This window comes from Arachis hypogaea, chromosome 12 (genome assembly GCF_003086295.3).
Source record: "Arachis hypogaea cultivar Tifrunner chromosome 12, arahy.Tifrunner.gnm2.J5K5, whole genome shotgun sequence".
NCBI classification, from domain to species: Eukaryota; Viridiplantae; Streptophyta; class Magnoliopsida; order Fabales; family Fabaceae; genus Arachis; species Arachis hypogaea.
In genome coordinates, this window is record NC_092047.1 from 106,095,903 (window position 1) to 106,167,991 (window position 72,089).

Consider the following 72,089-nt stretch of genomic DNA (forward strand, 5'->3'; position numbering starts at 1 on the left):
GGTAGAAAGCAAACAAATAATTATATATCTAACATTAATTTTTAATCTATATAAATTGGAGCTAAATTTTAATTAATTAACCTAAAAGTCAATGTTGAATATAGTACATTATTATCTGATTCTTATTGTAAAACACTATGAATTAAGAAATATCAAGTACAGTAAACTTCTAAATGCATCATTGTTCTCCACCTACCACTTTCAGTGGGACATGTTTGGCTATGGATGACAATAATCTTCTACCTCACTATCCATCATCAAGAAAGCTTCAAAATTAAAATTGAGGGAGAATTAGAAGTAGAACAATTGAATCATTATATTGCACCTTGCATTGCATTGCATCTTGAAAAAAAACAAAGAAAGGTGCAAGAAATTATTGTAATAAATGGCAAATAAGGCATCACAAGAAATAGTGTTAGGAAACACTACTACAAATGGAGGAATAAGAAGCACATTTCAATCACTTGTTTTAGTATTAACAACAATTGTAGTTGTCACTGCCGTTTATCTAACACAAGAAGGAGGAGAATGGTTTGAAGAGAGTAGTAGTAATACTATCTCATCAATTATTGAAGTATCAAAATGCAACATGTTTAATGGTAAGTGGGTTTTTGACAACATAACTCATCCATTATACAAAGAGAAGCAATGCACTTACATGTCAGATCAATTGGCTTGTGAGAAGTTTGGAAGGAAGGACCTTAGCTACCAGAATTGGAGGTGGCAGCCACACCAATGTCACATACCAAGGTCTTTAATTAATTTCCATCCCCTTAAGTATTACCTTATTATCACATTTTTTCTTTTAATTTTGGAAAATTATAATTTTATGTAACTACATGATATCTATTCTTTCAATTTTCAGGTTAGTTTGACTAATTTAGTACATTGAAAAATCATCAATACATGTCTAGATACACAATTGATTTGTGTTAAGAGACAAATTTTTGTTCAGATATTAGTACTATAGACCTATATTTTGACAAGACTATTGCTCAGAGACAACTAATTTTAATTCAGTGGTAATGTATTTTGGCTTTGGCGGCTATAATTGCCGTAAATAGATTTATCCTAATTAGATATTATTAATCGTTTTTTATTTTGTCGTTAAAAGCTAAAGCTTTAGTGACAATTATTAATTATCGGTAAAAACCTTTCTTAAGGTTAAAAAAATTCTATAACTTATCATTATAACATAGAATAATAATAATAAATATATAATTGTTACAAAAAATTAACTTAAAAAAATGGTCATAATATAATACTATTGTCACTAAAATTAGTTTTTCTTACCCTGTTTAAAGCATTCAAACTTCTCTAGACAATTATTGATACATTAATGGGTAAAACATAATTTTTTATCTTTAAAATTTGTTAAAAATATATCTAAGTTATATTTTATTTAATTTTTTAATTTTTTTTTATTTGCATCAAATATAATATTTTTGACGACTAATTTTTTAAAAAATTTAGGACCAATTCAGTAACAATATTCACAAAATATCCTTCAACACAAGCAAACCAAACATATTTGTCATGTATTATTACTAGATTAGTCCAAAATTTTTTAAAAATTTAGCTGTCAGGAATATATTTGATACGAATAAAAAATTTTTAGGATAAAACTAAAACAAAATAAAACTTATGAATATTTTTAAAATTTTTAACAAATTTCAAAAACAAACAATATATTTTACCATACATTAGTTTTTTTTTTTTAAATGTATTAATTTAGTCAATTTATATTATATTTTTTAGCTTAGTTGAATGTGGCCCATCTTTTTGTGTTATATAATTATTATAGGTTCAATGCCACAACAATGCTTGAAAGGCTAAGGAACAAGAGGCTTGTGTTTGTGGGGGATTCACTCAATAGAGGCCAATGGATTTCAATGGTTTGCCTTGTTGAGTCTTCAGTGCTCCCATCTCTTAAATCCATGCGCACCATTGCCAATGGCTCACTAAGTATTTTTAAGGCCATAGTAAGTAATCTTAGGCATTATAAGTATGTAGTAGAAGAATAGAGCTATATATAGTTGCTTCTATCATCGCATGAACATGGAACAATAAACAATAATAAAAAGGTTTAATTATTCTGTCGATTCTTATAATTACTAAATTTTTAATTAGATTCTTATATTTTTTTCGATTGAGTCTTTATATTATATTAAATTTTGTAATTAAGTTCTTGTGGTGACAAAAACGTTGAAATTATTGGAATATTTCATTAAACAAAATAAATATGTCTAATATTTGACTAAATATTCTATATAGTTTAATAGAATATTCCGTTAATTCTAACGTTTTTGTCACGATAGGGACTTAGTTATCAAATCTGATACGGTATAGAGACTCAATTAAAAAAAAAGTATAGAAACCTAATTAAAAATTTAATGAAACTATAGGGACCGATAAGATAATTAAAACTAATAAAAAATACTATGCAAAAGATATTTTTATAGCTAATATGATTATATGATTAAAAGAATTTTAATTTATGATATCTATTTTATGGCAAGTATAATGACTATATGGACTTGATATTCTTGAAATCCAAATTAATTTTTCTTCATTTCTAAAATTATACATTGATCAAATTTAAAATTTAGATATATAGTTTTATGTTTTGTGAAATATAATATTAAACACTTATAAATATAATATTGTCCTCTCCTAAAATTAAAGGAAATTAATATCAACCGATGAATAAATAAAAAAAAGTTTAATTTTTATGTACTGATAATATAAAATGTTTTACACATTCGTTAAATTACATTTGTTTTTTTAAATGACCACGTAATTAATATAAAAAATAGTTATTTTTATTAATAGAACGTTACATAATTGAATGTACGTATAAAATTATTTTACATTGTACTGACAATGCACTAAAATCAAATTCATAAAGAAAAATCACAATAAATTTTACTAAATATAAAAGAGCAAAGTCATTGTAATTTATCTTTAAAAAAACCCGTTACACTATTAAAGTAATTCTTTAATTTTCTCATGTTTCAAAACATGAGCAGAGAAACAAGTTCTGATTAGACACATGGATTTGATTATTAATTAGCCAACATTTGACAATTGCAAAAGAAAACAACTTATTATTATGTGACTAATAACAGTTTATGGATGTTAACTTTGACAAAATTGAAATAAAAGGAATACAATGCAAGCATAGAGTTCTATTGGGCCCCACTACTAGTAGAATCAAACTCAGATGATCCAATAAACCATAAAGTAGCAAATAGAATTGTGAGGGTCAAGAGCATTGAGAAGCATGCTAGGCATTGGACTGATGCAGACATTCTGGTCTTCAACACTTTCCTTTGGTGGAGAAGGCGTGCAATGAATGTTCTGTGAGTATACACACATCTTTTACCTAACCATCACTTTCTTAATTTCATCAACTAATTTAATTAACTGCTTTATTGCCTGTGTTATGTGATCATCAACAACTACTCCAATGTTAATTTCCAACCACCATTTGTATAATAATGATTGTGTTTTTGAAATGTTTTCTAAACATAGTAAGTACTAAGTAGTTGTATAGATATTATTATTCTTATTATTACTATTAATTGTCAAATGACCTATGTATTTAAATGTGTATGTATAAACATTGGGGGTATAAATATAATGTAGGGTGTAATTGTAGTTTATTCCTGGATTTGTGACATCTTTAAATTTTTTTTTGTTTCTCACAATATTTCTCAATCTGGTATACTAAGATTTAATCAGTTGTAAATCTAAGATGATTCAAATCTCCAACACTTGCTTAAGTAGACTAGTGAACTCATTACTAAACAAACTCAAGTTGATTATCTATTTTAAAATTTTAACAATAAACAAAGTATAGATCCATGAACTTTTTGAAAATGGGTAGACTGTTGTCTAAAATAAGTTCATTATACTTGAATTTTAGGTTATGTTCGATTAGCCCATAATTTTTTCGACTATTTTTTTTTCAATATGGAGGAAATTGGTGTGTAATATATAATTATTGAAAGGGTTGGTGTTTTTCTTTAGTATGAAGTTATTTTTTTTTAAAATTGTTATAGAATAAATCGGACGGTCATATTTGTTAAGAAGAGAGAAGAAAAATGAAATCCGATGCTCTAATTTGAGTGAAGTACACAAATTTGAGGGTCAGAATTGTATTTTAAATAACAAATCTGATGGTCCGATTTATGTCCTTCACATCTTAGTTAAACACACCATACTCCAATAATGTTGTAGAACACCACCTTCTCCCCAATATCAAAAATAAAAAGTGAATTTTTTCTTCATATGCAACTTCATCCCCAAAAAATGTATGGTATAAAGTAAATGCTTTTTTCATGCTCCATATAAATATCAGCCACACAATATTAGAAGGTAAGAAAGAAAAAGTAAAGAAAAATATTGAATTTTGTAGTTATAGATCTTTGTGAAGTATGATACTATTACTCCATTGATAGAACTACTTTTCCAAAAAGTTATATTGTTAGCATAATGGTCAATCAGAATATTTTAAACTTGGAAAGGAACCAAAGTACAAATACTAATTTAATTTCTAGTCACCCTTACAATGTCTGATTATAGAAGTGTTTATTTTTTGGTGGAAACTAATAAATTTCTCTTCATGTAAAAAGTTAATAGCTAAAAATTATTAGATAACAATTTAGTCAAAACATATCAAATTATCTAATAATTTTCAACAATCAACTTTACAAGAAAACAACTGCATATAAATTTCTACCTTATTTTATATGTGAAAATCCTGAAATACAAATAACATAGCTCTTTCCTCTTCTTTTTTCTTCATATGATTACAATATGTGAAATGAGTAGGTGGGGATCATTTGAAGATCCAGATGCAGTGTTCAAAAGGGTTGAAATGGTGAGAGTCTATGAAATGGCATTGAGGACTTGGTCAGATTGGTTGGAGGTCCATGTTAATCGTAGCAAGACACAGTTGTTTTTTGTTAGCATGTCACCCACTCACCAAAGGTGTAATTACAATCTGACTTCTCACCAACCTTAAAAGAATAATATAATTATGATATTTGCATATTTATCTATGGGTATTTATTTTCATATTAACTCCTCCCTTTTTATGCACTATGCCTTTTTGGGAGACAGAACCCATCTAAAACTATGATAACAAATTAAAGTTATTTGTTATGATGTTAAGTTTAATGATGAGTTTCCATATGAGATGTTTATGGTTTTAGAGATTCTTAGGGTGTGTTTGGTTTGCATTTTCATTTTCTGTTTTTAATGTTCTCTGTTTTCTGGATTTTGTGAAGGAAAAAGTGACAACAGAAAATAAGATTTTATTGTTTTGACTGTTTTCACTTTTTCCTTCACAAAATTCAAAAAACAAAAACCACTAAAAATGAAAACAGAAAATAAAAGTACAAACCAAATGCTCCCTTAGTTGCTCCAAAAATGCTGCCTATATTTGTACTCACAATCAATTAAGAAACTTTGTGTAGATACAAGTTTAATATACTATCTTAGCACATGCTTTAATACCGAATGTGCTCTAGATAAAATTTCATATTAAGCTTGTGTCAATGCCAAAACCTCTGTTTCCTATATTTGTAATACAAGTTAAGCAAATTGCAGGGCTCATGAATGGGGAGGAGTGAAGGGTGAAAACTGCTACAAAGAAACGGATTTGATTACACAAGAGAATTACTGGGGGAATGGTACTTTTCCATCAATGATGAGGGTGGTGGAAAATGTACTTCAAGATTTGAAATCAAGAGGCTTGAATGTTCAGATGCTTAACATCACACAGCTCTCAGAGTACAGAAAAGAAGGTCACCCATCTATCTATAGGAAGCAATGGGAGCCTCTAACAGAAGAACAGATTTCTAACCCAAAAACTTATGCAGATTGCATACATTGGTGCCTTCCAGGAGTTTCCGACACTTGGAATGAGCTTCTCTATGCCTATATTTTCCATCAATGACCAAAAACTGATTATAGAAATTTGGAATATGCAATGGCAATATGGTCATTAGAGTTTTACTTTTAAATTTTTTTTATTTTTTTTCCCCTCTCTAATTGGTTTTGACTTTTGAGGGGAGTATAAGTGTAAAGCATATTGCCTCTCCTAATCCTCAAAATATCACACATGTGCTGGTGACTTTTTATATTTTGTCTTTGTTTCTGTTTTTGTGTTGTATACTAAGTTTTTTTCCTTGGAATAATGCATGACAATATGACATTACCTTGTTTGCTTCATGGAAAAAGCAAAGCATGTTTTAACCATTAGTGACATAAAAAATATGCAAGTGGCCGAGGAAAAATAGTAATTGAATTGCTAAGCTTTTGATTATTTGTTCTATTTAACTGAAACAATCCATAAGGACACTGACAAGTGACAACTTAATTCAGTGACCACTAGCTGACTTTTGGTATCTTAGACAGATACATAACCTTAGAGTGAATGCCAAATAGCAAACCTAAGGTTATGAAATTCCCAAATTGACTGCTAAGAAATTGAAAAATGCAAACAATATGATAAGACTAATTATTCACTGACCTTTCAGTTTATTGTGGTTCATCTGCATGGTACTACTGGTGTCCGTGGTGCGCTTTAGTTTGGTTTTGGTAGGAAAAACAATCTGATCCAATCGTACAGAATTCAATTGGATTGGTTTGGTTCGGTTTTTTTGTCCAAAGCCAACCAAACCAGACCAAACCGTATTGAAATGGATTGGTTTGGTTGGTTTTTTGGTTTTTAAACTAGTTAAAAAACCAACCTATCCTAGTCATAGTCCGTGTACTAAAAAAGGTTCTATCTTATTTTCAACCAGTAATATGCACTAAAATACCAAAACAAATTTAATTTCACAAATTGACACACTAAAGTCATACAACACAATAACTAACATAATTGAAAGTTCAACAAATCATCATAGGTCAACAACAAGAAAGCAAATATCATCAATCTGTGTTGAAAATCAACTATAGGTGTAGCAAATACAATGTCACTTGCATTACAAAAATAAAAGCATTGTCATTAATTAAACCTGCATCAGAAATGGAAGAGCAGAGCAAACTAGGCAGTGTCTGTTGCTGGTTGAGTCACCCCAAACTTCACCAATAGTTTATTCAATGCCTCTGGGGAGCAAACTTCATACTTGACCTTTCCAGAAGGTGAGAGGAAAACCTCTGCTAATTCAATCTTCTCTGAGGTCAAGCTTGTGCTGTCCATAGTCTTGCTTAATACCTTCAATGCAAGTTGCACGGCTTCTTCTCTCGTAATGTCATCCTTGTAGTCCTGTTTCAGTATTGACTGAGCCGCCTGGTTGTTTGCACCAATAGCTCCTGCTTTCCAACCGCCATAGTTTCCACTAGGATCACTCATGTAGAGTTGAAAGCCAAAGTTTTTGTCCCAACCTGCAAACAGGAATGAGACCCCAAATGGTCGAAGACCACCGAATTGGGTGTATCCTTGCTTAGTATCACAAAGAGACTGAACCAACTGTTCAACAGGCATGGGCTCTTGGTAGGCATATGTGTAGCGTTGTGCTTGGACCCTAGCTGTATTGATGAGGATGTTCGCATCCGACATTATCCCGGCAACAGCACATGCAACATGATCATCAATCTTGTACATTTTCTCAGTGGATGAAGAGGTTTGCAGCAGTTTGGATGTTACCTTCTTTTCGCCAACCAACACGACACCATCTTTTGATAAGATCCCTATGGCAGAACCAGCATTTCCAATAGCCTCCATTGCATACTCCACTTGATAAAGACGTCCTTCAGGGGAGAAGATTGTTGTACGGCTATCATATCTTCGCGACATATTGATTCCCTGACTTCTAGTTTAAAGGAAACACTAAAGAAGAGAGGAATCAATAATGTATTTCTTAGTAACAGAAAAATAAAAAATCAAAAGATCTAAGCTTTTGATACTTTTCTCTATGCAAACCTACAAGATCTGCTAAAAGCAAAGACTACACAAAGATAGCAAACCATATGCAAAACATGAGTGCAGTGACAATGAACTGAATACCAATTTTTATTATCATGAAGCATTAATAAAATATCAAGGTTTTTGAAAGAGCAAAAAATTACAAGGGGTATTTTTATCCAATCAACATTACTACAGACAAGTGTTCCATTGACATTAAGAGAGAACCCTGAAATCTTGAAATTTTAGAGTATTGGTATGTATTTTAGTGAAGAACTCTACCCAAGAGCAGTGTGATCTATGTTAGAACAGTCGTTCAAGCTTCCCTCAACCAGAAACTAACTTCCTGCCATTTCCATTCTCCCTAACTATCTTTATATAAATATATAGCTAACTAACTCAGCTGATTTATCTTGACAGCCTTACCCCTGCCCTTCCTTGTATAGATCTTTCCTTGTGAGTCTGCTCCTATCACCATATTTGTAAACATGTCCTCTCCGTAGAAGGAATCACCAAATAAATGAGACGCTTTCAAACAGTTTAAGAGCAAGTTATGCAACGTAGAAATCTGGTGATAGTGCAATTTCTCATCCAAACAATCTCCCAAAACCAAATGGAAGAACCATCATGAAAAGCTATAGAAATTGATTGTCTAAACAAAGTACAAGCCTAGGATTAAAACTTCCAAGGACAAGCATGAATGGCATGTTGAGTTGATATCTCATCCATAATAATTGAATTCAACGACCTCAACAAATTTAACTAAAATACAGTTGTGAACTAATATATGAGTCCTATCAGCCATATCATTGGAAAGATTTTATGGCACATGATAGCAAAATCAAAGCTGCAGATCACAATCTAACTTCAATCAGAATTACCAAATCCCCACTTAAGCCAGCACCAAGCATTCTCAATTGCGAACTATGGGTGCTGATCAAAATACAAGAAACATCAAAGCACCATTTCCGCGTGAACCAGTACAAAAGCAGGGTCCAACTCATCACATAGAGAAAACTAACTGGAACTTGTCACAATCAGAGATACAAACCAATGTAACTGACCTTAACACTTCTTGGGCTTAGCTTAGGTATTCAGTGTGAGTAAAGAATAAGGATTCAGTAGAGTTCATTTGTTGCTGACTAAATAAGTTCCTACCAAATAAGGAAACAAACTTCTCATGCTAAGATTCTAGAATAAACAGCAAACTCCACAAGTTTGGAAGAACTCAGCTAGTTTTATTCTATTCTAATATATGCTATTCTAAAATCAAATTTCTTCGCATATTTCCCATCTGACAGATTTTGAACTTAGGGGCTCTAAGCTACAACTTCCAATATCTCGCATGACAATTGAGGAAAAAAAATACCCTGCTTGAAAGCAACACTGACTGTACGAGCCATGCCATTGCTTTGAAGATAGTGAGGGGGGAAAACACTCCCTAAACCTAAACCCAAAACCAATCTTGACTACTGAAAATAGCAATCTATGTAAAATAGGGAAAGCTACGTTAACCTAGAGGATCAACATGGATAATTAAATCTTAGTTCTTAAACAACTAGGATCAAGATTTTAATTCGTCGATAAAAAAAATGCGATCATTTGCTCAGATTCAACTAACAAATGGCTGAAAGTACCGAAGAATGTGGAATGCAACGAAGGTGAGAAGTAAATAATGAATGGAAAGAGGAATTGTATAGGGAAAACAAAAACGCACCGTTTAAGGAGAAATCGAGCTTCGGAGTGGAAGGGGAAGCAAGCGAGAGCAGTGAAGAAGGCACTTGCTTTGTCTCCAAGTCTATTTTGTTTGGGCTTTTTTATGGATTGGGCAACACGAAAAGTACTCTACGGGAATGAGAGTTGACTTCATACCAACGTTGCGAGAACCCTGACAAAAAAAAAAAAAAAATTGCCAGAACTGAACCGGCCAAATGACTGATTGAATAGTTTAGGTAGTGTTTGGTAAAGAGACAGAGACGGAAAGATTGAGACTGAGAGACAGAGATTGAAATAAATTTTAGTATTCTGTTTGGTACAAAGTGGGAGACAGAAATTGAAATAAGAATGAAATTCGAATTTAATTTGTACAAAGAGTAAAATTGGAATTAATTAATTGAAATGAAAGTATTTTAGGTATAAAATGTTATTAAAGTTTCAGTCTCCATCTCTAAAAATTTTAATCCCATGTGTCCCCACTTTTTGGAGATACTGAAATTTTAGGGATAAAGACAAAAATTTTAGTACCAGTCTCTAAACCAACAAACAAGATATTGAGTCTCAATCTTCCAGTTTCTGTCTCAGTACCTCAAAACAAACGTTACCTTAATGATTTGGCTAGGATCAAATTGTATTTGAATCATTTTAATTAAATATAAAATAAAATTATTAAAAATTAAATATATAATTTTAAATACTTTAAATTTGAGATAAATTTAAGACAAAAAATACTTCAAATTTAGATAATAACTATAATGAAGTTTGAGTAGACTGATCCCACATACTAACCAAAATTCTAAAAATTTAATGAATTAGGGGATAATAACTATAACCGAAAGAAGAATTGTTTACTTAAATGGCTCGGATTATAAACATTAATGTTCTTCAGGAATAAGTTTTGAATATTTTTTTTTGAAGTAAAAAAAGCTCAACACAGCGAGGTGGAGCAAAGAAAAAGAAACAACAACTTACCACTCCAAAAGTAATGAGAAAATAATCCCTAATCATCTCCGGCAATGCTATCAACAATCAAAGGGCTCACCACTAACCACTCATCAAAGCTTGTAAAGGATCTGTTAATAATTTCCACCACATTTGAACTGTGACTGTTGGGGCGGAATTTATAACCTACAAACTAACTAGCAAGTGCACCGGGTCGTACCAAGTAGTACCTCAAGTGAATGAGGGTCGATCTCACGAGGATTGATGGACTAAACAATAATGAATGAATGATTTACTTAGTTAGACAAGTAGAAAATGGTGCTTTGGGAGTTCAATTATATCAAACAGTAAATCCAAAGAATTAATAAAGCAAGCAGTAAACGGGTTATGAAATATATGGAGAAAATAGTTAAGGTTTCAGAGATATTTATTTTCCGTATTAACTTTTCTTACCAACTATTTTAATCATGCAAGATTCAATTCATGGCAAACTATATGTGACTAAACCCTAATTCCTTAGACCTTTTTAGTCTCTTCTAACCTTTATCAACCGCCAATTCCTTGGTCACTTGATTCCAATTAGAGGGTTAAGTTCAATTCTAGTTTATGTGCCACAGAAATCCTAATTACCCAAACATAAGAGGATTATATGTCACGTATCCCGTTAAGTCCAGATAATTAGTGATTTAGGAGAATATGTTTTCAAGCTGTTGTTCAGGTAAAGAGCTTTTCCAAGTTTTACAAGAACTCAAATAGAATAAGGTCATACTTCCATTCCACCCAAATTTATAAGATAAAGAACGAAAACAATTCTTGAAATTGAAATCAATACATGAATTAAAATAGAAAATTAATAGTATTAATCCATAGAATAAACAGAGCTCCTAACCTTAACAGTGGAGGTTTAGTTGCTCATGGTTCAGAGAGAAAAAAAGGATTCTGAAAAATTGTAAAGTGCGGAATGAGGTAAGAGAGCCGAGAAGAGCCCGAATGGCTGATTCTTTTCCCTTTTATATCTAATCCTAATTAATGTAAAATATATTTTCTAAAACTAAATAATATCTTTTCCTATTTGTAATTAAAATAAAGTTTTAATCAAAATTAAATAAAATCTTCATTGATGCCTTGATTTGGCGTGGGGACCATGCCTTCAAGTTTAACTGGCGCCTAACTTCACAAAAGTGAAGCTAGGCACTGCCCTGGAAGATTGAAACTTGAGGCTTCTCCCTTCATATGGCGCCTAACTTGGGAAATTCCAAGTTAGGCACCACCTTGGCTGAACGCAATTGCGGAGTTTCTATTTCTGATGCCTAACTTGAGAAACTCCAAGTTAGGCGCCACCTTGACCATACCAAATAGGAGAGAAGTGTATACTATTTTATATCGTTGGAAAGCTCTAGAAGTTAGCTTTTCAATATCGCTGAAATCACGTCAATTGGACCTCTATAACTCAAGTTATTTTTGTTGGAGTGCAATGAGGTCAGAATTGACAACATCATTCACTTTCTTCTCTTTTTCTACAGAAACTCCATCAAATCCATCTGAATGCTACCTGAAATAAAAAGAATTACACACAACTCAAAGTAGCATACATGGTGGCTAAAAGATATTTAAATCTTGATTAAACTCAACAATTCGAATGCAAATTCACTAGGAAAAGATAGAGAAAATGCTCACGCATCACAATACCAAACTTGAATTGTTACTTGTCCTCAAGCAACCAAAACTAATATAGGCTTAGGATGTGAATTTGCATAAGAAGTGAGTGTTCATTTAAGCTCCTGTCTCTTCTTAAAGTGGGGTTTATACACTACACTCCTGAACTGTAAAACTCGGTTAAACCGTAATTAATTAAATAATAAATTAAATAGGAGCGAATATGGTTAGAAAATTTAGCAATCGGAATTTGATAATTTAAATATGATATTTAGACTCAGTGAATTTTTCTGAGTCGAAAAACATAGTTTTCTGGATAAAAAAATGCGCACTAGAAATTTGACCGGCAGTACCGGCTGCGATCTGTCAAGTACTGTGGCTGAGAAAATTAATTAGAAGTGAATAATTTTAAGAAATAATAATTTATAATTTGGGAAGATAGAAATATTTAAAATACAATTTAAAACTCTAATCTTAAAGATTTTGGCCCAAAATTGGGCTAACGGACCAAACCAAGTGAACCGGGCCTAAGTGAGCCCAAGACCCAACATATATAAACATTAGTTATGAGTATTTCAGCTCATTTACCCTAGAAAATGAGAGAGGGGCGCTGAAATGTAGAAGAGGAGAAGAAGAGAGAAAATCCTAACTCCATCAAACTTCAAATCACCATAACTTTCTCTCCGGAACTCCGATTGACGAGCCATGCGTCGCTCTTCTCATCCTCTATAATTCTATCTAAGTTTTGTGGTGAGTATTCCACTGTCCTCTGCCCAATTTTCATTTTTCTCTTTAAATTCGAATTTGGTTTGGGTTTTGAGGAAATCTTGTGATTGTGATTGTTTAGGAGTGCTCTAGTATGAGCCATTGGTGAGTTTCATTAACCAATTTCGTGGGTTAAGGTAAGGAACCCTCGAACCTTTGTGATTTATCAACTTCATGAACCCTAGGTTAATTATAATTGTGAAAATTGATTATGTTAGAGTATTGGGTGATTTTGGTGCACAATTTTTAAGATTGATATTGCTTGTGGGACCCTGGTGAGGCTTGGAGCTAAGGGTTGGTGGAGACTCTCAAGAAGAAGCTCAATTATTTTTTGCTACAAGAGGTACGGTTTAAGTTTCAATTAAGTACCGTGTGGTGTGATGAGAATTCGTAGGCTAGACGCCCCTAGGATTAAGTTTGGATTGTGTAAATGGTTGGTACTAATATACATAGTTGATATGTAATGTGAATTAATGATTGGGTTGAGAATTATGTAAATTTTTATGTTTGGTGTGTTGAGAATTTGATGAATTGGATAATGAATATTGGTTTGTGGGATATGCATTCAAATTGTGAATTTGGGCCGGAGGCCGTGAATTTTGGACCGGAGGCCGGAAAGAGGTAAGGAAGGTAAGTTGATGTGTGTATTGTGTGATGATATAAGAGATTGGATGGATTTTATATATTTAGCATGTGAATAATTGGTTTGATTATTGAATAATAAGGTTTGAGGAATTGAGGATGGAATTTGATAGTTTTGAGTGAAATTGTGTAGATGAGGTAGGTTTGGTTTTGGTTGAGTGTAATTATGTGAATGTGGTTGGGTTGTGGTCATTTGAATGAGTGGAAACGAATTTAGCTTGTGAACATTGGAAAAATTGGTAATTTCTGTTTTTGGGTAAAAATTGATTTTTGACCAACTTCGACGGTCCGTAACTCGGTCCTCAGAGTTAGGAATTCTTCAAAATAGAATTTTTATGAAAGTTCATTCAACGATCTTTCCAACGGTCTAGAAAAGGTTGAAAAAAGAATTTTGTAAAAGAAGTTATGTGTGTCGGAATTTTGGGGTTTGAAAATGTAATCCTGCAGCTTTTTAACTTAGAAAAATTTTTGGTAAAATGTACTCCGACGCGCACGCATGGCCGACACGCATGCGTCACTCACGATTTTTACTCTCTCACGCGTGCGCCTGGCGACACGTACGCGTAGCTGTATTGATGCAAGTGCCCAGTAGAAAATCCAGAGAGTTGCGCTGGTATTGTGCTGGTTTTGTGCGAGGGGTACAAAACGCACCCACGCATACGCGTGACTGACACGCACGCGTCACTTGATCTCTCTGCTTTCCATGCGTGCGCATGAGTGACGCTCACGCGTCACTCTACGTTTTTAGCCTTCCATGCATGTGCATGGGCGACGCGCACGCGTGACCCTGTTTTCAGCAAAAGTTGATTGAGTTTTTAAAGCCGAATTTTAGACTTCTAAGCCTCCATTTTCATCCTCTAAGTCCTAAATCTTAATAGTATGCCTAGTAATGAAAAGAAGCTAGGACATGTGGTAACTTGTGGATGAAGTAAAGTGAGAATCAATGATGAATGATGAGTAATGATGATTGTATGAGTTACTGAGGGTGATGATGGAAGTGCGGTGTATGCCGTGAGCCGAAGGGCTGTATTTAATAATGATTATTGGCTGGTTATGGGTTATGTTATGAGCCGGATGGCTATGATAAATATTGATTTATGGCTGGAAATGAAAATCGATTTTGAATGATTGTTTTATCTTGAGCTCTCTTTCTCGAAAGTGCGACCCCAGAGAAATGAAGGAAGGTGAGGATCCCCTTCCTTGTTCTTCCTGGTATTGTAAAATCGTTCCCAACGAGATGGTGGGAGGTTAGGATCCACTCCTTGGTTCCTCCTGGGCATATGAGAATGTACCTCCTGGGTAGATGCAAGGGTTGTGGTTGCGCTCCACTTGCTCCAGGTTGGTTAGTATAGAGGCTCTCCGGGTAGACGCAAAGGTTGCGGTTTCGCCCAACTTACTCCGGGATGTGGTGAGATATACCTGTTTGGGTAGATGCAGTGGCATTGATCCACTTGCTCCGGGATGTGGTGAGATATACCTGCCTGGGTAGATGCAGTGGAGTGATTCCACTTGCTCTGGGTTTGGTTTTGAGACTCCTGGGGTAGATGCAGTGGTTAGCCCCCACTTGCTCCCAGTCCAGTATGATTTGAGATTGAAACTATCGGAGTCTCGACTTTCCTTGGGTAGATGCAGTGGGTCTGCTCCACTTGCTCCAAGTTCAGATTCGAGATTCTGCTGACTCTATGTCATAAGTATGGCCAGACACTGTGAAAGTTTCAGATGAGCTCACCCCCGTGAATAAACACCAGTGTGGGTGTTGTGTGATTATGATTATGATTGTGAATAACTCGAGTTGGGGATGCACGATAGAGGGACAGTCCAATGGTTAGCTAGCAGAACTTGTCAGGTTGGCTTTATAACCGACAGATGAGACTCATCAGCCATAGGGCAGGCATACATCATTTGCATATGTTTGAATTGTTTGGGTTTGTCTGGGTAGATGCAGTGGCATTGCTCCACTTGCTCCGGGATGTGGTGAGATATACCTACCTGGGTAGATGCAGTGGCATTGATCTACTTGCTCCGGAATGTGGTGAGATATACCTGCCTGGGTAGATGCAATAGAGTGATTCCACTTGCTCTGGGTTTGGTTTTGAGACTCCTGGGGTAGATGCAGTGGTTAGCCCCCACTTGCTCCCAGTCCAGTATGATTTGAGATTGAAACTATCTGAGTCTCGACTTTCCTTGGGTAGATGCAGTGGGTCTGCTCCACTTACTCCAGGTTGAGATTCAAGATTCTACTGACTCTATATCGTAAGTATGGCCAGACACTATGAAAGTTTCGGATGAGCTCGCCCCCATGAATAAACACCAGTGTGTGTGTTGTGTGATTATGATTATGATTGTGAATAAATTGAGTTGGGGATGCACGACAGAGGGACAGTCCAATGGTTAGCTACCAGAACTTGTCGGGTTGGCTTTTTAACTGACAGATGAGACTCATCAGCCATAGGGCAGCAGGCACATATCATTTGCATATGTTTGAATTGTTTGGGTTTGCCTATTTGTTTTGAATTGCTATATCATATATGCTATGTTACCTGACTATAGCATATATGATATAGCAATTCATATGTTTTGAATTGTCTGTATTGATTGTATTTGTACAACTGAGAGGTCCCTCATGTTGGTGTCGGTTGACACTGAGGGCTGTTCTTGTTGAGATGGAATAATGATATGATTAATTTAAAATGATGATTATTGATGAATGGGATAATTTGAGTTCCCTGGATAGACGCAGTGAAGTGATTTCACTTGCTCTAGGTTGATAATGAGATCATATGCGCTCCCTGGGTAGACGCAGTGAAGTGATTTCACTTGCTCTAGGTGAGGATATGAGGTAACGATATAGAATTGTTGAGACAAAATGGCTGGGAATGGTTTCGTTTATAATTCTGATTGTGAATTGTCGGAGAATTAGAAAGTTGGGAAGCTTGAGGAATATGAACCAGATTTTGCATTCCCTTATGACAGTTGCCTATTTATGGATTAGCGAGAACATATGATGAATATTTGGTAAAAGGAAGTTTAGGATGCTTAGTGAGTTTTTATTACAATGCATTGTATTTATTTGGCACTTTTACCGTACTGGGAACCCATGGATCGGGGGTTCTCATTCCGTATATATCTCTTATTTTTCAGATACAGGTCCAGGTGCTCAGAAGTGAGCTGTGGTTCATCTGAGAGATGGCGAAGATCTTTATATTCTCTACTTTATATTTTGCTTAGAATATCTTCACCTTTATTTGGAAAGGCTTATATTATGTATTGAACTCTTTTGAACTTGCCTATAGAGGCTCTTATGTTTCTTTTGGGAGAGATTAGGAGATACTGTTGTCAACTACTTTCATACTGTACCCTACCCGGCCTAAAATTTGCGGGTCATGACTAGTGGCTATTTACTTATATTATGTATCTATATACTGTCATTCTCTTACTCTCCTTTATGCCTTTATCTGTATATCGTTTTCGACTTCACGCTTTATCTTTTAGTTGTCGATACTTGAGCACTACGATATTCGTAATTTTATTTTTACTCCTTTTCAGGTTTCTCGTTTAATACTCCTTTCAATTTTACTTATAAACTATGTATTAAAAATCCACTTGAGAGTCGTACCACCTTATTATCATTGACTTATGACTCGAGCATAAGGATTTGAATATTAGGGTGTTACATGAACAGTTTTGGCATCTCACTATCCTTTGAATCAGAGGAATGTCACTGTCATTTGGAATTGGAATTCGGATAATATTATGAATTTTCTGGCCTTTATACTTTGGTTTAATCCTTGAACACAGTAAATTTTATTTCATTCTCTTTTCTTTGGTGCTTTGCACCTTGAGCCTAGCCGTGACTTTAAATGCTTTATTTCAAGCTTTACTTGACACAAAAACACCACAAACACTTAACTGAAAAACTCTCTTTAGGTTCTGATTTTTGTTTCAGTTACTCCCAGACAGTGGTGCTCAAAGCCTTTGGCATACTCTGTTAAATTCACTTGATCTTGAATCTTAGTGCTCTGTCTCAAGGATTACTTGACACAATTACACCACAAGCATATGACTAGGGAAACAACTCTTTGAGCTTTTAATCATGTTTGACCTCCCTAGTCATTGATGCTCAGAGCCTTGGACCTTGCTTTTATTTTTCTTTTGTTGTTTCTTTTACTTCAAGGATTAAGCTTTTTTTTACTTCAGAGAGTTCATAATAGTTCTCTAAATTCTTGTTCCTCATGCATCAACATCCTTTGATTCAAATTAAAATATGCATTGTTCATATCATGCGTTCAGAATCATAGATAATACCACCACAATTAAGTAAATAAGACTACTCTTTAATATAAACTCAATTTCTCATGCAATACATCACTTCTTTTTCTTTTTCTTTTTAGATTCAAGATCAGTGAGCGGTACATGAGACATCTCTTCAATTAAAAGATAAATAACTAAAATTTCAAAATAACAGAATTAAACTAGAACATAGGACTCAAAATTACTAAAGATCATGCAAACATTCAAGTAAAATAGCAGAAAACAGGAATATAACATAATAAGAATGGAAGAAAATATAGAATGAAAGGAACTCAACCACCTCAGTTATCCTAGTGGTCGTCTCATTCTTCAGGCTGTGCTCCTCCGTGAAGATGATTCGTCTCTCTTTGGTGCCATTAAAATAAACAAAAAAGCCACAAGCGAAGCGACAACATCAAACTTAAAAGTTTGCTTGTCCTCAAGCAAAGAAAAACTGAAAAAAAAAGAGAGACATAAAAGGTGCACGGATGATGAAAAACAAAAAATACTACAAAAGAAAAAGACAATGATAAAAGGACAAGAGAGGTTAAAATTAATTAAATATATATATATATATATATTACAAAAGAAAAAGACAATGATAAAAGGACAAGAGAGGTTAAAATTAATTAATATATATTTATTTATTGATTTTATTGATTTTATTTTTTTAAGGGGTATATATATATTAGGTGATGAAGGGGGGTTATAGGGGAAATAGGGTGAAAAGGATTGGGGATGATCACGGGTGGGAGTGGGTTCTTTAGTCAAAGGGGTTTTGATAAAAGAATATATGGGGAGGGAAATAAAGGAAAGTGGAATTAGGAAAGGGTGTGGGGAATAAATCATGAGATTTGGTGTAGGAATGTATGATTTTGTTTTAAGATGGGCAAAGCAAGCAACTTGGCGTCTAACTTGGTGGAGGTGGAGTTAGCGCCAAGCCTCATGAATGGAACTATCCTTCTAGCGCCTAACTTGGTGCAACCCAAGTTAGGTGTGAACCCCCCTTTTTTAGTGGCGCCTAAGAAAGTGAAGTTAGGTGCCAACACCCAGTGGAGAACATCTACTTGCACGCACAAATGGCGCCTAACTTCAGAAAGTGAAGTTAGGCGCCACCCTGTCCGCAACAACTCCCTCCAGGGTGTCCGGCACTTTGTCTTAATGCACCTGTTTCTGTTCTAATCACTCTGCATGATCCAAATACACATAAAACACAGGAAAAACAGTAGAAACTCAAACAAAACTTAAATAAATAACTAAAGTAAAAAAAATCAAAGTAACAATCAAACTTAAGGATACAAAAATACCGGGTTGCCTCCCGACAAGCGCTTCTTTACCGTCACTAACTTGACGGTGAGCTCCTCTAAGGAGGAGGATCATAGGGGCTCAGCTCTTCACCCCTCACTGTAAACTTCTTCCCTGTGCTCTCATGGATCAACTCTATATGCTTAAGAGACAGGATCATGTTCACTGTATGAGGCAAGATTGGGCATGCAGTGAATACCACCTTCATTCCTGGGGAGAAGTCTTCAATGGAAATCTTTTTATTTCTCCATCCCCTGGGTACTTTCTTCTTTTTGGGGACCTCCTCCTTGGTGGATGATGTATTCCTGACACCAAACTTAGGTTTGATGTCAGAAAAAATTTTGTTGATTGTCACCAAAGGAGGTTTGAGCTGCAGATTCTGTTGTGCATCATCAGAGGGTTTTTAAAGGTTTGGATCAATAAGCTCAGTCTGCATGCACCTCTCTTCTTTACCTGATGAATGTACATCTTCGAAGACATGAAAGATCAGTTGTTCATTATGCACTCTAAGCACTAATTCACCTTCTTCCACATCAATCAGAGCTCTCCCAGTGGCTAGGAATGGCCTTCCTAGAATTATAGAGGCATTCTCATCCTCTTCCGTGTCAAGAATCACAAAATCTACCGGGAGGAAGAACTTATCCACTTTGACCAAGATATTCTCCACTAATCCACATGCAGGCTTTAAGGATTTGTCTACCATTTGTAATGCTATCCTTGTGAGTTGTGCCTCTTGGATTTGCAATTTCTTCATCACAAACAAAGGCATTAGATTTATGCTTGCACCCAGATCACATAGGGCTTTCTCAAAGGTGGTGTTCCCAATGGTACATGGAATTTGAAAGCTCCCTGGATCTGGCATCTTCCTTGGAAAGTTATTCTGAATTATGGCACTACATTCTTTAGTCAAGACCACTGTCTCATCTCCCTTTAAAGGCTTCTTCTTTGATAACAACTTCTTCATGAATTTAACATAGAGAGACATTTGCTCCAAAATCTCAACAAAAGGAATATTGATTTGCAACTTTCTGAAGACTTCCAAGAACTTTGAAAACTGCTTGTCCTTGGTCTCCTTTTGAAGTCTCTGAGGATATGGCAATTTAGGCTTGTATTCAGGAGCTTTAGGTAATGTTGGATGTGTGTCAAGAGTGACTAAAAAAGGGTTGTCTGCATGCCTAGGAGGGGCGTGTACTACTGTATCTTCAGTCTGCTCTGGAGCTTCTTTTTCAACTGGCTCTTCAGTAACTTGTACTTTCGTACTTGCCACTTGTCCACTTATCAAGGTGATAGCCTTGCATTCCTCTCTTGGGTTTAGAATTGTGTTACCAGGAAGGCTATTAGTAGTCTTCTAATCAATTTTATTAACTTTTGTGGCTAATTGACCCATCTGAATCTCCAAGTTCTTGATTGATGCTCTGGTTTCCTGTATAAAACTCGCCATTAGTGCTTCCAAATCAGTAGTCTTTTGAGACTGAGGAGTTACTTGCTGAGATGACTGAAACTGGTGGTTATTAAAATTATTTTGTTAAAAACCTCCCTGAGAATTATTATTAAAATTCTGTGGCCTCTGAGGTTGCTCTCTCCACCCTAGATTTGGGTGATTTCTCCTCCCTAATTATAGGTCTTGGCATATGGATCATTATTGGGGTTTCTAAGGGCATTCTCCATATAGTTGACCTGTTCAGAAGGAAATTGAGCATAGTCATAATTCTCACCTTAAATGAAGCCACCATTCATGTCATATGGAGTCTCTTGAGGGGCATTTTGAGCATTGACAGCTGAAACTTGCATCCCACTCAAGTGTTGAGTAAGCATATTAATCTGTTGAGACATGGCTTTGTTCTGAGCAAGAATAGCATCTAAGGTCTCTACTTCCAAAATTTCTTTCTTCTGAGGAGTTCCAGAGTTCACAAGAATCTTGTTAGAGGAGTAAAGATATTGGTTGTTAGCAACCAATTTAATAAGCTCAGTAGTCTCTTCAGGCATTTTCTTCATGTGCAATGAACCACCTGCAGAATTATCTAAACACATTTTGGATATTTCACAGAGGTCCTCATAAAAGATCTCCAGCTGGGTCCATTTAGAAAACATGTCAGGTGGGGCATTTCCTGGTCTGCAGCTTGTACCTCTTCCAAGCTTCATAAAGGGTCACACTATCTTTTTGTCTGAAGGTCTGAACCTCTACCCTTAGCTTAGTCAGTGGTATGCAAAATCGTGATCATTCATTCCTTGGTAACGGTGCTGAAAACTTAATACGCACGTTCATAATCTTAGTTCTTCTTCACAACTTCGCACAACTAACCAGCAAGTGCACTGGGTCGTCCAAGTAATAAACCTTACGTGAGTAAGGGTCGATCCCACGGAGATTGTCGGCTTGAAGCAATCTATGGTCACCTTGTAAATCTCATTCAGGCGGATTTCAAATAGTTATGGTGAATTGATAATTAAAATATAATTAAAATATAAAATAGGATAGAAATACTTATGTAATTCATTGGTGAGAATTTCAGATAAGCGTATAGAGATGATTTTGTTCCTCTTAAACCTCTGCTTCCTGCTGTCTTCATCCAATCATTAATGAATATTAGTCGGATTTCGAATCCAAAGAGGGCCCCTTCTATCAAAACAAAATCTCTTTTTCCGAAGAAAGCATTCATTTTTTCAGTTTCATTTCTTTTTTTCAAAGTAATTCAATTGGTACACGCAAGATGCGCTGTCAGTGAATGGCTAATCATCTATCGGTTCTTGATCATACTGGAATAGGATTCAGTAATCCTTTTACGTCTGTCACTACGCCCAGCACTCGCGAGTTTGAAGTTCGTCACAGCCATCCCTTCCCAGATCCTACTCGGAATACCACAGACAAGGTTTAGACTTTCCGGATCTCAAGAATGGCTGCCAATAATTCTAGCCTATACCATGAAGACTCTGATCGTAGATCATGAGGCTAAGAGATATGCATTCAAGCTTGTTTGCATGTAGAACGGAAGTGTTTGTCAGGCACGGGTTCATAAGTGAGAATGATGATGAGCGTCACATAATCATCACATTCATCATGTTCTTGTGTGTGAATGAATATCTTAGAGAAGAAATAGGCTCGAATTGAATAGAAAAACAATAGTACTTTGCATTAATTCATGAGGAACAACAGAGCTCCACACCTTAATCTATGGTGTGTAGAAACTCTACCGTTGAAAATACATAAGTGATAATGGTCCAGACATGGCCGAATGGCCAGCCTCCCAAAGAGGTTTCAATAATCAAAACATGATCAAAAGATCCCTAATACAATAGTAAAAAGTTCTATTTATACTAAACTAGTCACTAGGGTTACAGAAATAAGTAATTGATGCAGAAATCCACTTCCGGGCCCACTTGGTGTGTGCTTGGGCTGAGCGTTGAAGCTTTCATGTGTAGAGGTCTTCCTTGGAGTTAAACGCCAGTTTGTAACTTGTTTCTGGCGTTTAACTCTGCTTTGCAACCTGTTTCTGGCGTTTAACTCCAGAATAGGGCAGAAAGCTGGCGTTGAACACCAGTTTTCGTCATCTAAACTCGGGCAAAGTATGGACTATTATATATTTCTGAAAAGCCCTGGATGTCTACTTTCCAACGCAATTGAGAGCGTGCCATTTGAACTTTTGTAGCTCCAGAAAATCCACTTTGAGTGTAGGGAGGTCAGAATCCAACAGCATCTGCAGTCCTTCTTCAACCTTTGAATCTGATTTTTGCTCAAGTCCCTCAATTTCAGCCAGAAATTACATGAAATCACAGAAAAATACACAAACTCTTATTAAAGTTCAGAAATGTGAATTTTATTTAAAACTAATAAAAATATACTAAAAACTAACTAAATCATACTAAAAACCATGTAAAAATATTGCCAAAAAGCGTATAAATTATCCGCTCATCACAACACCAAACTTAAATTGTTGCTTGTCCCCAAGCAACTGAAAATAAAATAGGATAAAAAGAAGAGAATATACTATAAATTCCAAAATATCAATGAAACTTAGTTCCAATCAGATGAGCGGGACTAGTAGCTTTTTGCCTCTTGAATAGTTTTGGCATCTCACTTTATCCATTGAAGTTCAGAATGATTGGCATCTATAGGAACTTAGATTTTAGATAGTGTTATTGATTCTCCTAGTTCAGTATGTTGATTCTTGAACACAGCTACTTTATGAGTCTTGGCCGTGGCCCTAAGCACTCTGTTTTCCAGTATTACCACCGGATACATACATGCCACAGATACATAACTGGGTGAACCTTTTCAGATTGTGACTCAGCTTTGCTAAAGTCCCCAATTAGAGGTGTCCAGGGTTCTTAAGCACACTCTTTTTTTGCTTTGGACCTTGACTTTAACCGCTCAGTCTTAAATTTTCACTTGACACCTTCACGCCACAAGCACATGGTTAGGGACAGCTTGGTTTAGCCGCTAAGGCCAGGATTTTATTCCTTTAGGCCCTCCTATCTATTGATGCTCAAAGCCTTGGATCCTTTTTATTACCCTTGCCTTTTGGTTTTAAGGGATATTGGCTTTTTGCTCTTACCTTTTGGTTTAAAGAGCTTTTGGCTTTTTCTGCTTGCTTCTTTTTTTTTTTTGGCATTTTTCTTTTCTCTTCTCTTTTTTTTTTCGCAAGATTTTGTATTCGCTACTTTTTCTTGCTTCAAGAATCAATTTTATGATTTTTCAGATTATCAATAACATTTCTCCTTTTTCATCATTCTTTCAAGAGCCAACATATTTAACATTCATAAACCACAATATCAAAAGACATATGCACTGTTCAAGCATTCATTCAGAAAACAAAAAGTATTGTCACCACATCAAAATAATTAAACTAGTTTCAAGGATGAATTCGAAACTATGTACTTCTTGTTCTTTTTTTTTTAGAACAGTTTTCAATTAAGAGAGGTGATGGATTCATAGGACATTCATAGCTTTAAGACATAGACACTTAAACACTAATGATCATGTAATAAAGACACAAACATAAATAAACATGAAGCATAGTAAACGAAAAATAGGAAAATAAGAACAAGAAGATTAAGGAATGGGTCCACCTTAGTGAGGGTGTCGTCTTCCTCTTCTTGAAGAACCAATGGTGCTCTTGAGCTCCTCTATGTCTCTTCCTTATCTTTGTTGCTCCTCCCTCATAGCTCTTTGATCTTCTCTAAACTCATGGAGGATGATGGAGTGCTCTTGGTGCTCCATCCTTAGTTGTCCTATGTTGGAACTTAATTCTCCTAGAGAAGTGTTGATTTGCTCCCAATAGTTTTGTGGAGGGAAGTGCATCCCTTGAGGTATCTCAGGGATTTCATGGTGAGGAATTTCCTCATGCTCTTGTTGAGGTCCATGATCTCTTATTTGTTCCATCCTTTTCTTAGTGATGGGCTTGTCCTCATCAATGAGGATGTCTCCCTCTATGTCAATTCCAGTCGAATTGTAGAGGTGGAAGCAATTGCCTTCCCTTTCCTCTTTCTTGAGGTTTCTCTGGCCTTAGGTGCCATTAATGGTTATGGAAAAATAAAAAGCAATGCTTTTACCACACCAAACTTAAAATGTTTGCTCGTCCCTGAGCAAAAGAAGAAAGAAAGAAGGAGAAGAGGAAGAATAATGGAGGAGAGGGAGAGAGGTGTGTATTCGGCCAAGGGGAAGAAGAAAGGGTTGTGTTGGGTGAAAAAGAAGAAGGAATGAGAGGTTTATATAGGAGTGGAGGGAGGTTTAGGGTTCGGCCATTAGGGTTGGGTTTGGGAGGGAAAAAAGTTTGAATTTTGGAGGTAGGTGGGGTTTATGGGGAAGAGTGGAGGGATGTGAGTGGTTAAGAGGTGATGGGGAAGAGTGATTGAGGTGATTGGTAAAGGGTATTTGGGGAAGAGGGTTATGAAAAGGTGTGAAGAGAAAGAGTTAGAGTAGGTGGGAATCCTGTGGGGTCCACAGATCCTGTGGGGGATCCTGTGGGGTCAAGGATTTAGCATCCCTGCTCCAATTAGGCGTGCAAAACGCCCTTTGTATGCAATACTGGCGTTTTTGGCGTTAAATGCCCAAATGTAGCCTGTTTCTGGCGTTTAACGCCACTTCCATGCTCTGTTCTGGCGTTAAACGCCAGTCTGGTGCTTGTTTCTGGCGTTTAACGCCAGCTTGATGCTTCTTTCTGGCGTTAAACGGCAGTTTGATACTTCTTACTGGCATTTAAATGCCAGTAAGCTCTTCCTCCAGGGTGAGCTATTTTTAATGGTATTTTTTATTCTATTTTTGATTTTTCAGTAGTTTTTGTGACTCCACATGATCATCAACCTAAAAAAAAAACATAAAATAACAATAGAAAATAAATAGATATAATTAAATAACATTGGGTTGCCTCCCAACAAGCGCTTCTTTTTAAAGTCAATAGCTTGACAATGAGCTCTCATGGAGCCTCACAGATGTTCAGAGCATTGTTGGGACCTCCCAACACCAAACTTAGAATTTGAATGTGGGGGTTCAACACCAAACTTAGAGTTTGATTGTGGCCTCCCAACACCAAACTTAGAGTTTGACTGTGGGGGCTTTGGTTGACTCTGCAGTGAGAGAAGCTTTTCATGCTTACTCTCCATGGTTACAGAAGGAGATCCTTGAGTTTTAAACACAAGGTTGTCCTCATTCAGTTGCAGGACCAATTCTCCTCTGTCCACATCAATCACAGCTCTTGCTGTGGCTAGGAAGGGTCTTCCAAGGATGATGGATTCATTCTCATCCTTCTCAGTGTCTAGGATTATGAAATCAGCAGGGATGTAAAGGCCTTCAACCTTTACTAGCACGTCCTCTACTAGTCCATAAGCCTGTTTTCTTGAGTTGTCTACCATCTCTAATGAGATTCTGGCAGCTTGTACCTCAAGGATCCCAAGTTTCTCCATTACAGAGAGTGGCATTAAGTTTATTCCTGACCCCAGGTCACACAGAGCCTTCTCAAAGGTCATGGTGTCTATGTTACATGGAATTAGGAATTTACCAGGATCCTGTTTCTTTTGAAGTAATTTTTGCCTATCCAATGCATTCAGTTCATTAGTGAGCAAGGGAGGTTCATCTTCCCAAGTCTCATTACCAAATAATTTGGCATTCAGCTTCATAATTGTACCAAGGTATTTAGCAACTTGCTCTTCAGTAATGTCTTCATCCTCTTCAGAGGAAGAATACTCATCAGAGCTCATGAAGGGCAAAAGCAAGTTGAATGGAATCTCTATGGTCTCTGTATGAGCCTCAGATTCCTTCAGATCCTCATTGAGGAGCCCCTTATTGGTCAGTGAACGTCCCAGGAGGTCTTCCTCACTAGGATTCACATCCTCCTCCTCCTTTCTGGGTTCGGCCACACCAAGTAAGGTAATGGCCTTGCACTCTCTTTTTGGATTCTCTTCTGTATTGCTTGGGAGAGTACTAGGAGGAGTTTCAGTGACCCTTTTACTCAGCTAGCCCACTTGTGCCTCCAAATTTCTAATGGAGGACCTTTTTTCATTCATGAAACTTAAAGTGGCCTTAGATAGATCAGAGACTATATTTGCTAAGCTAGATGGATTCTGCTCAGAATTCTCTGTCTGTTGCTGAGTGGATGATGGAAAATGCTTGCTATTGTTAAACCTGTTTCTTCCACCATTATTAAAGCCTTGTTGAGGCTTTTGTTGATCCTTCCATGAGAAATTTGGATGATTTCTCCATGAGGGATTATAGGTATTTCCATAGGGTTCCCCCATGTAATTCACCTCTGCTATTGCAGGGTTCTCAGGATCATAAGCTTCTTCTTCAGAAGATGCCTCTTGAGTACTGTTGGATGCAGCTTGCAATCCATTCAGACTCTGAGAAATCATATTGACTTGCTGAGTCAATATTTTATTCTGAGCCAATATGGCATTCAGAGTATCAATTTCAAGAACTCCCTTCCTCTGAGGCGTCCCATTACTCACAGGATTCCTTTCAGAAGTGTACATAAACTGGTTATTTGCAACCATGTCAATGAGTTCCTGAGCTTCTGCATGCGTTTTCTTTAGGTGAATGGATCCACCTGCAGAATGGTCCAATGACATCTTTGATAATTCAGACAGACCATCATAGAATATATCCAGGATGGTCAATTCTGAAAGCATGTCAGAAGGACACTTTTTGGTCAGTTGCTTATATCTCTCCCAAGCTTCATAGAGGGATTCACATTCTTTCTGTTTGAAGGTTTGAACATCCACTCTAAGCTTGCTAAGCTTTTGAGGAGGAAAAAACTTGGCTAAGAAAGCCGTGACCAGCTTATCCCAAGAGTTCAGGCTATCTTTAGGTTGAGAGTCCAACCATATTCTAGCTCTGTCTCTTACAGCAAACGGGAAAAGCATAAGCTTGTAGACCTTGGGATCAACCCCATTGGTCTTAACAGTATCACAGATTTGCAAGAATTCAGTTAAAAACTGAAAAGGATCTTCTTATGGAAGTCCATGAAACTTGCAGTTCTGTTGCACCAGAGAAACTAATTGAGGCTTTAGCTCAAAATTGTTTACTCCAATGGCAGGGATTGAGATGCTTCTTCCATGTAAATTGGAATTTGGTGCAGTAAAGTCACCAAGCATCTTCCTTGCATTGTTATTATTTTCGGCCATGCCTCCTTCTTTTTCGAAAATTTCTATCAGATTTTCTCCAGAGAGTTGTGCTTTAGCTTCCCTTAGCTTCCTCTTCAGAGTCCTTTCAGATTCAGGATCAGTTTCAACAAGAATGTTCTTATCCTTGTTCTTGCTCATATAAAAAAGAAGAAAACACAAAAGAAAATATGAAATCCTCTATGTCACAGTATAGAGATTCCTTATGTAAGTATAAGAAGAGAAGAAAAGAAGAAGGAAAAGATAAAAATTTGAACACAGAAGAGAAGAGTGGGTTCGAATTTGAGTAGAAGAGAAGTGTTAGTAGATAAATAAATAAATAGAAGGGGGTGAGAGAGAGAAGAATTCGAAAATTAAATAAATAAAATAAGAATATTTTTGTTTTTGTTTTTAATTTAAAATTAAAGTTAAAATTCGAAAATATGAAAAGGAATAAAATTAAGATTAAAATTTAAAATGATTAGTTAATGAAAAGAAATTTTGAAAAAGAGGTTAGTGATTTTCGAAAATTAGAGAGAGAAAATTAGTTAGGTAGTTTTGAAAAAGATAAGAATCAAACAAAAAGATAAGATTAATTGAAAAAGATTTGAAAATCAATTTTGAAAAGATAAGAAGTTAGAAAAGATTTTGAAATTGATTTTGAAGAAGATGTCATTGAAATTTATTTTGAAAAAGATTTGAAAAAGAAATTTAAAAAGATTTGATTTTGAAAATTAAAGTTGATTACTTTCTTACTAGGCAAGTAACAAACTTAAAATTTTTGAATCAATCACATTAATTGTTAGCATTAATTTCGAAAATATGAAATAGAAATAAGAAAAAGATTTTGAAAATAAATTTTAAAAATTTCGAAATAGTGAAAGAAAAAATGAAAAAGATTTGAAAAAGATAGAATTTTTAAATTGAAAATTTGATTTGACTCATAAAAGACAACTAGATTTTAAAATTTTTTGAAAAAGTCAACTCAAATTTTCGAATTTTATGAGAAGAAAAAGGGAAGGATATTTTTTTTATTTTTGAATTTTTTATGATGAAAGAGAAAAATAATAAAAAGACTCAAAACATGAAAATTATGAATCAAAACACATAATGCATGCAAGAACACTTTGAATGTCAAGATGAACATCAAGAACACTTTGAATGTCAAGATGAACACCAAGAACTTATTTTTGAAAATTTTTAAGAAAAGAAAAACATGCAAGACAACAAACTTAGAAATTTTCAAACTTTAGACACTAACAAATTGAAAATGCATATGAAAAACAAGAAAAGACACAAAACATAAAAATGCAAAGATCAAACAAAGCAAATCATCAAGAACAACTTGAAGATTATGAAGAACACCATGCATGAGTTTTCGAAAAATGCACAAATTTTAAAAACATGCAATTGACACTAAACTTAAAATTTAACACAAGACTCAAACAAGAAACATAAAATTTTTTGTTTTTTATGATTTTATTAAAAAAAAAATTTTGGATTTTTTTTCGAAAATTAATTGGAAAAGAAAAATAAGGATTTCAAAATTTTTTTAATGAGAATTCCAGGAATCATGCAATGTTAGTCTAAAGCTCCGGTCCAGGAATTAGATATGGCTTACTAGCCAGCCAAGCTTTCAGTGAAAGCTCCGGTCCAAAACACTAGACATGGCCAACGGCCAGCCAAGCTTCAGCAGATACAAATCAGGCATATAACAGCTGATTAGATGAGAGTCCAAGGACTCTTGCCAAGATAAGTGGAAGCCTCAGTCCAAAAATTTAGACATGGCTTGACAGCCAGCCAGGCTTCAACAAATCATGAAGAAACTCTAGAATTCATTCTTAAAAATTCTGAAGAACATAGAATAATTTATTTTTATTAATTTTTTTTTGAAAATTTTTCAAAAATTAAAAATAATAAAAACAAAAAGCTTAAAATTAAAATAAAATTACCTAATCTGAGCAACAAGATGAACCGTCAGTTGTCCAAACTCTAACAATCCCCGATAACGGCGCCAAAAACTTGGTATGCAAAATCGTGATCGTTCATTCCTTAGTAACGGCGCTGAAAACTTAATACACACATTCATAATCTTAGTTCTTCTTCACAACTTCGCACAACTAACCAGCAAGTGCACTGGGTCGTCCAAGTAATAAACCTTACGTGAGTAAGGGTCGATCCCATGGAGATTGTCGGCTTGAAGCAATCTATGGTCACCTTGTAAATCTCATTCAGGCGGATTTCAAATGGTTATGATGAATTGATAATTAAAATATAATTAAAATATAAAATAGGATAGAAATACTTATGTAATTTATTTGTGAGAATTTCAGATAAGCGTATAGAGATGCTTTTGTTCCTCCTGAACCTCTGCTTCCTACTGCTTCATCCAATCATTCCTACTCCTTTCCATGGCAAGCTTTATGTAGGGCATCACCGTTTTCAATGGCTACTTCCCGTCCTCTCAGTGAAAATGGTCCAAGATGCGCTATCACCGCACGGCTAATCATCTGTCGGTTCTCGATCATACTGGAATAGGATTCAGTAATCCTTTTGCGTCTGTCACTACGCCCAGCACTCGCGAGTTTGAAGCTCGTCACAGCCATCCCTTCCCAGATCCTACTCGGAATACCACAGACAAGGTTTAGATTTTCCGGATCTCAAGAATGGCCACCAATAATTCTAGCCTATACCACGAAGACTCTGATCGTAGATCAGGAGGCTAAGAGATATGCATTCAAGCTTGTTTGCATGTAAAACGGAAGTGTTTGTCAGGCACGCGTTCATAAGTGAGAATGATGATGAGCGTCACATAATCATCACATTCATCATGTTCTTGTATGCGAATGAATATCTTAGAGAAGAAATAGGCTCGAATTGAATAGAAAAACAATAGTAATTTGCATTAATTCATGAGGAACAGCAGAGCTCCACACCTTAATCTATGGTGTGTAGAAACTCTACCGTTGAAAATACATAAGTGATAATGGTCCAGGCATGGCCGAATGGCCAGCTTCCCAAAGAGGGTTCAATCATCAAAACATGATCAAAAGATCTCTAATACAATAGTAAAAAGTTCTATTTATACTAAACTAGTCACTAGGGTTACAGAAATAAGTAATTGATGCAGAAATCCACTTCCGGGCCCACTTGGTATGTGCTTGGGCTGAGTGTTGAAGCTTTCACGTGTAGAGGTCTTCCTTGGAGTTAAACGCCAGTTTGTAACTTGTTTCTGGCGTTTAACTCTAGAATAGGGCAGAAAGCTGGCGTTGAATGCCAGTTTGCGTCATTTAAACTCGGGCAAAGTATGAACTATTATATATTGCTGAAAAGCCCTGGATGTCTACTTTCCAACGCAATTGAGAGTGTGCCATTTGAACTTCTGTAGCTCCAGAAAATCCACTTTGAGTGCAGGGAGGTCAGAATCCAACAGCATCTGCAGTCCTTCTTCAACCTATGAATCTGATTTTTGCTCAAGTCCCTCAATTTCAGTCAGAAATTACCTGAAATCATAGAAAAACACACAAACTCATAGTAAAGTCCATAAATATGAATTTTATTTAAAAACTAATAAAAATATACTAAAAACTAACTAAATCATACTAAAAACCATGTAAAAATACTGCCAAAAAGCGTATAAATTATCCGCTCATCAGTCAGCTTCTGTGGTGGGAAGAATTTGGACAAAAATCTAGTGATTACTTTATCCCAAGTGTTCAAGCTCTCCTTGGGCTGAGAATCTAGCTACAGCTTTGTTCTATCCCTCACAGCAAATGGAAAGAGCATGAGCTTGTAAACTTCAGGACTCACTCCATTTGTTTTCACAGTGTCACAAATCTGCAGGAAGTCAGAGATGAATTGGTTTGGATCTTCCTGCGGGAGTCCATGATACTGACAATTTTGCTGCACCAGAGTGACTAACTGAGGCTTCGGCTCAAAGTTGTTTGTAGCTATACGAGACACCACAATACTTTTCCCATAAAGATCTGGATTGGGAGCAGTGTATGAGCCAAGCACTCTTCTAGGTTGTTCATTCTCATTCGGATTTACTACATTGGTATTAATAGCATGATTATGATCCATAGTGGACTCTGCAGCTTCCTTTTCAAATGTCTCGTTTAGGTTTTCACTAGACTTGTAAAGTCTAGCTTGTTGCAAGCGTCGCCTCAAAGTCCTTTCAGGTTCAGGATCAAAATTTATAAGAGGTTCCTTATTCCTATTCATGCTCATAAACAAACATAAAACAAGAAAAGATGGGAGTCTCTATGTCAGAGTGCAGAGAATTTCCAGTGAGGTAACTTGTGTAAAGAAATAAAATAAAACAACTAAGTAATTAAAGCAAAAAGTTCGAAAATTATAAATAAAACTAAAGTGAAAATTTCAAATTTTTTATATAAAAAAATGAACAGGAAAATTAAAATAAAAATAATTAGGTGACACTAAGCTTAATTTCAGAAATTAAGAGAAAACTAATTGATGCAAAATTTGAAAATTAAAGCTAAGAAGCAAATAAAACTAATAAAAGAAAAGAAAAAGTGAATGCATGTAATGAGCAAAACGAAGTAATATGAAACACAATAAGCAGGACAATGAAAATAAAGGAAAATAAAATGAACAAAATAACTGAAGGCTTCTAAAAAAATTATTATAAGAAAATAAAAATAAAAAAAAAGGATGTAAAAACAAAACAAATGCAATAGGGTGGGTGTGAACGAAACTGAAGAGAATAAAAGGGAAAAGAAATGGAAAATAAAATAAAAAAAAATTAATGATACTCAAAGAAAAACTAATTAAAGAAAAAAATTTATCTAATCTAAGCAATCAAGCAACTAATAGTTGTCAATCACAGTCGATCCCCGGCAACGGCACCAAAAACTTGGTGCAGAATTTATAACCCACAAATTAACTGGTAAGTGCACCGGGTCGTACCAAGTAGTACCTCAAGTGAATGAGGGTCGATCTCACGATGATTGATGGACTAAGCAACAATGATTGAATGATTTACTTAGTTAGACAAGCAGAAAATAGTGTTTTGGGAGTTCAATTGCATCAAACAGTAAATTTAGAGAATTAATAAAGCAAGCAGTAAAGGGGTTGTGAAATATATAGAGAAAACAGTTAAGATTTCAGAGATATTTATTTTTTGGATTAACTTTTCTTACCAACTATTTTAATCATGCAAGATTCAATTTATGGCAAACTATATGTGATTAAACCCTAATTCCTTAAACCTTTTTAGTCTTCCCTAACCTTCATCAACCGCCAATTCCTTGGTCACTTGATTCTAATTAGAGGGTTAAGTTCAATTCTAGTTTATATGCCACAGAAATCCTAATTATCCAAATATAAGAGGATTATATGTCACGTATCCCGTTAAGTCCAGATAATTAGTGATTTAGGAGAATATGTTTTCAAGCTGTTGTTCAGGTAAAGAACTTTTCCAAGTTTTACAAGAACTCGAATAGAATAGGGGTCATACTTTCGTTCCACCCAGATTCATAAGATAAAGAACGAAAACAATTCTTGAAATTGAAATCAATACATGAATTAAAATATAAAAGTAATAGTATTAATTCATAGAATAAACAGAGCTCCTAACCTTAACAGTGGAGGTTTAGTTGCTCATGGTTCAGAGAGAAAACAAGGATTCTGAAAAACTGTAAAGTGTGGAATGAGGTAAGAGAGCCGAGAAGAGCCCGAAGGGCTGATTCTTTTCCCTTTTATATCTAATCCTAATTAATGTAAAATATATTTTCTAAAATTAAATAATATCTTTTCCTATTTGTAATTAAAATAAAGTTTTAATCAAAATTAAGTAAAATCTTCGTTGATGCCTTGATTTGGCGTGGGGACCATGCCTTGAAGTTTAACTGGCGCAGTGAAATTAGGCATTGCCCTGGCAGATTGAAACTTGAGGCTTCTCCTTTCATATGGCACCTAACTTGGGAAATTCCAAGTTAGGCGCCACCTTGGTTGAACGCAATTGTGGAGTTTGTGGTTTTGGCGCCTAACTTGGAGAGCGCTTAACTTGAGAAACTCCAAGTTAGGCGCCACCTTGACTGTACCAAATGAGAGAGAAGTGTATACTATTTTATATCGTTGGAAAGCTCTAAAAGTTATCTTTCCAATGCCACTGAAATCACATCAATTTGATCTCTATAACTCAAGTTATTTGCGTTGGAATGCAAAGAGGTCAGAGTTGACAGCATCATTCACTTTCTTCTCTTTTTCTACAGAAACTCCATCAAATCCATTCGAATGCTACCTGAAATAAAAAGAATTGCACACAACTCAAAGTAGCATCCATAGTGGCTAAAAGATATTTAAATCTTGATTAAACTCAACAATTCGAATGCAAATTCACTAGGAAAAGATAGAGAAGATGCTCACGCATCAACTGTTGAAGATCCTATTATTCCTTTCTAACCAAATTGTCCAAATGACAGCAAAAAGCCAATCAACCGCCTTTTCTTCTCCACCTTTCTTGCTGGTATATCCATCTAACTTTCAAAGTGTTGCTTTAGTGTACCTGGAATAGCCCACATCATTCCAAGAGTGAACAACCAAGCACACCATACCTGCCAAGTGAGCTCACACCCAATGAACAAGTGAAAAGCCATTTCAACATATTTATTACATAATATACACATATGATCATTCTAATCAATAACACCAAATTTACACAGTCTTTCCTCTGTATTTACCCTGCCAACCAACACAAACCAAGTAAATAACTCAACCCTTGGTGGGACAAATCTCGCAAAATAGTACTAGTGAAGCTATAGCTTGTTATATTCTCCAGTAGTACTTCTGCCTACAACACCTGTACAAAGGAGTTAGTTGAGTAAATTCCTATTTTATCAAATTTCCAAAACACTCTATCCTCTCTTTCAGTTGTTAGTTTAACTAATTGTAGAACCTCATGAAGCTGGTTTACTATTTCCAACTCTCATGGAAATAACTCTTTCCGCCATTGAAAATTCCAAATCCACTCTAACCCATCCCAGAACCCACAATCCCCTATAACAGATCCTCTAAGATTTGAGATCGAGAAAAGTTTTGGAAACATATCCTTTAGCATACCACTCGGTAACCAGTTGTCCTCCCAAAATCGTATCATCCTACCATCTCCTAGTTCCATAGCCAATTTACTGATCGTCTTCTCTCTCACTTGTGGCTCTCTAATTTGTAACTGACAGATATCCTTCCACAAACTACCTCTTATAGGTAAAGGCTGCCCACAAATCATCTTGTAAGGATTCATGTTATTACAGGAGCACACAATTTTCTTCCATAGTGGCAATCCTCTTTCGAAAACCTTCACCACCGCTTGAACAGGAGAGCTGTATTCCGAATTACCGTGTCATCAACTCCTAGCCCACCTGCCTTTTTTGGGGCTTGAACAATTTCCCATTTCACTAGAGGAATCCTGTTCCTCCCATCCTCCTTACTCTACAAGAATCATCTCTGTAAGAAAATCAAATTTTTCGCTACTGCCTTCGGTATTTCGTACAAGATGAGATAGTAGATAGGCAGACTATTAAGAACAGATTTAATGAGAATCAGCTTACCCGCTTTATTGAGAGTTTTTGCTTTCCACAAACTTAGCTTTTCTTCCACCTTATCAATCACTGGTTTTCACATCTTGACTAGCTTTGGATTCGCTCCCAAAGAAATGCCAAGATATTTGACTAGTAATAACGCCTCATTACACCCCAATAGATGACACATCTGCCATGTCTAATCCTGCTCACAATTCACCGAAATCAAGTTGGACTTATCAAAATTAATACTCAGCCCTGACATCATCTCAAAAAAATGTAGCAGCCACTTGTAATTTTTGATAGTCTCTTCTTCAGTAGGACAAAATAGTATAATATTATCTGCAAACTGCAAATGTGACAACTCAATGTTATCCCTTCCAACTAACAGAGGAGCAATGCGTCCATTCTCCACTGCCGCCCAATCATCCTATAGAGAACATCCATAACTAGCACAAACAGAAAAGGAGAAATTGGATCTCCTTATTGCAGACCCCTTTCCATATTGAAGGGCTTAGAGGGAGACCCATTTATGAGTACCGACATAGACGACGAGCATAGACACTCTCTGATCCACTCCCGCCACCTATGGCCAAACTCCATCTTCTACAACACAATATCCACAAAGCTCCACCTAACTTTATCATAAGTCTTTTGAAAATCCAGTTTAATTATCGTCGAACTCTGTTTCCTCGACTTCAGCCGCTGCATAGTTTCACATGCAATCAACGCTCCATCTTGTATTTTCCTACCCTGCATAAAAGCACTCTGCATTTCTCCTACTAAACCTGGCATTACCTTCCGCCTCCTCCGAACAAGCACCTTTGAAATAGCCTTATATACGCAACCCACCATACTAATCGGCCGAAGGTCCTTTATCTCTTTTGCTCCAACAAACTTTGGCGCCAAAGCCACCCAAGTAACATTCAAATCCTTAGGTAATACAGATGACTAGAAAAAATCCCATCACCACTTCAATGAACTCCCCTCCAATGTCCTCCCAACACTTCTTAATGAAATTCATATTACACACATCACTGCCTGGTGCCTTAGTTGATTCACAATTCCAAACTGCCTCCTTTATTTCTTCAATAGATGGCATCAACTCTAACTCTGTAGCCTCCTCCTCATTTAGCCAATTTACCAACCCATCACAGAACCCTATATTAGGCGAGTTCTCCTGGTGAGTGATGCGTGAGCATCTTATACTCATTTTTTGCTTATTTTCTAGTTAAATTTAGTAAGTTTAATCATATTTTAGTGTTAAAATTCTCTTTGGATACTACTTTGAGTTGATTTGGTGTTTTTATTATTTTAGGTGAAATTCGGGCTAATTTGGCAGAGTTTTGAGCAAAAAAAGAGGAAGAAAGTGGATGTTGTCAACCCTAACCTCCTTACACTCCAACAAGCATAACTTGAGCTATAGAGATCCAACTGATACAATTCCAATGGTGTTGGAAAGCCAACTTCCAGAGCTTTCCAACAATATATAATAGTTTATTCTTTTCTTCAGGAATCACTGCCTTGAAGGGCGCTAAACGCTGAGTTTGGCATTTAGTGCCCAAGAAGACAGAACCGAATGGAAACTCATTGCCAGTTCTGGCACTGAACGCCAAAAGTGCGGGTCAAACTCACCCAAAGGAGCATCTTAGCTAGATTTGACTTTTAATTATTGTATTTTATATTTTTTTTGTTATTGATGAGCGGATAATTTATACGCTTTTTGACATTATTTTTAGTATGTTTTTAGTAGGATCTAGTTACTTTTAGGGATATTTTCATTAGTTTTTATGTTAAATTCACATTTCTGGACTTTACTATGAGTTTGTGTGTTTTTCTGTGATTTCAGGTATTTTCTGGCTGAAATTGAGGGACTTGAGAAAAATCAGATTCAGAGGTTGAAGAAGGACTGCTGATGCTGTTGGATTCTGACCTCCTTGCACTCAAAATAGATTTTCTAGAGCTACAGAACTCAAAATGGCGCGCTTCTAATTGCGTCGGAAAGTAGACATCCAGAGCTTTCCAGCAATGTATAATAGTCTATACTTTGCCCAAGTTTAGATGACGCAAACTGGCGTTCAACGCCAGCTCTCTGCCCAATTCTGGCGTCCAGCGCCAGAAACAAGTTGCAAAGTGGAGTTCAACGCCCAAACTGGCACAAAAGCTGGCGTTCAACTCCAAGAATGACCTCTCCACGTGTAGACTTCAAGCTCAGCCCAAACACATACCAAGTGGGCCCCAGAAGTGGATTTATGCATCAATTACTTACTTCTGAACCCTAGTAGCTAGTTTATTATAAATAGGACCTTTTACTATTGTATTAGACATCCTGGATTGTATTTTGATCCTGTGATCACGTTTTGGGGGCTGGCCTCTCGGCCATGCCTGGACCTTTCACTTATGTATTTTCAACGGTAGAGTTTCTACACTCCATAGATTAAGGTGTGGAGCTCTGCTGTTCCTCAAAGATTAATGCAAAGTACTACTGTTTTCTATTCAATTCATCTTATTTCGCTTCTAAGATATTCATTCACACTTCAATCTGAATGTGATGAACGTGACAATCATCATCATTCCCTATGAACGCGTGCCTGACAACCACTTCCGTTCTACCTTCGACTGAATGAGTATCTCTTAGATCTCTTAATCAGAATCTTCGTGGTGTAAGCTAGAATGATGGCGGCATTCATGAGGGTCCGGAAAGTCTAAACCTTGTCTGTGGTATTCCGTGTAGGATTCAATGATTGAATAATTGTGACGAGCATCAAACTCGCGAGTGCTAGGCGTTAGTGACAGACGCAAAAGGATAGTAAATCCTATTCCAGCATGATCGAGAACCGACAGATGAATAGCCGTGCCGTGACAGGGTGCGTTGACCATTTTCACTGAGAGGATAGGATGTAACCATTGACAAGGGTGATGCCTCCAGACGATTAGCCGTGCCGTGACAGGGCATTTGGATCATTTTCCCGAGAGAAGACCGAAAGTAGCCATTGACAATGGTGATGCATTACATAAAGCCAGCCATGGAAAGGAGTAAGACTGATTGGATGAAGATAGCAGGAAAGCAGAGGTTCAGAGGAACGAAAGCATCTCTATGCGCTTATCCGAAATTCTCACCAATGATTTACATAAGTATTTCTATCCTTATTTTATTATATTATTTTTGAAAACCCCATTACTGTTTTATATCCGCCTGACTGAGATTTACAAGGTGACCATAGCTTGCTTCATACCAACAATCTCCGTGGGATTCGACCCTTACTCACGTAAGGTATTACTTGGACGACCCAGTGCACTTGCTGGTTAGTTGTGCGAAGTTGTGAACCATGGTATTGGCATCATATTTTTGGCGCCATCACCAGGGAAAGAAAGAGCAATGAATTTTACATAATCAAAGTGTAATCACAATTTCTGCGCACCAAGTTTTTGGCGCCGTTGTCGGGGATTGTTCGAGTTTTCGGCAAGCTTTTGGTCCGGTAACATCAGTGCCAAATTTTGATCCGGCAACAGCACCAAGTTTTTGGTTTGGTGCCGTTGCCGGGGATTGTTCGAGTTTGGACAACTGACGGTTCATCTTGTTGCTCAGATTAGGTAATTTTCTTTTTGTTTTATTTTCAAAAAATTTTTTAAAAAAAAATCTTTCAAAAAATTTTTCCTTTGTTTTCGAAAAAAAAATAATAAAAATAATGTTTTCAAAAATAAATTATTCTATGGCTTCAAAACTTTCAAGAATGAATTCTAGAGTTTCATGGTAACATGTTGAATCCTATCTGGCTGAAAAGCCATACCCAAACTCCTTTGGGATTGGTCTTCAACTAATCACCTCAATGGATGTAAATCCATGCTAAAGCTTGACTGGCTATTAAGTCATGTCTAACCCTCAGATTGAAGTTTTAGACTAAAGAGTACAAGATTCCTGGAATTCATATGAAAAATTTTGAATCCTTATTTGTTCTTTTTTAAAATGATTTTCGAAAATTTTAAAATAAAAATACAAAAAAATCATAAATTCATAAAAACCAAAAATATTTCATGTTTCTTGTTTGAGTCTTGAGTCAAGTTAAAAGTTTGGTGTCAATTGCATACTCATCTTGCATTTTTTTCGAAAAATTCATGCATTCATAGTGTTCTTCATGATCTTCAAGTTGTTCTTGGTAAGTCTTCTTGTTTGATCTTTGCATTTGCATGTTTTGTGTCTTTTCTTATTTTTCATATGCATTCCTGAATTCTTTATGTCTAAGCATTAAAGAATTCTAAGTTTGGTGTCTTGCATGTTTTCTTTGCATAAAAAATTTTTTCAAAAATGTGTTCTTGATGTTCATCATGATCTTCAAAGTGTTCTTGGTGTTCATCTTGGCATTCATAGCATTCTTGCATACATTCATTGTTTTGATCCAAAATTCTCATGCATTGCATCATTTTCATGTTTCTCTCTCTCATCATTAAAAATTTAAAAATAAAAAAAATATCTTTCCCTTTTTCACTCTTAAAATTTCGAAAATTAGATTTGACTTTTTTAAAAAAAAATTTAAAATCTAGTTGTTTTTATGAGTCAAATCAAATTTTCAATTTAAAAATCTCATTTTTTTTCAAAATCTTTTTCAAAAATCAAATCTTTTTCAAATTTCTTAGTTATTTTCGAAAATTCCAAAAATATTTTTCAAAAAAATCTTTTTCTTTTTTTTTATCACATAATTTTCGAAAATAACATCATCAATTAATGTTTTGATTCAAAAATTTCAAGTTTGTTACTTACTTGTTAAGAAAGATTCAAACTTTAAGTTCTAGAATCATATCTTGTGATTTCTTGTGAATCAAGTCATTAATTGTGATTTTAAAAATCAAATCTTTTTCAAAAAAATTAATTTCAATCATATATTTTCAAAAATATCTTCTTATCTTATCTTTTTCAAAAATTTGATTTTCAAAATTTGTTTCAACTAACTAACTAACTTTTTGTTTGTTTCTTATCTTTTTCAAAACTACCTAACTAACTCTCTCTCTAATTTTTGAAAATATCTTCCCTCTTTTTCAAAAATTCTTTTTAATTAACTAACTATTTTAATTTTTTAATCTTAATTTTCGAAAATTACTAACATTTTTCAAAAACTATTTTCAAAAATCACTAACTCTTTTTCAAAAATTATTTTCGAAAATTCATTCTCTCTCATCTCCTTCTATTTATTTATTCATCTACTAACATCTCTTCCTCACACCACCAAAAATCCGAACCCTCTCTCTCTCTCTGAGTTCAGATTTTCTTCTTCTTTTCTTCTACTAACACAAGGACCTCTATACTGCGGTATAAAGGATCCATATTATTATTATTATTTTTTCTGTGCCCTCTTCTTTGTCATATGAGCAGGAGCAAGGACAAGAATATTCTTGTTGAAGCAGATCCAGAACCTGAAAGGACTCTGAAGAGAAAACTAAGAGAAGCTAAAATACAACAATCCAGAGATAACCTTTCAGAAATTTTCGAACAAGAAGAAGAGATGGCAGCCGAAAATAATAATAATGCAAGGAGGATGCTTGGTGACTTTACTGCACCTAATTCCAATTTACATGGAAGAAGCATCTCTATTCCTACCATTGGAGCAAACAATTTTGAGCTGAAACCTTAGCTAGTTTCTCTGATGCAGCAGAACTGCAAGTTTCATGGACTTCCATCTGAAGATTCTTTTCAGTTCTTAACTGAATTCTTGCAGATCTGTGATACTGTTAAGACTAATGGAGTAGATCCTGAAATCTACAGGCTCATGCTTTTCCCTTTTGCTGTAAGAGACAGAGCTAGAGTGTGGTTGGACTCTCAACCCAAAGATAGCCTGAACTCTTGGGATAAGCTGGTCACGGCTTTCTTAGCCAAGTTCTTCCCTCCTCAAAAGCTGAGCAAGCTTAGAGCTGATGTTCAAACCTTCAGACAGAAAGAAGGTGAATCCCTCTATGAAGCTTGGGAAAGATACAAGCAGCTGACCAAAAAGTGTCCTTCTGACATGCTTTCAGAATGGACCATCCTGGATATATTCTATGATGGTTTATCTGAGCTATCAAAGATGTCATTGGATACTTCTGTAGGTGGATCCATTCACCTAAAGAAAATGCCTGCAGAAGCTCAAGAACTCATTGACATGGTTGCTAATAACCAGTTCATGTACACTTCTGAGAGGAATCCTGTGAGTAATGGGACGCCTATGAAGAAGGGAGTTCTTGAAGTTGATACTCTGAATGCCATATTGGCTCAGAACAAAATATTGACTCAGCAAGTCAATATGATTTCTCAGAGTCTGAATGGAATGCAAGCTGCATCCAACAGTACTCAAGAGGCTTCTTATGCAGAAGAAGCTTATGATCCTGAAAACCCTGCAATAGTAGAGGTGAATTATTTAGGTGAACCTTATGGAAACACCTATAACCCATCATGGAGAAATCATCCAAATCTCTCATGGAAGGATCAAAGGCCTCAACAAGGCTTTAATAATGGTGGAAGAAACAGGTTTAACAATAATAAACCTTTTCCATCATCCACTCAGCAACAGACAGAGAACTCTGAACAAAATACTTCTAATTTAGCAAACTTAGTCTCTGATCTATCCAAGGTCACTGTAAGTTCATGAATGAAACAAGGTCTTCCATTAGAAATTTGGAAGCACAAGTGTGCCAGCTGAGTAAAAGGATCACTGAAATCCCTCCTAGTACTCTCCCAAGCAATACAGAAGAGAATCCAAAAGGAGAGTGCAAGGCCATTGACATAACCAAAATGGCCGAACCTGTAAGGGAAGGAGAGGACGTGAATCCCAAGGAGGAAGACCTCCTGGGACGTCCAGTGATCAATAAGGAGTTTCCCTCTAAGGAACCAAAGGAATCTGAGACTCATCTAGAGACCATAGAGATTCCATTGAACCTCCTTATACCATTCATGAGCTCTGATGAGTATTCCTCTTCTGAAGAGAATGAGGATGTTACTGAAGAGCAAACTGCCAAGTTTCTTGGTGCAATCATGAAGCTGAATGCCAAATTATTTGGTATTGAAACTTGGGAAGATGAACGTCCCTTGTTCACCAATGAACTAAGTGATCTGGATCAACTGACATTGCCTCAGAAGAGACAGGATCCTGGAAAGTTCATAATACCTTGTACCATAGGCACCATGATCTTTAAGGCTCTGTGTGACCTTGGTTCAGGAATAAACCTCATGCCCCTCTCTGTAATAGAGAAACTGGGAATCTATGGGGTGCAAGCTGCTAGAATCTCATTAGAGATGGCAGATAATTCAAGAAAACAGGCTTATGGACAAGTAGAGGACGTGTTAGTAAAGGTTGAAGGCCTTTACATCCCTGCTGATTTCATAGTCCTGGATACTGGAAAGGAAGAGGATGAATCCATCATCCTAGGAAGACCTTTCCTAGCCACAACAAGAGCTGTGATTGATGTGGACAGAGGAGAATTGGTCCTTCAATTAAATAAGGACAACCTTGTGTTTACAACTCAAGGATCTCTCTCTACATCCATGGAGAGGAAGCAGAAAAAGCTTCTCTCAAAGCAGAGTCAACCAAAGCCCCCACAGTCAGACTCTAAGTTTGGTGTTGGGAGGCCACAACCAAACTCTAAGTTTGGTGTTGAACTCCCATATCCAAACTCTAAGTTTGGTGTTGGGAGGTTTCAATAAAGCTCTGCACATCTGTGAGGCTCCCTGAGAGCCCACTGTCAAGCTATTGACATTAAAGAAGCGCTTGTTGGGAGGTAACCCAATTTTTATTTATCTAACTCTATTTTTTCTTAGTTATATGTCTTTGTAGGTTCATGATCATGTGAAGTCACAAAATAAATATAAAAATTGAAAACGGAATCAAAAACAGCAGAAGAAAAATCACACCCTGGAGGAAGCATCTGCCTGGCGTTCAACGCCAGAACAGAGCATGGTTCTGGCACTGAACGCCCAAAATGGGCAGTATCTGGGCGTTGAACGCCTAGAACAAGCATGGTTCTGGCGTTCAACGCCAGAAATGGGCAACAAATGGGCGTTGAACGCCCAAAATGGGCACCAACCTGGCGCTGAACGCCTAGAGTTGCGTGCAAGGGCATTTTACATGCCTAATTTGGTGCAAGGTTGTAAATCCTTGAATACTTCAGGATCTGTGGACCCCACAAGATCATCTCAGGATCTGTGGACCCCACAGGATCACCTCAGGATCTGTGGACCCCACAGGATCCCCACCTACCTCCACTCACTTCTTCTCATCCCTCACCACTCTCTCTCACACAATCCCATAAACACTCTTCCCCAAAACTCTTCACCAATTACCTCACCTTCTCTCTCTCCATTCATGGTCATCCCTTCTATTTTCCATTTACCACTCACATCCATACACCCACCTACCTTCAAAATTCAACATCTCTTTCCCACCCAATCCCACCCATATGGCCGAATACACACAACCCTCCATCTCCTCCATATCTTCTTCTTCTTCCTTCTATTCTTTCTTCTTTTGCTCGAGGGCGAGCAACATTCTAAGTTTGGTGTGGTAAAAGCATAGTTTTTTTTATTTTTCCATAACCATTAATGGCACCTAAGGCCAGAGAAACCTCAAGAAAGAGGAAAGGGAAGACAAAAGCTTCCACCTCTGAGCCATGAAAGATGGAAAGATTCATCTCACAAGCCCATCACTAAGAAAAAGATGGAGCAAACAAGAGAGAACTTTCATGGATCTCAACAGGCACATGAAGAAGCTCATCATCAAGAAATCCCTGAGATACCTCAAGGGATGCACCTTCCTCTACAAAACTTTTGGGAGCAAATCAACACCTCCCTAAGAGAATTAAGTTCCAACATGGGACAACTAAGGGTGGAACATCAAGAGCACTCCATCATCCTTCATGAAATAAGAGAAGATCAAAAAGCAATGAGGGAGGAGCAACAAAGACAAGGAAGAGACATAGAAGAGCTCAAGGACATCATTGGTTCCTCAAGAAGGAAACGCCACCATCACTAAGGTGGATTCATTCCTTGTTCTTATTTCTTCTGTTTTTCGTTTTCTATGCTATGTGCTTATCTATGTTTGTGTCTTCATTACATGATCATTAGTAGTTAGTAACTATGTCTTAAAGTTATGAATGTCCTATGAATCCATCACCTCTCTTAAATGAAAAATGTTTTAATTCAAAAGAACAAGAAGTACATGAGTTTCGAATTTATCCTTGAACTTAGTTTAATTATATTGATGTGGTGACAATGCTTCTTGTTTTCTGAATGAATGCTTGAACAGTGCATATGTCTTTTGAAGTTGTTGTTTAAGAATGTTAAATATGTTGGCTCTTGAAAGAATGATGACTAGGAGACATGTTATTTGATAATCTGAAAAATAAAAAAAATTATTCTTGAAGCAAGAAAAAGCAGCAAAGAACAAGGCTTGCAAAATATATATATATATATATATATAGGCGAAAAAAAATAGAAAGAAAAAGAAAAAGCAAGCAGAAAAAGCCAAAGCTCTTAAAACCAAGAGACAAGAGCAAAAAGCCAATAACCCTTAAAACCAAAAGGCAAGGGTAAACAAAAAGGATCCCAAGGCTTTGAGCATCAGTGGATAGGAGGGCCTAAAGGAATAAAATCCTGGTCTAAGCGGCTAAACCAAGCTGTCCCTAACCATGTGCTTGTGGCGTGTAGGTGTCAAGTGAAAACTTGAGACTGAGCGGTTAAAGTCAAGGTCCAAAGCAAAAAAAAAAAGAGTGTGCTTAAGAACCCTGGACACCTCTAATTGGGGACTTTAGCAAAGCTGAGTCACAATCTGAAAAGGTTCACCCAATTATGTGTCTGTGGCATTTATGTATCCGGTGGTAATACTGGAAAACAAAGTGCTTAGGGCCACGGCCAAGACTCATAAAATAGTTGTATTCAAGAATCATCATACTGAACTAGGAGAGTCAATAACACTATCTGAACTCTGAGTTCCTATAGATGCCAATCATTCTGAACCTCAATGGATAAAGTGAGATGCCAAAACTATTCAAGAGGCAAAAAGCTATAAGTCCCGCTCATATGATTGAAGCTATGTTTCATTGATAGTTTGGAATTTATAGTATATTCTCTTCTTTTTATCCTCTTTGATTTTCAGTTGCTTGGGGACAAGCAACAATTTAAGTTTGGTGTTGTGATGAGCGGATAATTTATACGCTTTTTGACATTGTTTTTAGTATGTTTTTAGTAGGATCTAGTTACTTTTAGGGATGTTTTCATTAGTTTTTATGTTAAATTCACATTTCTGGACTTTACTATGAGTTTGTGTGTTTTTCTGTGATTTCAGGTATTTTCTGGCTGAAATTGAGGGACTTGAGCAAAAATCAGATTCAGAGGTTGAAGAAGGACTGCTGATGCTGTTGGATTCTAACCTCCCTGCACTCAAAATGGATTTTCTGGAGCTACAGAACTCAAAATGGCGCGCTTCCAATTGCGTTGGAAAGTAGACATCCAGGGCTTTCCAGCAATGTTAATAGTCTATACTTTGCCCAAGTTTAGATGACGCAAACTGGCGTTCAACGCCAGCTCTCTGCCCAATTCTGGCGTCCAGCGCCAGAAACAAGTTGCAAAGTGGAGTTCAACGCCCAAACTGGCATAAAAGCTGGCGTTCAACTCCAAGAATGACCTCTCCACGTGTAGACTTCAAGCTCAGCCCAAGCACACACCAAGTGGGCCCCGGAATTGGATTTATGCATCAATTACTTACTTCTGTAAACCCTAGTAGCTAGTTTATTATAAATAGGACCTTTTACTATTGTATTAGACATCCTGGATTGTATTTTGATCCTGTGATCACATTTTGGGGGCTGGCCTCTCGGCCATGCCTAGACCTTTCACTTATGTATTTTCAACGGTAGAGTTTCTACACTCCATAGATTAAGGTGTGGAGCTCTGCTGTTCCTCAAAGATTAATGCAAAGTACTACTGTTTTCTATTCAATTCATCTTATTTCGCTTCTAAGATATTCATTCGCACTTCAATCTGAATGTGATGAACGTGACAATCATCATCATTCCCTATGAACGCATGCCTGACAACCACTTCCGTTCTACCTTCGACTGAATGAGTATCTCTTAGATCTCTTAATCAGAATCTTCGTGGTGTAAGCTAGAATGATGGCGGCATTCATGAGGGTCCGGAAAGTCTAAACCTTGTCTGTGGTATTCCGAGCAGGATTCAATGATTGAATGACTGTGACAAGCTTCAAACTCGCGAGTGCTGGGCGTTAGTGACAGATGCAAAAGGATAGTAAATCCTATTCCAGCATGATCGAGAACCGACAGATGAATAGCCGTGCCGTGACAGGGTGCGTTGACCATTTTCACTGAGAGGATAGGATGTAACCATTGACAAGGGTGATGCCTCCAGACGATTAGCCGTGCCGTGACAGGGCATTTGGATCATTTTCCCGAGAGAAGACCGAAAGTAGCCATTGACAATGGTGATGCATTACATAAAGCCAGCCATGGAAAGGAGTAAGACTGATTGGATGAAGATAGCAGGAAAGCAGAGGTTCAGAGGAACGAAAGCATCTCTATGCGCTTATCCGAAATTCTCACCAATGATTTACATAAGTATTTCTATCCTTATTTTATTATATTATTTTCGAAAACCCCATTACTCTTTTATATCCGCCTGACTGAGATTTACAAGGTGACCATAGCTTGCTTCATACCAACAATCTCCGTGGGATTCGACCCTTACTCACGTAAGGTATTACTTGGACGACCCAGTGCACTTGCTGGTTAGTTGTGCGAAGTTGTGAACCATGGTATTGGCATCATATTTTTGGCGCCATCACCAGGGAAAGAAAGAGCAATGAATTTTACATAATCAAAGTGTAATCACAATTTCTGCGCACCAGTTATTTTTATTTACAAACAAAATCTTTTAAGTTTAGAATTTATTATTTCATTTTAAATCAAATTAGGTTAGATACAAAAGGGAAAAGATTTATCGATTGAGGGGGATCTTCTCACTTCCACACCCACACAATTTTCAGAACCCTTGTTTTTTGTAAGTTATGAGCCACTAAACCTCCTCGGTTAAGGTTAGGAGCTCTGTTTATTTCTATGGATTAAGACTATTACTTTTTTATTTTAATTAATGTATTGATTCAATTTCAATGATTGATTTCGTTCTTCATCTTATGAATCTGGGTAGAACGACAGTATAGCCCTTATTCTATACGTGTTCTTATAATTCTCGACAGAGTTATCTCGCTTGAACAACAGCTTGAAAATAAATTCCTCCTAAATTGCTAATTACTTGAACTAATCGGGATATATGACATATAATCCTCTTAACTTTGGGTAATTAGGGTTTCTATGGCCATAAACTATAATTGAACTTAACCCTCTAATCTACATTAAGTGACCAAGACATTGACAGTTGATTGGGTTAGAGGAGACCAAATCACTAAGACATTAGGGTTTAGTCAATTACAGTTTGCTATAAAACGAATCTTGCATAATTAAAATAGTTGGTAAGAACACTTAATCTGGATGAATAAACAACTCTTAAACCTTTAACTGTTTTCTCTTATATATTTCACACCACTTTTATTATTTACTTTTCAATTCTCTAAATTTACTGTTTAATGCGTTTTACAACCCTCAAAACACACTTTCTGCTTGTCTGACTAAGAGAGTCATTTGGCCATTGTTGCTCAGTCTATCAATCCTCGTGGGATTCGATCCTCACTCACCTGAGGTATTATTTGGTACGATCTAGTGTACTTGCTGGTTAGTTTGTGGATCTAAAAAATCTGCACCAGTAATATAAATCCTTATAGAAATCTCTGATAGCAACCTTAATTCTGGCTTGATTCCTAACTAATCTCCCATGAATCATTAACATATCAATCCGATTGTTTCTCCTTCGAGCTGAGGCTAAATTTTGAAAATATCGAGTATTTTTATCCATCTCCTTTGCATGCCAGGTTCGTGACATTTGCTTTCAGTGTAACTCTTTTCTAACATACCATTTCTTACAAGAGCTCACCAGCACCTTCCTTCTTGCTTCTATGGTTCCATCATACATCCCTCTGCTAACCATATCATCTACTCTCTTGATCTCCTCCTCAAACTTCTTAATCTTCATATCCAAGTTACCAAAATTCTCCTTATTCCATCTATCCAATGGACCTATCAAAGCCTTCAACTTGTCAACAAATTGCACTTCACCTAAATTCCTCTATTCCTCCTTCACCATCCTTAAAAATCCCTCATGAGTAAACCAAGAATCCAAGCTTCGAAATGGTCTCGGCCCCCCTCCCAGCCTTGTGATATCCACCATCATTGGACAATGGTCTGATAATCCTCTTGGACCTCCTCGTAACCTTGTTTTAGGAAACTCTTTCAACCACTCCAAACTAACCAGGACCCATCAATGCGACTACAGGACTGACCACTGAACCATGTGAACATATGATCAGTTAGAGCAAGGTCCACTAACTCCATATCCTGAATCCATGATCTAAACTCTATTGCAGACATTGTCAATGTAGTAGCTCCTTTCCTCTTTTCCACCTGAAAAACCTCGTTAAAGTCCCCTATATAACAAAAAGGAACTTGATATATGCCATATAAGAAACTCAGCTCTTCCCACAAAATAAGCCTCTCCTCCCTATCATGCGCCCCATACACTGAGCAAAAAGCACAACGAAAATTACTTTTTAACAATACTCCATCCACACACAACCATCTTCCTCCTTTATAACAGGTGCTTATTTTAAACACCGTTTCATCCCACATCAACAACAACCCACCGAAAGCACCTTCCGACCCTATGAACTCCCATCCTACCACATCATTTCCCCAAAGTTATACTACATCAAACTTTGTTACTACTTCTTTCTTTATCTCTATCAAACCTAACATATGCAATATAAACTTCCTTCTAAAATTCTTCACCATACTTTATTTTTCAACTCCCTCAAAGCCCCTAACATTCCAAGAGCTAAAGATCATTTTAAACCAGTTGTACACACATGTTTACGATTTTTTGGCTGACTTTTTCTTGCCTTCTCCTTCTGTTTTGCTTGCTTTTTCTTCAATGCAATTGCCTCAATCTGCTCTTGGAGTATAGCCATAATGTCATCTTTCTCATTATACTGAATAGCACCGGACTCCACTGCCAATTCCCACGCTTTCTTATTTTTCTGCATTTCATCAGCCCATTTAGTTTCGAAAGTTTCAATTCCAGCTTCACTGTCTGCATCTATTCTTGCATCCCCAAGTCCTCTGAATTCTCCCCAGTCACATCATGCCCGACCTCCAATGTTTTTAACGTTACTTTTGTCTCACCAGCATCTGAACCATCATCTGTTTTGTCCTTGGTCAAATATATTTTGCCCACACAACTACCTTCATAGCTTACTGGCACATATGCACCATACTTTATAGTACTACGTCTGCCTCCAGAACTACTCCCTTTCAACTTAATAAGATTCGAATTTAGCCTACCGTCCCTTCTTCCAATCTCCAACCTTTCACGGCACCAGTCTCCCTTGTGCCTTTCATCAATACCACCATAATCTTCATACCCAAGGATAATTCCAACTGCAATCTGATCTTCCACCGCATCGCCAACTGTCCACATTGGTGTCTCTGCATTAGACTCGTTCCCCCATCCCTTCTCCTCCATTCAGCTTTACGTCCCCAGCACGCCTCCCGGATCGCACACTGGCACCACTCTTGCACCGTGCGGCCACTACCGGTTGTCCCTCCCCATGCATTGTAACCACCGAGAATGGATGCTGGCCCCATCGCCACCATCCTGGCTCGCCCTAACCCCCCTCTTCGCCCTAGCCCCTTCATCCGAGTTACCACCTCTGTGATCCAGTCGACCCCTCCCATCGCCAAAGCTTACTACGTCGCCGTGAAGGTTCACCCGAGCATCGTATCCCGTTCCCATTGCCACACCTCCTTCAACCATCGTCGTGTGAGTCTGCCACTCCAGGGTTCCCCCAACCTACTCCACAACATGTCCAGCCTCAGGTCCAACATGTGGGCCGTGTTGTGTAAGGCCCATTCGACCCTCCTTACCTTCCTTAGTTTTCATGCCAAAGGAATGGGCCCCAATGTGGTTAGTAATATCATTGGGCTTCCTAGCAACCAAACCTCTCCTATTATTACTAATAATTTCCACTCCATCTGCCAACCGATCCCTATCATAATCCCATGATACAGTTCTATCCAAATTAGCCTCTGCACTTTTAGCCGGGGATTCCATTAAATTAGCCTTCCGCATATCAGAATTGATTGACCTAATTCTTGTACTTATCATTTTTATATTCAAAAAATCATTCTTCCATTCATTTAAATATTCAAGTTGAATTACTTCTCTACCCTTCAGTTAGTCTTCCTCCATAACCGTCGTCACTATCAACTCCGCCGCTGCATCCCAATCCAACAACCTTGTATTACTTCCAGTACCACCATCGTTACTGTTCTTGTGTCCACCAATAGCATATTTGCCTCTCATAATGAGCCCATTATTTCCTCCCAAATCATTCGTCAACACACAAGCCGTCGAGCTATAAGCTTCAGTCCCCACCTCCTTCATGAACACATCAAATTTGCTCGTGCCTATAGTGATGTGTATCCATTAATGAATGGCATCAAACATACATGTATCAATCTACACTCATCCAACACTAAATAACATACATGATTTAGTTGTATTATCACACTTCACCAACTCTGTAACGTAATTAACGAATAATTAGTCAATAAATTAATTATTAATTAAAAAAATTAGAAAATTGAATTTTATAGTTTAATGAGTTAGAATTAATTAAAACATGAATTTTGACACTAATTTTAAAAGTTTTGGCCCAAAATTGGGTCAAACGGAGGCGAATTGGGCCCGTATTGGGACCATGGCCCAACCCAACTCACTTATACCCATATGCTTTAGCTCATTTGCTCCACAAATCACATTGAAACGGGCTGGGAAAGGGGGAGAACAAGAGGAATAACTCCAAACCCTTAATCCAATTTCCAATTGCCATAATTTTCAATCCAGAGCTCCGATCGCCTCACCGTTTGCAGCCACGCGACCGCAGTGTTGAGCTCTGTAAAGCCCAGTACTTAATTAGGTAAGAGAGTTACTTTTCAATTTTGATTCTCTCCTCTCCAAATTTCAAAAATCCTATGATTTGGGTGTTGAGATTTTGTTGGTTTTGATGTTTAGTATCAAGCTAACTTAGTGGGGTTGACGGGTTTTGACCCAATTTTCCCATCGGAAAGGTGAGGATTCTCAAATCCTAGTAAATTTCTTGATTAATTATGGTTAAGTATTAATTTTATATATATGTATGTGATAATGTATATTAGGTAGTGAATATAATGTATTGTGGAAATAATTGAGGTGATTGAAAGCTTGGATTGAGCCTTGGTTGTCAAATTTTGGTGGTGGAGGCTTGCGGTCTTGCGTATTTGAGGTGTCTTTGGCATAGGGAGAAATCGGCCAAGGTATGATTTTGGTTTCTCGTACGTAATATAATGTTTTGTGAAAACTTAGGCTAGATGACCATAGGATAGGTTAGAATGTATGATTATGTTGAATGTGTAGTAAAATTGATGAGAAATGTTGGATTAGTATGAGAATTGGATTGGTGGTTGATGATTGATAAAATGATGAATTGAATAATGATAATATATTAATGTTTGAATGTGAGGTTGTGTTGAATATAAAATTCTTGGGATTGAATTTGACAAATAATGAATTGTGGGTGTTAAGTTGGACTTGATAGATTTTGATGAATTTGTATATAATATGAATGTGGAATGATGAGGTAGGATATGGTATGTCTTGATGTTGTTTATAAGCTTGTAATGTTAGAAATGAGTTATGAATTGGTAAAATAGAGTTTGGAGAAGTTTTGTGAAAAATTGAATTTTTGGCCGAACTTCGGTGATCATAACTTGGCTTCCGGACTTTCGATTTTTCTCAAACTTATTTTATATGAAAATTGGGTTTGTGAAGTTTACGCCGTTCGAAGAATAGATACAAAATGATTTCTAACAAAAAAGTTATGCGCGTCGGAAATTTGGTGTGTAAAGGTGAATTCTTCAGCATTTAACCAATTTTTAGCACCCTGCAAAACTCGCGTACGTGAAACACACACGCGGCACGGGCATTTCATTCGTGTTTGGTATCCCGCGTAGGCAAGAGGGTGCCATGTACGCAAGAGGTGAAAATGTATGTGCTCGCGTACGCAGGCGCATGCACGCGGCACGGGCAAACCATTCGGCCAAGGAGACTTGCGTACGCGAGCAAAGGTCACGTACGCTAGTTGGGAAAAATCACCCTTCCGCATATGCAGGATATGGTTCGCATACGCGGGGCCCTATTTTTCAACAACTTGAGTTTTGTGATTTAAACATGATTTTGAACCTCTAAAAAATCTCCATTTTTACTCTCTAAGACCTTAGAATTGAGTTGTAATGATAGTGAAGGGTGTTAAACTAGGAAGGGGAGGTAACTTGAAAGTGAAAAAGGCTTGAGATATGATGAATTATGAATGAGAAGTGCAGAAATGTGATATTTATATGATGAATATGGCTATAAGGAATGAATGTGAATGAATATGAATGATTATGAATGATAATGTGGCTTATGCACTTCTTTTATCTGAGATACGAGTTTTTCTGGGTAAGATACAGTGTCTTGCCACCACGTGCTCCAGGTCGAAACTCGATACTCTGTTGACTGTACGTCACAAGATGAGGCCGGACACTTTAACGCCCCGAAAATTTCCCCAATGAGCATAATTTATTTATGATTGAGAAAAGCTATACATAGACTTTTGGGGATGCGCACACGGGAGACTGTTTAGGGTTTAGCAGCCGGACATGTCGGTTGGCTTTATAACCGACAAATAAGAGTCATCAGCCATAGGGCAGGCATGCATTATATGCATATATTTGCTTTGTTCGTTTGTGCATTTAATTAGGTTTGCCTCTGTGAATCAATATGCTATTTGTCATACTTGTTACTTGCAATAACTAGACCCTATTTGTGTTTGCCTTTCTTTGCTTTGTTTGTCTTTGTGGTTCCACTGGAGTTTAGAGGATTGGAGGAAGGCAGGGAGTTGAGGGTTTTTAGTTAGAGTTTAATTAATATTTAGAACCTTAGGTAACCTACCCTACTTATGGTCTTCAATTTATAAACTTTAAGAATTAAATTTGAGTATCAAAGTTCTAGGATTGTCTCTGACTTTTTCAGGACCTTATATCTTATATATGTGAAACCTTTACCATGTTGAGAACTCCCAGTTCTCATTCCATACGGATATTTGTGTTTCTCAGATGCAAGTCGAGAGGCACCTCGCTAGGCGTCTGGAGTTCCTGTCGCAGCGGAGTTGGGATGTCATATTTTGGGTGTTTTGATGTACATGTACTTATATGTATAGACTTCTCCCATGTTATATTTTGCTGTTGTACCTCATAGAGGCCTTTGATGGAGAACTAGGGTTCTTTTGAGTACCTTGATATCTTGGGATTATGTGTTTGTATGTATGTATGTATTCATTCTCCGGCCAGCCTTAGCTTCGCGAGTTGATTCCAGAGCTTGAATATTTTGTATTCCTTGACTTTCTACTCTTATATATAGATATGTATCTCTTCTTTCTTCGTACGCAAGTAAACATTGTTTCTGAGCGTTGTGCTTTTAATTTCATGATTTTGCTTTAACTATCCTTCAAGGCTCCTCGAATATTATATTCTTTGCACTATTATATATATATATATGTATATTTTATTTTAGAGGTCATAATACCATACCACCTCTGTTTTATGGCTTAAGTGTAAAGCTCTATGTGGTAGGGTGTTACAACCTCACTCTATCGTCCACCAATTGTACGAAACATTTCTTCTGACCAAGCATGTAGCGGTACGCCGAAGCACTTGAGCCACGCCCTTCTAGTTTCGCAGCGTTCATTCTCCTCCCACCTCCATACGCTATGGAACATCTTCAACAGACCATCTCTATTAAATGTAAGTGCCTATTCCGCACTTCGGACGCTTTCAAAGGTCAGCAAGGTTTTGTACGCCCTAATCTCACAAATCTTTACTACCTGAGGCCAGTTCTGTCGAACTGTTATGTTCAACATGTAGAAGTCAATAGCAGTCGTCGTACCCCCAACAATACTCATCTGTAACCAGCTCAAATTATTCTGTGCCATCGAGACTGCGAGTGTCTTTGTCGATCCATTCCCATGTGGATCCTTAGCAGTTTCCCTATTCTTCCTTCCTTCCAAGTGTTCCCCTCCCTGAACCAGATTTTTCCCACGTTCAACTACCTCATCATCTGCACACTTCTTCGTAACTTCCATAACCACCGCCTGTTTCCGCTGAGGATTATCCCTTTTATATTTTGCCTCTCCCACAAAGATCACACTTCCTCTTACTCGCATTCTATTCATCTTTGATATGGCTTTCAGAGCTCCTCCCTTTGTGATGTACCGTATAAAAGCAAAAAGATATATCGCATCATTTCTCCTCTTCCATGATAGGTATATATTATTGATCCTCCCCATCCAAAAAAAACATGCTACATAATTCATGCTTTGATATATCAATTGGTAATCTGTCCATAAAAATGGTAAAGGATTCCTGTTCCAAACAAAGATACTCTTCTCGGTTCTAAGTTCTAGGATCCTTGCCTTGAGGTTATGACTGCCTACCCCCACCTCGCCCAGTGCTTCCCCACCCCGCTCTCTCACGCTCTCTCTCTCTCTCTCTCTCTCTCTCTCTCTCTCTCTCTCTCTCATTGTAACCATATCCTTAATTGCATTTGTTTTCAAATATTGTATTTGTTTTTCATTTTAGAGAGACAAAATACTATAAACGATATTTTCTTTGTATGTAGACAGCCGAAGCAAAGAGAGCATCAATTAATCAGAAAAGAAAAATCAAAGAGCTTGAAGCGCAATTGAATGAGGCGGAGGATGTTAGAACAGATCTTAGGATAGAGTTGAAACAAATATATCATGATTCAGAGAAGACAAAGAATAGTCAGAAAATTAACAATAATCAACTCTATTAACTCAGAATAAAAACAGATCCCTATTAACTCAGAACAAAAACAGATCCCCGTTAACTCAAAACAAAAATAGACCCTTGCTAATTCAGAAAATTAACAACAACCAACTCTAATAACTCAGAAAAATTAACAACAATCAACAGTTAACTAAGAAAATTAACAATCAACAAAAATAAAATTAACTCAGATCAAAAAATGAGAAAATATTTAGCTCAGAAAAATGATTCAAAGAACCAGTGAACCAGGGACGAAGAGAGTGAGCTTACAGAGGGAGAGATGCCAAGGAGAGAACAAACCACTACAATGCCGAGAAGAGGACGATGACGGCAGAGAAACGAAGAGCGCCGACGAGAAAACAAACGTGTCCGTGGGTTCTTTGCACATGAGCGATGGCGACCTGAGAAGTGGGAGGCTCAGTTGAGGCTAGTCCGGCAGCGACGACAACCTCTGGGCGACGGGAGTAACTCGGCGATGGAGAAGGTAGAGGTGAGCAGTTGCTAAGGATAGGTTAGGTGAAGTCTCTCTTCTCTGATGTGAGAGATGGGTAAGACTGTGAGAGGGGACCTTTCTGGCTTTCTGCTTTTTTTTTTTCCGATTCAACTTTTAGAACATTGCGTCATACAATTTTTTTCTTTCCTCTTTTTATTATTTTATTTTAAAACAATATTTTGAAAATTAGATCGAATCGGCCGATTGAACCAGTTAAACCTTGAACCAAGTAGCTATATGGTTCGATTCATACATCATAATCGCTAATATAAAAATAGTCTTTAAATTGTTAAACCACTCAGAAACCGATCGATTAGACTAATAATAGTTTGATGATCGATCCGATTTTTAGAACCTTATTTTAAAAATTTATATAAATAAAAAATATTTGATACTCTCTCTTTCTCTCTCTCTCTCTCTCTCTCTCTCTCTCTCGCTCCTCTCCTTCCCTACTCCTCCTCTCTCACTCTCCCTTATTCCTTATCATGTTTTCTACTTGCTATTTCAAACCTAGTCTTACTTTTAGATTTCATATTTAATAATTCTTTGAGGTGTTTTCTCCTCTTTTATGGTATTTTTGGTTTTTTCATGGTTGAGGTTGGTATGTTGGTGTAAAACTCTTTAAATCTAGAAAAAATGATCAGGTCTACGTGAAGAAAAAGAATAAATATTCTGTTGTATTATAATTATTTATGTAAATTTAGAAACAAATGAGATTCATACTAAATTTGTTCTTATTTCTACTCTTTAAAATTCTTTGTAATTGAATATTGTGCTTTCTCTCAATTTATAGTTCAATATAAAAGATGTTTTTCTAATATATAACTAACGTTTTTTATGTGATATATAAGTACAATTTGTCATATATTGGAATTCCATTTAAAAGTTTGTCATTAGCCAATAAATTGCTGAATGCACAAAAAAATTAAATTAATAATACTTATTTAAGCAAACTAATAATCTAGTCACTAAACCGATCTAAGTTGATTACTATTTGACTTATCTATAATAATTTTTTTTGTAAAAAATTGGCTTCTTTTTTCTATATTATATTGGGCCTAGTTTTAAGCATATTTGAAGTAATTGGATATGAACTTATCTCATTTGGGTCGGCTTATCACGACAGGTTTTTGTTTTGCTGCCTATTGGTTTTCATTTTTTTTTAGTTTAAAGAGAAAAGCACCCAGTGACCAACACATTGTTTAATGTTTTAAATGTCATTTTTTCAAATCGACTACAACTATTCTTCTCTCAATAGGAGAGCTTCTCTTCTCTCATTAGGAGAGTCTTCTGTGAACTTACAGGTTTTTTTCCAATAGGGAGCCTGTCTTCTCTCAACACACTTAGCCATATCCTCACACATACAGTATTAAACCTGAGCTTTCTACAACACTGAGAAACCTGAAATAGACAACTATTTTATTTAGAAACTCACAACATGAATAACATTGAAGGAAAAGTCATCAAGTTCAACAAACCTGGAGAGTTGGGGTACAAGAGAGATTGCTTAAATGTAGTAGGGAAGGTAATAAGTGAGAAAGAGATAAATTTCAAAACATACAAGAATACGTTACTGGGAATGTGGGAAAACCCACAAGAAGTGGCAGTTACTGATATTGGATCAAAAAAGTTGTTATTCAGCTTTAAGGACAAGAAGAGAGGGTTGCAGATTATGCAGAACGGCCCTTGGAATGTCAAAGGAAACATGGTCAACCTCAAACTATGGAGGGAGGGGGAATCTGTGTTTGAAGTGGATCATGACTTCATGGAATTTTGGATCCAAGTGCATGGTATCCCACATGACCTCATGGGAAAGGAGACAGGCACTGTTATCGGAGAGATGCTGGGGGGTTTTGGCTGAGGCTGAAGATCCAAAAGTGGATGGCGTTCTTAGGAGATCATATCTGAGGATAAGGGTTAGTATCAACATAACCAAGGCTCTGCCAACAGGATTTTGGCTCGACAGAGAGGAAATGCCACCACTGTGGGTCTTCTTCAAGTATGAAAGGCTACCAGACAGCTACTATTTCAATTGCGGTATATTAGGACACGAGAAGAAATCGTGCAAAAACCCAACAGCAATGGCTTGCTGGGATCCATCCAAGAAGAAGTACTCACCAGGATTGGGAGTAACCCAAATTAGACCAAGTCCAACCATAAGAGGAGGAACTTCAAAACAACATGGAGGGAAAGAGGCAGAGGAGGAGCAGGCGCATGAGCAAATAGGCCCTGGACGAGAGAGTGGTGATGAACAGAGCTCTAAGGAGAGTAGGATAAGAACTGAGCAGGCACCGCAGCAGAAATCAGGGAAGAAAGCGTATGGAAAAATCAAACAATGAGAGAGGAAGAAATGGCAGAAGCAGAAGAGCAGGTAGAGGAAGTATCGAAAATTCCCGAATTTCAGGATGACAGGGATATGCTGTTTGACCTAGGAGCAGCGTTTAAATTTAAAAATATTATTATGGATATAAGAGAAAGGAAGAATGAATGGGCCAGCAACACAAAGGCCCAGAAGGGATAAAAGGGGAAAGAGACTCAGAAGTCAAGTGGAAATGGACTAAGAAAGGATATTAGGCTCATCTTAGACGTAAATCCTTTGCAAGTAGGGAACATTGAAGGGAGTGGGCTGAATAGAAATCCAAGAGAAGAAAAGGAGGTGAACAGCTACAAAATTGAAGACTGGAAGTTGGGCCAGGAGGATAAAAGAGAAAAAAGAAACCATAGGCCAGGAATTAAAAAGGCTCATGTTAGCAAGGAAGAAGGATGAGCAGGCGTGTAAAGGTAGAATGGAGAGCAAGAAACACCAAGAAGTGGTGAAAAGAGAAATACAAGATGATAAACTGAAGAAACCATCCAAGGAGGCAAAGAACAGAGAGCTAGAATTGGTCGGTCAACATGTTAACTTGGGTGAAAATGTCTACTATGTGGAATTAGCAAGTGATGAAGATGAAGATAAAGCAGTTGAGGAACAAGCTGATTGGGAAGCACAGTTAGCCAAGAAATTGGAATTGAAGTTGAGTTTGAAAAGGAAACGAAAGAACTGGTAGGTGCTAATGCTCACATACAAGGACTGGAAGGAGGAACAAAAGGACAAGGAGCACAAGAAAATGAAGAATGGCAATACAACTTTGAACACAGGGGAGTTTGAGTTAGATATGCATGTGTCTAGGCAGAGTAGGGGAATACAAATGGCTGAGTAGGCGGGCCTTAACATGCCTCAACCTCAGTCATGAGTATTATAAGCTGGAATTGTCGGGGAATAGCGGCTGCTCCGACAATTTGAGTTATATGAGCTATGTAAAAAAGTAAGGCTGCTAACAGTGTTTTTAATGGAAACTAGGGCTAGTAAGGAAAAAATGGATAGGGTAAAAAGAAAGCTTAATTTTGAATATATGTTTTGCGTAGAACCCCGGGGTTTGTCCGGCGGTCTAAGTTTGTTATGGAAATCTAATACTAATATTAATGTTTATGAGTGGTGTGATAATTACATTGAAGCAAATATTAATATTAACAATGATTTGAATTGGCAGGGTGTTTTCGTGTATGGGAATCCATTTTTCCAAAAGCGAAGGAAACTATGCCTGGAGCTTACGGTAAGCAACATGAACAAGGAAGTACCTCAATCTTATTTGGGGGACTTCAATGATATTTAAATCAAGATGAGAAGGTAGGCATTCATCCACAACCAAGAATTTATTTAGAAACGTTTAGAAGGTTCGTAGATGATAATGGCTTAATAGATATTGATCTTAAAGGCAGTAAGTACACATGGTTTAGTAATCCAAGAAATAATGTTATCACTAGAGAAAGACTAGATAGAGTGTTAGTGAATTGGAAGTGGTTGCAAATATACCAGAATGTTACCTTAAGAGCCTCTCCGGCCGTTACTTCGGATCATTGTGCTTTAATTTTGGATACACAGCGGCGAGTTTGGATAAAAAAGGATTTCAGGTTCGAGGCCTATTGGGCAGAACATGAGGAGTGCAAAGAGGTGATCAAAAGGAGCTGACAATGGGAAGATGGAAATAGAAACTGTTGGAATCAATTCACAAAAAAGAGGAACAGATGCAAAAGGGAGCTAATGGAATGGAGCAGTAGGAAGTTCAAAAGAGCAGATAAAGAAATAGAAAGGAAGAAGATAGAACTACATCAAATTCAAGAGGCAGGTATGATGGAAGATGAGCAAAGAAGTGAGAGAGAATTGAAGAAGCAAATATCAGAGCTCTGGAAACAAGAAGAGAAATATTGGGGGCAAAGATCAAGGCTAAAATGGTTAAAATGGGGTGACAAAAATACAGCCGTCTTTCATACGACAACTATTCAGAGAAGAATTAGGAATAGAATTGACAAATTGAGAGATGAGACAGGACAATGGATTCAAGGGGAAGCAAATATTATGAGATTGGTAGAAAGACATTTTACTAAGCTGTTTACTTTGGAAGGAAATAGGAACCTGGAGGAGTGTGTAAAAGAAATTCCCAAGAGATTCACGAGAGAGATGAATGAGGAGTTAATGGCGAACATCACTGATGAGGAAATAAAGGAAGCGGTGTTTAGCATGGGAGGCTTAAAAGCTCCAGGCCCAGATGGATAAAATGGAATGTTTTTTCAACAACACTGGGATATTTTGAGTAAAGAAGTGTGTGGGGTAGTCAAACAAATTTTTGGGGAAGGCAGCTTACCGGAGGACTTGGGAGAAACAACTGTTGTGTTGATACCTAAAACGAGTCAACCGGAAAGTCTGAATCAACTCAGACCTATAAGCTGTTGCAACTTTGTGTATAAGATTGTGACGAGGGTCTTGGTGGGGAGGTTAAGGAGAGTATTAGATGCTATTATATCTCCAGTTCAAAGTGCCTTTGTAAAAGGAAGACTTATACAGGACAATATAGTAATTGTGCAGGAAACTTTTCATAAGTTGAATAAAAAAGAAAATCATAAAAGTAATGACATAGCCATCAAGTTGGATATGAATAAGGCATATGACAGGATGGAATGGAATTTTCTACAAAGGGTAATAGAAGAGTTTGGTTTTAGCAAAGATTGGGTCAGATTGATGATGAGCTATGCGAAAAGTGCTAGTTATAGATTCAAAATAAATGGCAAGCTATCAACCAAGATCAATCCACAGAGAGGTCTCAGACAGGGAGATCTCCTATCGCCTTATTTATTTATTTTGGCTGCTGAGAGTTTTACTATTCTCATGGATAAGGCGAGGAAGAAAAATCTTATATCTGGAATTAGGCTTGCTCCAATAGCACCGGTCATTACTCACCTTTTATTTGCTGATGATTGTATTATTTTTGCAGGGGCATAAGAAGAGGAGATTTATCAACTTATCCAGATTATAAATAAATATACAGAGGCATCAGGACAGAGAATTAACACTGACAAGTCCGGGCTGATATTTGGAAGGCAGGTATCAATACAAAGGAGGGTGAACATTGAGGAGATCACTGGAATGGCATCATGGGATGATCCGGGAAGATACCTAGGGCTACCAGCAAGATGGGAACGATCCAAGAATAAGGCATTGGAGTGGATACAGGAGAAGATGCTGGACAAGATGCAAGGATGGAAAGAGAAACTATTAAATCAAGCCGGAAATGAGGTGTTGATAAAAGCAGTAACACAGGCGATTCCTGTCTATGCCATGAATATCATTAAATTTCTCAAATCCTTTTGTAAGAGAATTGAAGCAGCAATAGCCAGATTCTGGTGGAGAAGCAATGGAAAGGAAAGAAGCATTCATTGGAAGAGTTGGGCAAAAATAACAAAGAGAAAAACAAATGGAGTTTTGGGATTCAAGGATTTAGAATGCCAAAACATAGCACACCTGGCTAAACAAGCTTGGAGGTTGTTAAAAGAGGAGAATGCTATATGGGTTCGGACTCTAAGGTAGCGTTTGTTTTGAGGTACTGGGACAGAGATTGAGAGACTGAGACTCAGTATTGTGTTTGTTGGTTCAGAGACTGGTACTAAAATTTCTGTCTCTGTCTCCAAAATTTCAGTATTTCAGTACCTCCAAAAATTAGGGACACAGGGGACTGAAATTTTTAGAGATAGAGACTAAAACTTTAATAACATTTTATACCTAAAATACTTTCATTTCAATTAATTAATTTTAACTTTACCTTTTGTACAAATTAAATTAAAGTTTCATTCTTGTTTTAATTCTTGTCTCCTATTTTGCACCAAACAGAATACTGAGATTTATTTCAATCTCTATCTCTTAGTCTCTGTCTCTCAGTCTCAGTCTTTCTGTCTCTGTCTCTCTATCAAACACTATCTAAAGGCCATTTATTACCTGAATTGTAGCCTATGGGAGGCGGGAGAAGGAAGGAACGCATCATGGATATGGAAGAGCTTGCTGGAGGGAAGGGATTTCCTTAGAAGGAAAGGAAGTTGGAGTATAGGGAATGGAGCGGAGGTAGATATTTGGGAAGATAATTGGGTGGCAGGGATAAAAAAATTGGGAAGAGGCGGAGAAGGAGGTATTAGAAAAGTGAGTGAGCTGATTAGAGAAGGGGAGGGTTGGGATAGGAACAAAATTAAAGAAATATTTCATGGAAGCGTAGCTGAATTAATAACCAAAACTCATATCAGCCTGATCAATAAGAAGGGTTACTTTGTTTGGCAGCACAGAAATAATGGACAGTACACTGTGAGAACCGGTTACCATGCCGCTAAGGAGGAGAAGGATTCGAAGGAAGAGGGAAGAATCTGCAAGGCTTCGACTAGTCAGGATTGGAGGGAGGTTTGGGAGGCTATTTGGAGACTATCGGTGCCTCAAAAGGTTAGAATATTTTTATGGAAAGCAGTGCACAGAATTCTGCCAGTAAATACGAATCTGCATCAGCGGAGAATTACAGCGACGCCCTCATGCAGCATATGCCAGAAAGAGGATGAAACAATTGAACATGCGCTATTATTGTGCCTGTGGACTAGAGCAGTGTGGTTTGGATCTAGCATTCAAATTGTGCCTACGGCCTATAATGTAAGATCTTTTGGAGAATGGATGATGGATAAAATCAGAAGAATAAAGACTGAAACCGGGAGTGAACAAGGGAGAATTTTATGCAATCTCGGATGTGTTTGTTGGTGCATTTGGAAAGCAAGGAACCAGCATATATTCCAGCAAACAGAAATCAGTCAATAGAATGTAATAATCCAATCAGAATATCTAACAGCAGAATTTCATAAGGCAACACAGGGATCCATCACAACAAACATACCAGGGACAAGCAGGGGCGGTGTGAGAAAGAGATTTACCTGGAGACCGCCGCCAAAGAATAGGTTGAAAGTGAACACAGACGCAGCTTTCCACAGGGATACCGGTACGGTAGCTCTTGCAGTGGTAGTAAAGGACTGGCAAGGAAATGTCATCACTGGGACAACAGCAACATTCAAGACAATATCACCATTAACAGCGGAAGCTTAAGCATACAGAGAAGCACTCATACTCATTAAGAATCTTCAAATACCCAATTACATAATTGAAACAGACAGTTTACCTCTAGTTCAGGCAATCAAGACTAGAATGCCTATAACGGAAGTAGATGCAATCATTTAAGATATTCTCCAACTGCTGGACGAGGCTCTAGATGTGGGAGCTACCTGAACTCCAAGGGATGGCAACAAATTAGCTCACCAACTGGCAGCGATGGTAGCGGGAAATAATCTTGGGAGACAGTGGACAATGAACCCACCTACTCAAGTAAGGAATACAATCATATCAGAAGCAAGTCTCGCATCAATTCAGCATATTCAAGGTATACAGAATCAAGTAATACAGAATCTAGCCAACAACAATTCTGATTCAACCAGCCATCAAGAACTACAATTAGAAGAGAGGTTACCTGGAGGGGTGGAAATGGAAACCCGAGACAAGCCATCAGCGAAAGTCAAGGAGCAGCATCGTCCCAAAGCAGCGCACCTTCCCACCAACGACAGCCACAAGGAAGCCTCCGACAGAACAGACAAGGACCGAGGAGGAGGCAGAATTGATCGGGTAGAGACACAGAATGCAGTATGCCGGAGAGGGGGTAGCGATCGTCAACCCAATGATTCGACAGAGGCTTCACGACAAATCCAATTGAAGGCTATCGAAAGAGGAGCGGCGCGTGGAACGGCGTTTGGAGGGAGGAAAGGGGATGCAGATTAGGAAGGGACATCCGTGGTGAGGCGCAGCAACGGCCTAATTCAGTAGGAAATCCTCAGGATTAGGGACGACATAGGCAATGGGAGAGGAGGAGCTCGGAATCAGAAACATGCACCATGGTTGAAGGAGAAGGACACAACGCTGGAGAGCTCGTTGTGAAGGAGGGAGAAGATCGGGCTGGGTTGTTGAGGGTCAGGTTGTATCCGGGTCAGGGGCGGGTCTGGGTTTGGTTGCGGGTCTATTAGCTTCTGGTGCCTTAAGTCGGGTTGATTGGCTGGCCCAAGGCCACATCCAAAAAAAAAATGTTTTAAATGTCAAATCCTTTTTTGTCCAAAAAAAATTTGTCAAATCCTTTAAACAAACGAAAAGTTGATAAATTAGTCTTCTAAACATTTATTAAGAATAATAAATAAATGTTAACAAAAGATTCATTTGCTTATATAAGACCTTCTCATCTTCAATTTGATTTGGGAAATATATCATTATCATGTTGATGCAAATTATATATAATTATTATTAATTAATTGTTTCAACAATCAAAAGTGCGAACAACGTGAATAATAGGAGGCGTTTCAAATCCATTAACAATCCAATTTTATTTTTACCATAAATCTACTATTTTTACCTAATTTTACTCTGTCCTTCCTAACCCAAACTCCTTTTTTACCGCAGCCAGCCGTTCGTCACTTACCTCAGCACACAGTCCTCCTCGTTGACGAGGAAGCTTTCCAGTGCCACTGTCTTCTGCCATCACCAATCCCGAGTGCAAGTGAGCCATTTCGTATTAAGAACAAACATCTTATTTGCATAAAGAACAAATCTTCCATTTGTATTAAGAACAAACATCTCATTTACAAAAAAAATCAACATCCGCATGCGTATAAAATTTTCACTGCATACCTTGTCATCACGTTGGTGTCATGAATCGCAGTGACGACGGGAACACGAATTCATGAAAAACGCACAGCTGCAACTGCACGGGATGCGGAGACAACGGCGTTTTCGGAAGGAAAGGCACCTCACTACAAAGCAACACGATGGAGGCACGATGAGACTGGGCTACCTGTAGCGACGAGCGGGATAAATGCGCGATGAAGCTAGGTTGCGTGCGGCAGTTGGAGAGGCACGACGACGTTGGAATGTGTCCGGCGGTTGCGGACACACGAAAAAGCCAAAACGTGTGCGATGGTTCACAAGAGACAATGAAAGATTACGGGGAGCAGGAGTACAACGTAGTGTAGAAGAAAGGTTTGTGGTTGTTGAAAATCAAATTCAAATCAAGAATTATATCTAATTAATTTAAATTTTAAATTTTAAAATTAAAACTAACTTTTATTTTTTACCATATTTTTACGTGTTTAAAAAAAAACGTTATTCTCCTATACCTTTTTTTTTTTATAATCATTTGATAATGCATTTGACAATATCTATCAAATAAATTCAGCCATTCTGTCCGAAAGAACAATAAAAAAAAAATCCTAACAACAATCACATTCTACCCATTTTTAATCATTATTTAGTTCTTCTCTTCCTTATTTTATATTTCTTAAATCAAATTTGTATATATCTATTTAATTTTTACATAAAAATAATACAAAATTTTAGCTAAAAAAAAGATTTATACAAAATTAGTCATAATCTTAGTTCACTAGTAAATAAATATATATACACATCATATAAAACAAAAACCCAATAGAAATATCTTATCTTATTCTTTATTGGTAATTTAAATTGGCTACTAAATCAAACAAATTTCACATGAGTAAACTATTAAAAATGTGCTTGAAAAATTTAAGTACAAATAAAAATAATTTTAAAAGATGAAATAATAAAAACTTTGAAAAGTTTTAAGAAATTAAAATAAAGACATCAATTGTTAAATAGTTCTATTTTCATTGTTAAAAAAAAAAAGACTAATATCACATCATGTAAGATTGTTATTATAGTATTCGTGTTTTATATATCAACTTTTTTAATTAAAAAATAAAATTAGTTGAGAGAATAATAAATTTTATTTTAATTAACAAAAATATTATATATACTAAAAATTAATTATTAAATTAATTATATTATTTTATATATTTTTAATATATATTTTATTTTATATCATTTACTAATTTCTAAATTCCAATTCACTTCTTAAATAACTTTCAAATATATACCTCTTTTGTAGAGTTTTAGTAATTTTTTGAGTTAAGCCCCACTTTGGTCCCTGAGATTGACGAGTTGCACCGATTTAGTCCTCCAGATCCCAATTGCACCAAATTAGTCCCCCAGATTCGAAAAAATGCACCACGTTAGTCCTTTCCCTATTTTCCGTCGCCGGAGGTCTGACGTCGTTAATGACTCGGCAAATATTGCCACGCTGGACACGCTGGAAACGGCGTCGTTTGTAGATTGGCGCTAAAATCCCCCTTTGAGCGACGTCGTTTGTATGCGATGGAAAACAAAACGTTGGCCTCTCCCTCTTTGGACTTCACTCTTCGTCTTCAACCCCTCCATGGCTGACACAAAGGAAAAACGTCTCTCTTCCGTTACTCACTGAAATCAGGAACGAGTAAGCAATAGGATTCCGGAGACTACTTGATCACAAGAAAACACTGAACAGTTGTCTGAGGAGGTACTTTGCTGCAAGAAGGAGCTTCTGTTCCGTCACCGAGGTTAGTGAAGAATTTAAAAATTTATTTTTTCAAATTTTAGGGAATGCGTTGATGGTTGTTGATCATAGTTTATTGCTTTGTATGTTGTTTTTCCCTAAGGTTTGTAGTGGAATTTGGGCTAGGGTTTTATTTGGATGTTGTCTGCAACTATTTTTTGGAGTTTGTCTTCATGCTCTGTTCTGATGGTGGATAAATTTGTTTTATTTTGATATATGTTTGTATAATGTATGAATGTAGTTGATGAAAACTATGTTAAAGGGATCATTGTGTGTGACTGGTGCTGAAAAGAAATTTTTGTGAATCATACAGATGGATGTGCACTTAGATATAATGTTCCACCATGGGAGAAAGTTTCAGAAAGATGAAAAAGAGATGACCATATATTCTCCTGATAAGAAGGCATGCATTTGGGACATTGATGTAGATACTTTAGATGTTTTTTGGGTGAGAAATTATTATAAGGAACTAGGATATGATAGGATAGGAGAATGTTGGTGGCATGTGCCCGGGAGGAGTTTAGACATTGGGTTAAGAGCTCTGAATTGTGATGATGAGTTGAGAGAGATGTGTTTCATGGGTGAAAAGAATGAGGGGCTGGTTGATGTTTACTTTGAGCATGCAGTTTCAACACCAGAAATTCTTGAGGGAAATGAGATTGTGGAGTATGTTGAGGGTGACCATGATGATTTGAGAGAGGTTAGTGATGAAGCTGACCCTGAACCCCTACAGGATGAAACCCCAAACCAAGCTAATAAACCCACTACCCCTGCTGATGAGACTCCATTCAACAAGAACACTGAACCAGTGCATAATACCTCACCACCCAAGACCACAGAACCAACAGACCCTGGTGCTAATAACCCAACAACCCAAAGCAGTAATCCTAATACCACACCCAACTCTATTCCTAGCCAAGCTACTACTGCAAAGCCTGTTACCACTACTCCTCCAGTTCCCCAAAAAATGAAACCCAATTCAAATGTCAACCCAAATCTGAAATCCAATACTACATCATCACATAAGGCCACTGCCAACCCGAAGAATGCCTCTAAGCCCAAGCCCAAGCCCAACCAGAATTCTGTGTCTAAGCCTAAACCAAAGTCAAAGCTCAAAATCAGAGCTAAAGCCTATTGCACAAGGTCTGCTTCACAAGTGAGGACTAGGAAGCAACATGAGAAGAAAAAACAAGTGCTGAGGTTGTCTTCTTCTGAAGATGAACACACCACAGAGGACAGTTCATATGATCCTGGGAGAGATGATAGCTCAACTGATGAGGATGTTGTTAAAAAATATGAGACCAAGAGGAGAGAGCCTGGGTCGAAGCATGCACCTGCTGAGGGACTAGCAAAGTCCAAGAGGAAGTTTCTTAACGATGATGATGCATTGGTGGTGGATGATGAGGAGTGTGATGTGACTTAAGTTTCTTAGAAGTCCCTGTGACAGGAGATAAAAATCTGGACAAGTCATATGATCCTGGAGCAGAGTCTGATGGTGCCAACTCTTGGCACTCCGAGGAAATGAAGACTCCTCCTCCTTCGGAAGATGAATTTTCTGAAGAAGAGCCAGACGATGTATTCCCAGTATTTAGAGATGGTATTCGATTCGGTGATTTAAAACTTGAGGTGGGGATGAAATTTAATACAAAGTGGGAGTTCAGAGAGGCAGTGAGAGAGTTTACAATTCAAGAAGGTAGGAGGATTCAGTTTATTAAGAACGATACTGTGAGATGCAGGGCTGTTTGTAAGGCTGAGGAGTGCAAGTGGGTGGTATATGCATCACGAGATCACGAGGAGACATGTTGGCAGATAAAAACCTTCAATGACGACCACACATGTGCTAGAGAAGCAACCAACCGATCTGCAAATAGGAACTGGTTGACTAGCAAGTTAGTGAAGAAGGTTAGAAAATATCCTAACTTCAGACAATGTGAGGCAGCTGTATACTTCAAGTCCAAATGTGATCTTGTGCTAAATAGGAATTCAATTTCTAGAGCCTTGGCAGACGCTAGAGCTGTGGTGTATGGGGATGAGAAGGCCCAGTATGCAATGGTAAGGGACTATGGAGAAACCCTATTGAAGTGTAATCCGGGGTCAACAATTAGAATAGGAACCATCCCCCAACCAGATGGAAATGTGATCTTTCAGAGGATGTATGTATGTCTTAGTGGGTGCAAGAATGGTTTTAAGGCCGGGTGCAGGCGACTGATTGGTTTAGATGGTGCGTTCCTTAAAACTCAAACTGGAGGCCAGATTCTATCCGCTGTGGGTCAGGACGCAAATCATCACATCTATGTTATAGCATGGGCAATTGTGGATGTCGAGAACACGGAGAACTGGAGGTGGTTTCTGGAGCTACTCCATGAGGACCTTGGAGACTATAAAGAAAACAAATGGTGCTTCATGAGCGACATGCAGAAGGTAAATATAAATGTCTACTGTATGCCCTTTCCTAGTAGGTTGTAGTATTAGAAATGGTATAGCCTATTGCTAGTTAATGTAAGTACCTTGAACTGAATTGTATTGCTAGTTAATGTAAGTACCTTGAACTGAATTGTGTTGCTGTGAACTGAATTGTATGCTGTGAACTGAATGACTTTACTGTTGTATACTGTTATGAGTATTGTGTGAACTATGCTGTTAGGGACTATTATGTATCACGAGTTGTAACTCAGGGACTATTATGTATCAAAATGTGTAACTCAGGAACTATTATGTATCACGAGTTGTAAGTAAGGGACCATTACATATCACAAATTGTATTTGATTCACATTGCAGGGCCTGCTTTCTGCAGTCCAGGAGGTCATGCCTCATGTCCACCATAGGTTCTGCGTGTGGCACTTATGGAGAAATTTTAACAAGCAGTGGAAGGATTTAGAGTTAAGGGGTTTACTTTGGGAATGCGCACGATCAACAACTTATCAAGATTTCTCTGACAATATGAAGAAGATTAAGAAAATTAATGAAGAGGCGTGGAGTTACCTGAACAAGTGGCCTATGGAGTCCTGGACAAAGTCAGCATTCAGTCATGCTTCTAAACTAGATAATATCTGCAATAACGCTTGCGAGGTCTTTAATGCAAAGGAAGCAAGGGCCAAGCCAATCATCACGCTACTTGAGGAGGTCAGAATGTTTGTCATGAGAACAATCGCTAAAAACAAAGTTAAGTTAGCCAACCATGTGGGATCGGAAAGCTACCACCAGTGGTTCAAAGTAGGTTGGACAAGATCAGGAAGGAGTCTAAAAGTTGGATGCCAATCTGGACAGGGGATGATGAGTATGAGAAGTTTGAAGTTCATGGTCATCCAACTAACATGGTAGTGGATTTGGACAAGCGACTCTGCACATGTCAATTTTGGATGCTAACAGGTAATTAAATACTTTATTAACCAAGAGACCTGTCTTAAATACTTTAATGACACATTACTTTGTTAATTCCTTCAGGAATGCCCTGTGTGCATGCATGTGCAGCCCTCGCAAGGGTGAATAAGAGGCCTGAAAATTTCTGTCATAAGTGGCTCACCATGGACGCATATAGAGACACCTATGCACATTACATAAATTCATTGCCTGGACAATCTCTTTGAAAAAATCTGACCAGAATAGACCACAAGCTCCAAAGAAAAAGAAGAAGCCAGGACCAGTAACAAAGAAAAGGAGAAAGGATGCAGATGAGGGTAATGAGGGAAGCAAGAAGTCTAAGATAACTGGGACTCTAAAGAGACAACTAAAACCGTTTACCTGCAAATACTGTCTACAAAAGGGGCACACAAAGAGGGGTTGTCCAAAAAAAAAAGCAGCTGATGTTGCTCAAGCTATTGCTGATGTAGTTGCAGCTGCAGCTGCTGCTAAGACAAAGCCCACTGAACAAGCACCTACTCAAGCTCCTCCAGATGCACCTGCTCAGGCTCCTCCAGAAGCACCATCTCAAGCTGCTCCGGAAGCCCCTGCTCAACCACCTGCACCAGTTGAGATCGACCTCTCCCAGCCAAACTACTCCGATGCACAACAGTCCCAACATAGTTAAGAGGTAGTTGCATTTAGTTTCAAAACTCATACTCAAAATTGTTGTCCACGTTCAACTGAATTTATGTCCTACTAAAACAGGATCCACCTGCGAGACCATCCAAGTTGCAGACAAGAAGGAGGTCCTCCACACCACCATCAGGATCGATTACTGTGGATCCACTACAAGGAGCAAGCTCAACGACATCTTCCAGACTGGCCAACTTCCTGAAATTTGTCCCAACACCTGGCTTCAAGCCACTAAGGAAGAAGAAATGAAGATGTACCTGATTCTGTTTTTGCCTACTTTAGATGAAACTTGGCAGCTTTTTGTAAATGATGCTTTTTTGTTTTGTGGCCTGAATTTATGGCAGTAGACTTTTAGTATATTTGAATAGAATATGACAATGATGGCACTCTGTGTCCTTTGGCTAAGGTGTATTTTGTCTTAAGAGTTGTCATTAGTATGGCAGGATTATTGTTACTTTTGTTAAAACTTATTGATATGGATATTTTTATTGTTACAATTTCTTCCAACTTCAATTATGTTACTTCAGATGCATTTTTTTGCAATTTCTTTCAGCAATTTCATTGAATGATAGAAAACAACTATGACATTTGAGAAGAAAAAATTTTCTTTCTTCTAATACACTTCTACCCTGAATACAGTAACACAAACTCATCTTCAAGCTTTTACTACCAACATAAAACCAACAACAAAAACTACAAACAAAGCCAAACCTAAAATGTACATCTTTTGGGTTCTAACTTCAGCTTCTATCTTCCCAATTCTCCAAGCCAAATCCACCCTAACTTGGTCACCATCCACAGTAGACATTACCCTTCCTCTCAGGTCTTCTTCTCCAATGTCAGCCCAGACAAACAAACCACACCACCTCTTACCATTAACATTGTAGTTAGGGCACCCAAAGAATGGCTTGTTAGGGTTAGCCTCTGTTGTGGACTACCGAAAAACAGGGCGGCACCCACACCCACACCACTGCGGAACAACCGATGCTCTACTTTGACTGGAACTCCTACTGTTGGACCGCATGGAACTCTGGCTCCCACTTGCAATCATGCTGGTAAACTCGGAAGGGAGCAGGAGACAAAGAACCAAAGAGAAACGGGTAGAAGAAGAAGATGATGGGGTCACATGATGAACTTAGGTTTTAAAAGGGGGGTAAGGACTAAATTGGAGCAATTCAAACTTTAGGCCACGTCATATAACCGTTACTGTGTCCAGCGTGGCAATATTTGCCAAGTCACTAACGGCGTCAGACTTCCGGTGACGGAAAATAGGAAAAGGACTAACGTGGTGCATTTTTTTGAATTTGGG

At 37.3% G+C, this 72,089-nt stretch overlaps 2 protein-coding genes and 2 non-coding genes across 4 annotated transcripts; 2 read left to right on the forward strand and 2 right to left on the reverse strand.

Annotated features, from left to right (window-relative positions):
* The first annotated feature begins 272 nt into the window (after positions 1-272).
* LOC112728060 (protein trichome birefringence-like 34) lies at positions 273-6,240 on the forward strand. Its single transcript, XM_025778040.3, has 5 exons — positions 273-750; positions 1,805-1,982; positions 3,166-3,362; positions 4,837-4,995; positions 5,617-6,240. The coding sequence occupies exons 1-5, from the start codon at positions 386-388 to the stop codon at positions 5,963-5,965; spliced, it is 1,248 nt and encodes a 415-aa protein (XP_025633825.1). The 5' UTR covers positions 273-385; the 3' UTR covers positions 5,966-6,240.
* Positions 6,241-6,870: 630 nt separating this feature from the next.
* On the reverse strand, positions 6,871-9,829 carry LOC112728061 (proteasome subunit alpha type-4). Its single transcript, XM_025778041.3, has 2 exons — positions 9,639-9,829; positions 6,871-7,846 (listed from the first exon to the last, which is right to left on the reverse strand). Exon 2 carries the CDS (start codon positions 7,811-7,813, stop codon positions 7,061-7,063), a length of 753 nt encoding a protein of 250 aa, XP_025633826.1. The 5' UTR covers positions 7,814-7,846; positions 9,639-9,829; the 3' UTR covers positions 6,871-7,060.
* Positions 9,830-27,349: 17,520 nt separating this feature from the next.
* Positions 27,350-27,457, forward strand: LOC112731497 (small nucleolar RNA R71). The gene has a single exon (XR_003167271.1). It is a non-coding gene; the product is annotated as a small nucleolar RNA R71 (small nucleolar RNA).
* Positions 27,458-41,261: 13,804 nt separating this feature from the next.
* On the reverse strand, positions 41,262-41,369 carry LOC112731197 (small nucleolar RNA R71). Its single transcript, XR_003166986.1, has one exon. It is a non-coding gene; the product is annotated as a small nucleolar RNA R71 (small nucleolar RNA).
* Positions 41,370-72,089: the final 30,720 nt, after the last annotated feature.

Bases quoted from the DNA above. Each gene is read 5' to 3' on its own strand.
- LOC112728060 (XM_025778040.3), top strand. From the start codon at position 386: ATGGCAAATAAGGCATCACAAGAAATAGTGTTAGGAAACACTACTACA. The intron at 1,983-3,165 runs GTAAGTAATCTT...TTGAAATAAAAG, and splicing joins TAAGTATTTTTAAGGCCATA to GAATACAATGCAAGCATAGA. The intron at 4,996-5,616 runs GTGTAATTACAA...AGCAAATTGCAG, and splicing joins ATGTCACCCACTCACCAAAG to GGCTCATGAATGGGGAGGAG.
- LOC112728061 (XM_025778041.3), bottom strand. From the start codon at position 7,813: ATGTCGCGAAGATATGATAGCCGTACAACAATCTTCTCCCCTGAAGGA.